This window comes from Sphaerodactylus townsendi, linkage group LG05, assembly GCF_021028975.2.
Source record: "Sphaerodactylus townsendi isolate TG3544 linkage group LG05, MPM_Stown_v2.3, whole genome shotgun sequence".
Lineage (NCBI taxonomy): Eukaryota > Metazoa > Chordata > Lepidosauria > Squamata > Sphaerodactylidae > Sphaerodactylus > Sphaerodactylus townsendi.
Window position 1 is genome coordinate 18,551,905 of NC_059429.1, and position 72,089 is coordinate 18,623,993.

Here is a 72,089-nt window from a genome sequence, read left to right on the forward strand (position 1 = left end):
AGATAGATAGATAGATAGATAGATAGATAGATAGATAGATAGATAGATAGATAGATAGATAGATAGATAGATAGATAGATAGATAGATAGATAGATAGATAGATAGATAGATAGATAGATAGATAGATAGATAGATAGATAGATAGATAGATAGATAGATAGATAGATAGAGCATCCATCCATCCCTTCCTGACTCATTCTATTCCTATCTAGGGCCCTTACACCTACCCCACTGGAACGTGCAAGAAGAGATCTTTCTCAGCCTAGTGTATTACCTAGTGCAAGACAACAACAGGTATTTGCCTTGGAAGGAGGTGATTTATGCATCCATTCTTTCTAGTGTTGATAAAACATGGCCACGGCTGACCAAACTCCCTCATATCACGCGCTTGACAGGCCACAAAGTTTTGTTGCCATTGTCAGGGTTGTACAGCCCACTTCCCGCCAAGAGAGCAGCTGTTGCTGAAAATGTCGCCCGCTGTCCTATGCAATGGTTACAGGGCAGCCTTTTGTTTTTCCGGCTTCTGACTGAGGGCAGAAGGAAGTGGAAGAGTTATTGACTAAAGCTTTAATCCGGAGGATTTTGGCCGAGAATGGGGAGCAAGTACACATGAGGAGACTTCCTCCCAGCATTTATGGCCGGCAGACCCCTCAGTGGTTGTGTGGAGGCAGAGGGCAGAGTGATGGCTTGCTCTCTCTCCCTGTGTAGTCAATCAATGCCCAGATTGTGCAGGGCTGCTATTGTAACCCCCTTGCTCAGAATGGGTTGACCCAGAAAGGGGTGGAGACTCAAAGCAGCAGAAGGCTGCAAAAAACTGGTGAAGTTGGAGGAAGCAAGGCTACCAGGCTGGGACCTTGATGTAATTCTTTATAAGCTCTCAACACCTTGTTTAAGGTAACTGCAAAGTTGTTGGGAAGTAGTGGGAAGGGAGTTGTTTATTTTTGCTATATTGTAAATGTTAGAATTTATTGTTCCAGGACTTACTATGTATGTAGTTGATGGGAGTTCTTTTGGGGATCTTCATCATCTTGGATCTCGTTCACCAAGCCTCTGAAGTCTTCATAAGCCAACCACTAGCAGGAAGAATTGGACTTGGCATTATCAGTAGATTGTAAATATAAGGACTTGAAATGCAACCTAAAAGGACTGTAAATTGTTAATGTTAAATGTTAATGTTAAAAGTGTTATTCATTAAGGAAGTAAACCATTTTGTTTTACATTTAGTTCTTTGCAACTCCTTCCAAGTTCTGCCCCACAGAACCCACAGATAGAGGTTACAAAATCCCTACTCTCAAGGAGTACAAGGGCAGTTATAAAACAATAATGCCAGCAAAGCCTCTGAGTTGCACTCAAATGTACAAACAGGCACTTCAAAGCACAGGAAACAATCACAATGCATTCTTTAAAAAGAGCATTTTGATTTTTTAACATGGAAGGAGAAGAAGTATTTGGATTTATACTCCACCTTTCTCTCCTGTAAGGGGACTCAAGGCAGCTCACAAACTCCTTTTCCCTTCCTCTCACCACAACAGGCACTTTGTGAGGTAAGTAGGGCTGAGAGAGTTCCGAAGAACTGTGACTGCACCAAGGGCACCCAGCAGGAATGCAGGAGCGGGGAAACAAATCTGGTTCACCGAATAAGAGCCTGGCGCTCATGTGGAGGAGTGGGGAATCAAACCCGGTTCTCCAGATTAGAGTCCACCTGCTCTTAACCATTACACCACATAGTCTCTTGGAGCTGTGAGAAAATCGAACAGAACTGGCTTGGATGTTCAGATGAAGCCAAAGGCCAGCATCTGCTCACCAACGGCAGGCAGATCCGAAGGCTCATTGTTAGAAGCTGTCCTGGCCTTACTGTTTTGATGGCTTTCTTAAATCATAAGCCTCTCCAGAAGATCGGCTTAATAAAGATGGCAGCACGGCTTTGATCAGCATCCAGGGAAAAGTTGTGATGTTCTCACAAGGCGCTGGACTAAGTCCAGGACCCAAAATAAATGGGGTGGCCAACATTTGATTTCAAAAATAGTAGAACTGTGAAGGGTGAGAGGGAAGAGTCTGTGAAAAAGGAAGGGCCAGCCCTGTTGGCTCAGACTAATGGGCCATCTGTCCAGCATCAAGTTTCACACAGTGGCCGACTACACTCTGCTGCTCTCCGGTGTAGCAAGGAAACATTTCCTTCATGGCAGAGACTTCTGTACAGACAGGCTTACACTTACAACACCAAAGATTCCCAAACCCCCATAGCCAGAGGTGGAATCCAGCAGGTTCTCACAGGTTCCCGAGAGTAGGTTTCTAATTATTTGTGTGTGCCGAGAGGGGGTTACTAATGGGTGATTTTGCCACATGATTTTTGCCTTAGTTACGCCCCTCCTCTCAGCAGTAGCGCGCAGAACTTGAAGCAGTCTAGCAGGAGGTGCACCGGCGTGCGTGGCAGCCTGCGCCTGCGTGCATTCGTTTCCCGCCCAAGAACTGGCGCAGCAGCTGCGTCCTTGCCACAGCCCCGCCCAGGAATGCCCCGCCCATGGAATGTCCGGCCACACCCCCGTTGTGCCCCGCCCATCCCCATTGGCGCTACGCCACAGTTTGAATCCCACCACAGATACTAAAATTTTTGGATCCCACCACTGCCCATAGCTAGTGAGAGTGGGGAAACCCTGATGTTTCCCTCGCTTTAGGGCAGTGGTGTGTCTACAGTGGCATAGTGGTTAAGAGCAGGTGCATTCTAATCTGGAGGAACCGGATTTGTTTCCCAACTCTGCCGCTTGAGCTGTGGAGGCTAATCTGGGGGATTCAGATTAACCTGTGCACTCCAACATACATCAGCTGGGTGACCTTGGGCTAGTCACAGCTTTTTGGAGCACTCTCAGCCCCACCCGCCTCACAGGATGTTTGTTGTGAGGGGGGGGAAGGGAAAAGAGATTGTAAACCCCTTTGAGTCTCCTACAGGAGAGAAAGGGGGGGATATAAATCCAAACTCTTCTTCTTCTACAGAAATGGAGCCTGGGGCAAGAACTGATTTTGCGCCCCCCCCCCACCATGAGCATCTGGCTAATGAGGGGGTCTAGGCAAGGGGATCTATGCATTCTGCCCAGCCCTTCGCTTATCCCCACACAGAGGGGGACCAGAGCCTCCCTTGCCCACTCCCTCAGACTCCGCTCCCAAGCATTACTCCTGCCCAGAGAAAAGAAAAAGAGGGAGGGGGCAGAGAAAGAGAGACAGAAAAAGAGGGGTAGAGAGAGAAAGAGGAGGAGAAAGAGAAGGAGACAAGAGAGAGAAAAAGATCCCAGAAGAGGTGTGCCCAACCTTTTCCTGACACCATATGGAGTGCCAGTGCGGGTGGAGAAAAGGCCAGAAAAGGAGCTTGCTGTCCCTGGCCATCTCTCTGCTTACCTCCAGTCTCTTGCTGGCCTCCACTCAGCTACAAAGAAATTAAGCTGTAGTGGTTAAGAGCAGGTGGATTCTAATCTGGAGAACTGGGTTTGATTCCACTCTCCACCATCTGAGTGGCAGAGGCTTATTTAGTGAACCAGGTGTGTTTCTGCACTCCTACATTCCTAGGCTAATCAGAGTTCTTCGGAACTCTCTCAGACCCACCTACCTCACAAGGTGTGAGGAGAGGAAGGGAAAGGAGATTGTAAGCCACCTTGAGTCTCCTTACAGGAGAGAAAGGTGGGATATAAACCCCTCCTCCTCCTCCTCCTCCTCCTCCTCTTGTTTGTTTGTTTGTTTTGTTTGTTTGGTTGGTTGGTTGGTTGGTTGTGTGGTTGTTTGGTTGTGGTTGTGTCGTTGTTTGGTTGTTGTTGTTGTTGTTGTTGTTGTTCAGGAAGGGAGTTTGATATCATTTGGCAAGGTGGCCACTGGCCTGTGGAGAGGGAGAGGGCGGGAGCAGGTGGTTATATGTGCCCCTCATGTAACCCAGGTGAATGGACCCTGGGTAAAATGACCCCCCCCCTCACTCACCCTAGGTTCACCATTGCTTTGGGCGTTCTGCTCCTTCCGGTCTCCCTCCCTTCTACTCCCTGCTCCCTGCTCTGGGAGGGAGAGAGGGATAGATAGAGAACTGTCAGAGGAACAGAAGGAGAAAGAGAGGAGGGGAAGGCAGTGGCAGCAAGCAGTTGCAACATTGGAAGAGCTGGGAGAGAGCAGAGAGAAGATCCCCATGGGGGGCATGCAAGCGGCCCACCCAGCACTCCACCAAGGCAAGTCTGCCTCCTCCTTCAAGGGACAGCTAGGTCTGCTTCTTTTATTTCAAAAACACCGCAACATTGATATAGCAATATCAATATAGCAGCAACGGCAATATTAACATAACAGCAATTTAAAGGGCTTTAACAAAGCCAGCGATCTTGCAACTTCCAGGAGCACCCCAGAAGTGGGGGCATACAAGTCACGCTGCAGGCAGTGGGGCACCTTCTTGCATGTGATCAGGAGACCCCACTATGTCCCCACTGTGCAGCAAAGAGCCCCAAGGAAAGGGCTCCATGCATAATGGGCTAGTGACCGACAAGATGCTCTCAGAAGATCTACAAACATAGGTCTCAGCCATTGCTTTCTGGTTCACGTACTAATATTAGGAAGTCACAAATTTGGCAGGGGTAAGGCCCCTCCAGGGTTGGAGGCTCACCAAGGGCAGGAACATGTAATAAAGCAATAGAGCTCAGTGGAGTCTGTAGGTTGCCAGGTATCCCCACCCCCAGCCACCGGTAGAGGACAGGGGGCAAGGTTGCTCAAACCAGGTTGGGAAATTCCTGGAGATTTCGGGGGGGGGGGGGAAACCTAGGGATGACTGGGACTTCAGTGGGGTACAACAGCATATAGTCTACCATTCAAAGCATCTATTGTCTCCAGGAAACTGGTCTCTGCAAGCTGGACATGAGCTGTAATTCCAGCGGATCCCCAGATCTGACCTGAAGGCTGGCATTCTTGCGAATCTAGAGCAAAGCCAATTCATCTAAGGTCCACAGCTTGCTGACCCTCTATTCTTATCTCTAGAAGCGTAGCAAGGGGGGAAAGCGCCCGGTGCACTGGTGCATCCTCCGCCCCGTCCCACCCCGGAACGCCCCCGCCATGCCCCCACCACACCCCTGGGACGTCCTCGCCACACCCCCACAGGGGCGCGTGCCCGGTGCATCGTGTCCCCTGTCCCCTTGCAGCTACGCCTCTGCTTATCTCTCTTGCTGGGAAGATATCAGAAGAGAAAGGAAAGCAGAAAAGGCAGCAAAAGGGAAGCAGAAAAGGCAGCAAAAGAAAGGGGGAGTATTTAGAGAAGCTGCCTGTAAAGCACAAGAAAACCTGGGCTGAAAATTTGTTAATATTGGCTGTAAGCATAACACTGTGAAGTTCCTAAAGAGTCAACGTAGCAAATTCCTTTCACTTAAAAGGCACAAAATAGTAACAACCAGCCTATCCCTACCATTGTATATTTAATATAATCCAACTGGCAAGCAGCCAGAATGGGGAGGGGAGGGGAGTGGTCATGCCAAGGGAAAACCAGCTAGCTCCCAACTCTATTCCTGTGGTTGGTAGTGGAGGGGAGTTTGGAATGTGGAAAGATCTCCAGGGATTCAGCTCACAGACTTGAGGCCGTTGTGCGCATGAGTGGTTATGCAATTTCAAGCATGTGCATTAAATAAAATCATGTCACTGACTTGCATATTAAAAAAAATATTCTGGCTTTACAGAAAATAACTCTGGCAATGCTGGCAACACCCCAAATGTCTGGCCTTTACACAAAACAATCTGGCAACTAGCCCAGAAGCAAATAACCCCTTCGCCCCAGTGTCTGAGACGATTTCTTTTCCTGGCTAGTTGGTAATCCTTAAAGGAAATGAGGAGTCTGTCCCACATGCTACTTTTTAGACATACAGATTAATCTTCACGTTGGAAAAATCATGTACAGGAAGCTGCTTCCCAATCCAGGGGTGAAAGGGGAACGTTCCCCCTAGATGCTTCTTGAAACAAGGGAGCCATATTTCTCTTTATGTAACATGGCCTGGGAAACTGGTCCTCAAACCGTAGGCTGGGGCCATCAAAGTTGGTCACAACTCTCCGGCTGATGGAAAAGAGGAAGATGAGCTGGGTGAACTGAGAGAAGAGAGGCCAGGAGCCGGCTTGGATTTTCATCTGCCTGAAGTCTGCAGTCTGGAGTTTATGGTCATCCATAAAGTACAACCTGTCACTGAGTAATACAGTTATAACATATTATTGCAATTCACTTGACCCTTGGGCCTACGCCAAAAGCTCCAGCTTGTCTAGAATGTACCTGCGAGGGTCTCGACTGGACCTCATGCTGGATGCACAGGCAACATGTCCTCTGTCAGCTGCACTGGCTTTGAGCAGAGCACCAAACTAGGTGCGACCGCACTTGGAGTCCTGTGTTCAGTTCTGGTCGCCACATCTCAAAAAGGATATTGAAGAGATAAAAAAAAAGTGCAGAGAAGGGCAACGAGGATGATTGAGGGACTGGAGCACCTTCCCTATGAGGAGAGGCTGCAGCGTTTGGGACTCTTTAGTTTGGAGAGGAGACGGCTGAGGGGGGATATGATTGAAGTCTACAAAATTATGCATGGGGTAGAAAATGTTGACAAAGAGAAATTTTCTCTTTCTGGAAGCAATACCACTAGAAACCAGGGGGGGGTAGTCATTCATTGAAAATGCTGAAGTAATTTAGGACTAATAAAAGGAAACACTTCTTCACGCAACGTGTGATTGGTGTTTGGAATATGCTGCCACAGGAGGTGGTGATGGCCACTCACCTGGATAGCTTTAAAAGGGGCTTGGACAGATTTATGGAGGAGAAGTCGATCTATGGCTACCAATCTTGATCCTCTTTGATCTGAGATTGCAAATGCCTTAGCAGACCAGGTGCTCGGGGGCAACAGCCGCAGAAAGCCATTGCTTTCACACCCTGCATGTGAGTTCCCAATGGCACCTGGTGGGCCACTGCGAGTAGCAGAGAGCTGGACTAGATGGACTCTGGTCTGATCCAGCTGGCTTGTTCTTATGTTCTTATGTTCTCAAGATACTTGTACTAACGTACAAAGCCCTGCATAGTTTAGGACCAGCATGCTCAAGGGAGCGCCTCTCCTGGCACGCCCCCCAACGAGTCCTCTGATCAGTGAATTCCAAATTTCTGGTGATCCCTGGCTTCAAAGAAATCTGGCTCGCCTCAACTGGAACCAAGACCTTTTCAGCCCTGGCCCCTGTCTGGCGGAATGCTCTGTCTGAGGAGACCAGGGCATTGCGGGACCTCAAGCAGTTCCGCAGGACCCCTAAGACAGAGTTGTTCCACCAGGCATATGGTTGTGGCACCTTTGGTCAACCATCTAGGCCTCCCACACAAACACTAACACCACCAACTCCACAAACATCAATTAGGATCCCCTTGATGTGGGGGCGGGGGGATCCATGCTGAAAGACTGGAGCACAAACACCATCTTGGTAGTTCATGCTTTCATTGGATGTTTATTATGTATTGTTTTCATTTATGTTTTATGGATGCTGTGAGCTTCCCGAGCCCGAAAGAAGAGGGATGGCATATTAAATTTCATAAATAAATGTGTATAGGGAAGGGACTGAGATTTTGAGGAAGTGTCATGGCTCAAAGGCAGAGCAGCTGCTTGACATGTGGACGGCCGTGGGTTCAGTCCCTGGCATCTCCAGTTGAAAGGATCAGGTTGGAGGTGATGTAAAAGACCTTGACCTGAGATCTTGGATAGTTGCTACCTGTCAGAATAGATGATACACACCTTGATTGACTAATAACGTCTTCAAAAGGAAATTAAGTTTATTCGGGTGCTATAAAAGGAATGTGGATTGGAATAGGTACTTGGGGGCAAATTAATTCTTATGCAAATCTTCCTGGGAACAACTATAACACAAGTCATCTAACTAGAGACCTTTCCCTGGATCTTGGCTTGATTCTTTCCCTTTAGGTGGTCCTCATACCCACATAAACCACACCACTAATGACTGCACCAAACTGTCTCTCTGAAAGTGAAAACAAAGAATGCGCTGACTTGTTATAATCTTCTCACATCTTAGAGCCGTGTTGTATCACTGGCTTACTGTTTGTATCACTGCTTACTGTTGTATCACTGGCTTACTGTACCTACTGTTGTTAAGTTTCCTCCTCCAAATCCCTCAGTTGTGTGTGGGAGGCTGTTCTAAATTTACTCTTCGATGTGTGATCAATCAATGTCAACGGCTTGGGCCATCTTTGCACGGCTTGGGCCATCTTTGCACTCTCACTGTGTTTTCAAATCACATGACTACATTAGCGGCTCTTGGGGGGTCCCACCAAGATATATTAAGCTTCACAGATATACAAAAGGATTTTGGAGGGGAAGATTTAGCTGGGTGAGCCCTCCGTTTTCTCCAGAACCCCTTCAGCAAAATGAGCCTCTCCCTCTCGCCTTCTTGTCTGCTCTGTAGGCTTCGGGAAATGACAAAAAAAGGTCACTCATTTTGGAAAGAAGCTTGAGCTGGCAGGAATATCGGTGTTCTTCCATTTCCATTTCATTTCCATTTCATCTCCTTTTTAATTCAGTTTCTTCCTCTTTGCCATCCTCCTATCCTTGAAAACTACCCTTGGCCTGAGTGGCTGCCAGTTTTTGAAGAGGTTTCAGATGTCCTCATGTGACTTGGTGCTGACAATCAGAGTGATTGTCAGCAAACGCAAAAGGTGAGGAGGGATCATTGGAACATAAGAACATAAGAACATAAGAACAAGCCAGCTGGATCAGACCAAAGTCCATCTAGTCCAGCTCTCTGCTACTCACAGTGGCCCACCAGGTGCCTTTGGGAGCTCACATGCAGGATGTGAACGCAATGGCCTTCTGCGGCTGTTGCTCCCGAGCACCTGGTCTGTTAAGGCATTTGCAATCTCAGATCAAAAAGTTCAAGATTGGTAGCCATAAATCGACTTCTTCTCCATAAATCTGTCCAAGCCCCTTTTAAAGCTATCCAGGTTAGTGGCCATCACCACCTCCTGTGGCAACATATTCCAAACACCAATCACACGTTGCGTGAAGAAGTGTTTCCTTTTATTAGTCCTAATTCTTCCCCCCAGCATTTTCAATGAATGCCCCCTGGTTCTAGTATTGTGAGAAAGAGAGAAAAATTTCTCTTTGTCAACATTTCTACCCCATGCATAATTTTGTAGACTTCAATCATATCCCCCCTCAGCTGCCTCCTCTCCTCATAGGGAAAGTGCTCCAGTCCCTCAATCATCCTTGTTGCCCTTCTCTGCACTTTTTCTGTCTCCTCAAACAAGAACAATTGGATCCATTGGGAAGTTCTCCTTTACAGCTCATGTTAATTTCAATGGGGCTTGTGACAGAGAATGTCCAGGTGGATTGGGACTAGAGTTGCCATCGCCAGGTTTGGAAATACCTGGAGATTTGGGGCTTGGAGCCTGAAGGGGGCAGGCTTTGGAGAGGACTTCAATGAGGTATTATGTCATAGCCTCCACTTTCCAAAGCAGCCATTTCCCCCTCTGTCGCCTGGAGATCAGTTATAATCCCAGGAGATCTTCAGCTACTACTGGAAGTTGACAACCCCAATGCGGGCCCAGAATGTGCAACCATATCCATTCCATTAATTAATATTACAGAAATCTATGCCCATAAAGGCTTGCTGAACTGGAATATTACAGAAGTGCCTCCTGAAGTGGATTGCTGGCATTGGATCCTCTCAGCCTTGTCACTCGCCTGCCAAACTTCTGTTGTTAAGCATACCTGCCTAATTTCGCCTGGCCGCTTTTGCTGCCCGCCTGACACTTCTTCTGCCCCCCGTGCTCCCCCCCCCCCACTTTGGCCGTCACTTCTACCGTGACTTCAAAGATGTTTGGGTAGTTCATTTGTCTCTGTTCTCCTCTCATTATGTGAAAATGTCATTTTTATTTTCAGGGTTAGATAATTGTTGTTTTAGGGTCAGGCAGTTGTGGGGGTCCAGACCCCCACCAAGCATGAGTGAAGACAGCAGTCTGGTACTTCACTGTTTATTTAATCCAATGCAAGTATCAACACAAGCAAAGGCTCACTCATTCCAAAACAACGTTGTTGCCCCATTGCAGCCTTATTCCTACAGCCTTATATACAGAATGGCCTTCCCACTAATTGCCAACCTCCCCCAGATGCACCTCCTTAGCCTGGCTCCTGCCAGGACTCCCAGTTTCTCCTTGCTTGCTCTAACGTTGCCAACCTGCTACTGCACCTCCGCTCCTGTAGGTGGCTCTGGCCTTCATCATTCCCGGGATTCAGGTGACACTGGGGGTGTAGGAGTTGACGAGCTGTCCCCTGACTGAACAACCGGGTACTGGGGAAGGGCAGAACTGGGATCTGGCAGTAGCTTTGGGGAAGCAGTTTCCATCCCAGGGGCTGCTTCCTCGGGTGTTGTTGGAGCCCCTGGCCCTGATCCTGTGATCACTACTGAAAGCTCAGGCTCTAAGTTTGCCTGAGTTGTCTGGACCTCTGATGGCCCAGCCACAGTCAATTCTAGAAGAAGAAGAAGAAGAAGAAGAAGAAGAAGAAGAAGAGGAAGAGGAGGAGGAGGAGGAGGAGGAGGAGGAGGAGGAGGAGGAGTTTGGATTTATACCCCTTTCTCTCCTGCAGGAGACTCAAAGGGGCTTACAATCTCCTTGCCCTTCCCCTCTCACAACAAACACCCTGTGAGGTAGATGGGGATGAGAGACCTCCGAGAAGCTGTGACTAGCCCAAGGTCACCCAGCTGGCGTGTGTGGGAGTGTACAGGCTAATCTGAATTCCCCAGATAAGCCTCCACAGCTCAGGCGGCAGAGCTGGGAATCAAACCCAGTTCCTCCAGATTAGATACACGAGCTCTTAACCTCCTACGCCACTGCTACTCTAGACTTCATATCTGAGGCTTCTGCCATTGTGCGCAGGGTCCTGTTGTGGTCACTGGGTCTTTTGCTTATATTATGTTATTCATATTATTATTTTTAACTATATCATATTTTTATAGCTTCCATTATTTTAATTTTTTTCCATCTGGGCCTCTTTCCATATGGGCATTTTTCCCGTGGGCTTTTTTCATGGAACCAACATGGTAGATGGATTAATGAAATATTTACTCCAAAATTTAACCACTGCACAAATATACAGTCTCATGCTGTTAAAAAAAACCCTAACCCTTATTTCATCATGAATAACCTTGGGACTATAGTGTATCATAAACAGAAAACTATTTAAACTGTCTTTAGAGAGCTGTTTCCTTAAAAAAACCCATTTTATTTTTTTAAAATCTAATTTAGATTTTTTAAATCCAATTTAATTTTTTTAAAAAATCTAATTTAAATTTAAAAAACTAATTTAAATTTTAAAATCTGGTTTTTAATTTTTTTTTAAAAAAAACTATTGATTTTTATCCTCCCAATTATGGGGCAGCTTAAATTTGATTGTGTTTAAGACTTCAGCACATCTTTATCAAGTCTCACCTTCTGCATACTAAATTCTACTGCTAAACCATGTTAACCTCCGATGATCAGGATTCACTTTTTATTGGTCCTGAGCATACAAGGGGCTTTCAAGGCAAACTAGAAGCAGAAGTGGGTTTCCATTGCCTTTCTCTGCAGAGTCTTCCTTGGTGGTCTCCGTTTCAAGTCCCAACCCTGCTTAGCCTGCAAGATCTGCAAGATCAGGCTATACCAGTGGTTCTCAACCTTCCTAATGCCGCAACCCTCTAATACAGTTCCTCATGTTGTGGTGGCTCCCAACCCTAACATTTATCCATTTTACAAATGGAGAACACTGATGCAGAGAGTCTTAGGCGACCCCCGTGAAAGGACCGTTCGACCCCCAAAGGGGTCCCGACCCACAGGTTGAGAACCACTAGGTTATACCATGTTCCCTTCCCTCCCCATGAGGCAACTGCCAATCACATTTTCTGCAGTGTAGGAAAGTATCCAAGCTGATCAAGCAATGGGAATTCAGCTCCAAAAAAACCCCCTGTGACTGAGGTCCTTGTGTGGCTAGAAAAAGACCATAGTTTTTAATTTTTTTTAAAAAAGCTAGCAGTAATACAACGCAGGAATCAGTTCCCTTGGTGCACACACAAATTTCTTTTATTCCACTGTCATCTGTGGTGAAACAGGTTTCACAGGTTTGGGGAACAATTTACAAATGTGAAAAGGCCATTTTTGAGATGTAGAAGGACGGACAGCAATGTTTCTCACAGACCACCCACTGAATGCTTTATCATGAGTTTAAATCAATTGCAACTTGGGAGGCAATTATTTGAAACAAGAAATGTGGGTGTCTGGGCAGGGCCTAGAATGGGATTAATTTTGCCATTTGCCTGCTTTTGGCAAAGGAAGCCACACTACTTTTCCAGTGTTCAGTGGAGAAGTAGTGGGAAATGGGATGATGGCTTAGTGTGATGTCATTTCCACAAAAAAAGCTGGAATTGACAGAGTATTTCGCAATGATCCAGAGGTCCTCCTGATCTCTGTGGAAAGAATAGCAGAGACTGGAGGATTCCTAGGTTGTTATGAATATGCTGATGTCACTTCTGAGATTTGGAGGGAGGGTTGGAAATGATGTCACAGCATTGTGTGACACTGTTCCCATGTGACTTTGACCTTCTAACCATCTTGGTTTCTGGATTAGAAGTTGAGCTCAGAGCAGCTATGCTGTTGGTTCCAGTGACTGGAACTGGCAGTTTGGAGCAAGTCAACAAACAGAATCTGGCCAACTTGGATGGAGCCCAGTGCAAATGCTGCAATAAGGTACATTCATGTGATAATACAATTGGTCCTGCCAGTGGTGCACCTAGGCAAACTGGAGCCCTGGGCAAAACCTGAGTTTGATGCCCCCCCCCCACATGAGTGGCCACCCTCTCCCACCATGACCAAACAATGATTTTTTTCCACCAGGTCATTTCAAAGTCACCATCACATTATAGAACATGCCCCAACTCACAAATCTGAATACAGCAATGGACCTTGCCACACAGCAGAAATATTTTTTGAAAACATTTTCAAAATGCTTTCAAAAGGCTTTATTACTGCTTTGAAAACCTTTTATGGTGTTGTATCAAGTCCCCCCAATTGGGGGAAACATCATCACTTTCAATGTTATTTAAACTGAGGACCCCAGATTCTCCCTTTAAGGTGGATTTAAAAGGAGAATCTGGGCTCGCTAGTTTAAACAAGTGATGCTGGAATCCACCCCCAAACAGCATTATTTTCAATGGTGTTTAAACTAGGGAGCCCAGATTCTCCTTTTAAATCCACCTTAAAGGGAGATTCTGGGGTCCCCAGTTTAAACAACACTGGAAGTGATGCTATTTTGGGGTGGATTCTCCCCCACCCTGAAACAGCATCACTTTCAATGTTTAAACTGGGGACCTCAGATTCTCCCTTTAAATCCATGCCAAAGGGGGTGAATTTAATGATAATAATAACCTTTATTAGGCATTGAGAGTATAAAAGAAAGAAAGAAAACAAGCATTGGCAGGAAGGGGGTGGATTTAAAAGGAAAATCTGGGGAAATTTAGGGGGTGCCTGCTGTCAGGGGTGGGCAGGGCAGAGTATCTTCGTAAGACCCTACTGATTATACCACCAAGGTTTGGTAAAGTTTGGTTCAGGGGGTCCAAAGTTATGGACCCTCAAAGTGTAGCCTCCATCTCCTATTAGCTCACATTGGAAACAATGGAGGATGGGGCACTCCCTTTGGGAGTCCATAACTTTGGACTCCCTAAACCAAACCTCACCAAACCTGGATGATATCATCAGGAGAGGCTCCTGAAAAATTCCTGAAATTTTGGTGCTGCTAGCCTAAAAACTACACCCTCTGCAGGCCAAAAAACAGAAAAACACTGAAAATACAAAAAATCCCACAAACGAACCTTCAGTTTTTGTGCCCCCCACAAGGGGGCACCCTGGGCAACTGCCCACTTTGCCCAATGGGAGGAACGCCTCTGGGTCCTGCCTCCTTCTTTCCTGCTAACGGGAAAGCAAGCCAGCTAGGCCTGAATGTGACTGGAATAGATTATTTTTAGAGCATTGATTGACTAATAATAATTCCATTAAAGCATTCATCTCAGACTGTATTTCCCCCTCCTATGAATTTATAGAATTTAGAAAAAAAACAATGGTCTGAAGATTCTGAACACTGAAACCCATTTCCCTTTTAAGTGGGCTTTTTAAAAAACGTGGCTGATGGAATTGTGGCTTGTAACACAATGGCTCCAGTTTATACTCACTAAGATCCTAATTTCAAAGCCAGCTTATCAGGGAGCCTATTACTGGTGCAACTCCTCTACACCACTGAACCACTTGCTGTCTTTGCCTTGCGTCAGCTGTCCAAAGACATGTGTAGCCAGGTCTGTTTTCTTCAAGATATACAGCCTGGCCAGCATTTTATTGCTCACTCTGGTAGGATGTTGCTATAACTACCACTATATCGTGTGGACCAACCTCTACTCTATGGGGCAAGGTCTATGGCTCCAGCGGGAGTCTTGCGAGCGCATATATCGATTGTAAATAATGTCTCAATATCCTACGGTAGATCATAAATCAAAACGGGTTGAAATCTCTTTCCTCCAAGGAACTTTTTTGAAAAAGGCTCTATTTCTTGTTTAGCAGTTTCCATTTTAGAGTTACTGCCTTGCCCTTTCACCTTCCAGAGTTCTGGCTTCAGACACAACTCTCAGTGGTCAACTTTCAGTTAAGCTGAAGTGCGCGCTGTGAGTCAGAGGACACCCATTTAGTTGCCTGTTAAAGCTCCCCCAGGTGGAATGGTCTGTCGTAATAATGTAGTCAGGACTGAAAAAATGTGGTCTGTTCTGCACAACACAAAAAATCTGTCTGTGGGACGTCTTTAAAAGAGGCGAGTGTCTCTTTCTCTCTGCACATTCAAAGGAACATGTCTGGGGGATGTCTTAAAAAGGTGTTTTCCAGACAGCAAAGGTTTCAGAGGGGAAAAGAGGCTGTTTCCCACCTGACCCTTTGCTTTCTGGTCAATTTTGCCCTCAGCTTGTGCCAGATATTTTATGTGCTGGTAAAGGGATTCTTCCTGCCTCCATTTGCTGAAGGTCGCCCCAGGGTGTTTGCTCTGCAGGCTCCAATCCCGGGTGCCTTTTCAACCCGAAAAGTACACAGTTGCAGTCAGCTGATCCTGCCGATTCAGGCAACATTTAGTTTTCCTATTTGTTCTTTAAATATTTGAGGAGCCATCTTCGTATGAGAACTTAAGAACATATCCATGCAGACACACAGAACAGAATTTTAGCTGCTTGGAAGATGGGTCTGCCGTCCACTGAAAGCATTGCATTGACCTGCCCTCTGTGGACCGACTTAATTTTTCTGTGCTGTAAGAAAAAAAACTTTGAGTCCACAGAGGGCAGGCCAACCCAGCAATTCCCATTCTGCTGTCAGAGGGGAGAAGCAGGAATGTTCTGTTCCGTTGGTGGGAAATTGGGTCTGGATCCAGTTCAGTCTCTAGACACATTTAACACAAGATTAACATCAGAGTGATCCCTATTCTTCTGCACATAGAGCCGGCGTGATCTTGTCAGACTATGCTCTTTCCCATTCAAAGATCAAAGTAGAATTGTAAATTCATCCGCCACAACCTGGACCATCTTTGTTTTAGAATGCTCTGCTTGGGTCCTAATACCTACCTATCTCTGTTAGCTAAGCACTGGGACCCTAGCAGAGCATTCTAAAACAGTCCAGCACGTGGTGGATGAAGTTAAAATTCCACTTAGTTCTTTTTGTTGAAAAGGGTATCACTTGCCTCATTGGGTACTTGTGAAGATAAAACGGGAAGAGGAAAACAATCTTTGGGAAGAAGTTGTAGTGTTTGTTTTTATATCCTGCTTTTCTGTACCTTTTGGAGTCTCAAAGCGGCTGACAATCAGCTTCCCTTCCGCTCCACACAACAGTCCCCTTGTGAGGTAGGTGGGGCTGAGAGAGTTCTGAGAGAATTGTGACTAGTCCAAGGTTATCCAGCAGGCTTCATGTGGAGGAGTAAGCAAAACAAAGCTGATTTACCAGATCAGAGTCCACTGCTCTTAACCACGACCCCATGCTGACAGGGTACAAATAAATTAAGCAGACAAACAAATGAATAAAATTTCCTTGTCACAAGAGCCAGCTTGGGGTGGTCATTTGCATTTCAGACTCGGATCTGGAACCTTATGGAGCCAGATTATTGGCCCAGTTATTTTTCTCTCTGCCTGATCTACCATGCAAAGTTGCTGTGAAAATCAAACAGAGAAGGAGAGAATGATGTTGTAAGCCACTCTGTGGCTGAGCTCACACAACGTGTCTGTTGCACGATGGGGGCAGACGTCAGTCACAACAAGATTTTTTGTACGGACATATTTCCCCAAGCTCCACTTTCACTTTTTATCCTCCCTGCAGCAAGAGCACTTCTAGCATGAATTTAATTTTGCTTCACCGCCAGAGCAGGCAAATTTGCCAGTGAGCACAGCTTTGCCCTGGATCTTTTCCCTCTGCCCACAGCCAGCATCCTAGCTCCACCCTTCCCACTCCCTCGCACTGCTTTCAAGCCTTCCAACTCATCCCCGTTCCATATTGCCAGCTCCTCCCTGCTTCTTCAAGCATTTAGATCAACATTTGTGATATAAGCCAGTCTCTTTTTGACTCCAGCTCACCTCCACCATTCTGCTTCCACCCTCCCTGATGAGTGGGGTTTTTTTAAAAACCTCATTTGAAACAAGCCTCTATCCTGCTGCAGCAGCAGCAGCAAGGGAGAGAGAGAGGAGGGGGAAAGGAGGGAGACAATATCAGCTCTAGTATTGGGATTAAGTGTGACAATATCTGTGCCTTTAAGGGGGATGTGATGGACGGAGTTAAAAGAACCGGAGAAAAGGAGAGGCTGTTGAAATTAGAAAGCAGATGTGCGGCAGGCACAGGGCTGCACCCTCATGTGTAAACAGAGAAATGCGAGGAGACCGTACTTCAGTCCCACCACACAGCTACCATCCCTGAGGTAAGGCTGCCATGGATCAATGGACAGCTGTTTCCATTAGGCAGAAAATATTCAAATAAATAAAATGCTCTGCAGGCCACACTGCCTGGTTTTGAGTGGTAGTTTTGTGTGGAATGATGCCACTTTATTGAGATATATTCTCTTCTGTGGATACTAGAAGATGGCGATTGAGTCAATGCATCAAGCATCTTTTCAGATTGTCTGACACTGTTTAGTCCAGTTCATTGGTTGAGAAGAAGATTTAACTTACTTTGTTTACTTAATTTATCCCCTCTTCTCTTTCTCTCCCAATGGTGACCCAAAGCAGCTTATATTGCAGTTATATCATACTCCGTTTCATCTTCACAACTGTGATAATCGAATGGTCCCTAAACCTTCCTCAATTCTTCTACTTAGGAGTGCATGTAGCGTACATATTATTGCTCACCTGTGAATGTGCCTATCTCTGATCTCCCAATCTTCCCTCTACCCAGAATAAAAATCTTTAGCTCAGCAAAGATGCAAGAGAAAAAATGTAGGTTAATGGAAACAGGTGCAAATGTAGCCTGAGGAGAGAAATAGCAGCTAGAGTTGCAACTACAGAAGCCCTTGACTTCCACTGCTACTTTTCGTCTTTCTTCTTCCTCCACAAATCACAGTGCACATGGGCCACTGGATTCATGTATCTGGCAGGTCACATTGCAGCTATGCAGATTTCTGTTGGTCCAGTCCACACAGAAGGTTAGTAGAATCCTTTGGGTTAGTGTGTGTGGTCTCATGCAGGTTTGTGGCACAAAACCCAACCCAACACAGCACTTTCTATTTTACCCTCCAACACTTCCTGTGGTAAGACAGGGGCATGGGAACCTCTGGCATGGGCATGCTTTCAGAAGCATTCAGGATGGAGAATGGCCCATTTCACTGTCCTTGCAAATGGCAATTGAATGCATGACACCGTTAAGAGATTTCACTGTAGGGAGCAGTGCACCCATGAAATTGCCTTATGTTTATAGTATATGAAACCCAGCTGTTGGAACCAAGGGCAACTTCCAGATCTAGGGCCTTGCTTCTTGACACCTCCCCTTTACTCATGCATGCACCTCTGTTAAAGCAATTTGCACCATTAGATAGCATGTTACCCCCTCCCCCAACCCCCCCAACCCCTGCGAATGAAACATTTCTTCTGAGGAGTTCTGCAGGTTTTTGCCGCTGTTTGGTTCTGAAAAAAATTATCAAGTACTTTTTGCCTCGTTGTTTCTGAAAATACTTTTACTGGTTTTTCACTGAAATGTTTCCAAGCGAACTTCCCTCATATACAAACATACTTGGAACAATTTATCTTTCCCGCCAAAATGGCAGGTGCTTGATCCACCATTTTTTTGGTCCCTCACCTCAGTCCTTTCCTTCTCTCCTCTCAATTTTTATTATTTTATGAGTTTTCTTCTTTTTTGGGCCATTTTTTTCATATAATCAAATTAATGAAACTATGAAGTATAGCTATAGCGCGTGTGCAGAAAATGCAAATATATATATATGCAAATAATATATATATATATATTCCAGGCAAGAAGGAGAGTCCAGACAGACTTTGAAGTAAATGATGGGATCAAAACTTTGAAATGGGGTAAGTGTGAAAAAGGCCTCACATTCCCATTAAAGTCAAAGAAACCTATCCGGAAGTTGTCTGAACCACAAGGTTTAGATAACTTTGGCCATGTGATAGACAAACAGAGTTATTTATGGTTTTCCTAATATCATGGGAAAAATTATAAAGGAGAGGGAACCTTTGAGGAGAAATGTATTCCCCACTTGTCAAGATTACGTGCAAGTGAAGAAGTTGCTTTAGACATTGCTGGGGGGAGGGGAGGAAGGGAAAAAATGAAATTACTAGCAGTTAAAACAATGTCTCGGCACTGACTAATAATTTCCGGGCTAGGAGTAGACGCCATTAATGACCCTCTTTATTCACGCAGAAGTTCCCAAAGAGAAACATAATGTTCCATTAGTAATAATTGAGAGTGTCTCTTCGCAAGGTTGTCAAAACTTAGAGATGATGGCACTGCCAAAACATTTTGGAGACAAAGGTGTGACGTGTTTGACAGAAGGGTGCCACAGAAGGTTGAGAAGGTTTCACGGGGGAATCCGTGGGAAGGGGGAGAGATGGGGGAGGTAGCGGTTGGTGTGTGTGTTGGCAGGAGCGAGTCAGCCAAGCTTGAATGCTTTCAGGAACAGCTTCCCTCAATCCTTTCTTTCAGAGAGTCCAGAGTACCAGCTGATGGCTTCCTAAGTCTTTCTGGAGGCATACACAGTGGTGGGATTCAGCAGGTTCGCATCATTCGGCAGAACTGGTTGTTAAAACGGTACTTATAGGCTCATTCCGCACATGCAGAATAATGCACTTTCAAACTGCTTTCAGTGCTCTTTGAAGCTGTGCGGAATAGCAAAATCCACTTGCAAACAGTTGTGAAAGTGGTTTGAAAACGCATTATTTTGCGTGTGCGGAAGGGGCCATAAACAACCAGTTGCTAAATTATTTGAATCCCACCACTGGGCATACTGTCACTCCACTTCCGTGCATATGTCACCTTTGCAGCACAGGAAAGGTAAAATCATGTAGAACTGCATAACTGAAATCTATATATTTTTTTCACATTGTCAGACCTAAACCCCACAGTTAACCCCAGCCTGCAATATAGGGCCAACTTTTAATTGCTTACAGTAGAGGTCCCCGGTCTTGTTGCTCCTGTTGGCTCTTCTGGAATTTTGAAGAAGCGTAGTAGGTGCCATCACAAAATGGCTACTACTGAGTCAGTCACAAAATGGCTGCTATGGGGAACCTGGGGCCAATCACATAATGGCAGCAGATTGAAAGCAAACATCCTCTTACAACAGAAGCAGCAGTTTCCCTGAAGGCACAAAGGCTTCTTGGGTGAAGGAAAGCCAGAAGGCACTCTTTGCTTTGGGGGAAGATATGCTTTGTCAAAGAAACAAATGCACATCAAGATATCCATTGGTGGTGCCAGGTGCCCAGGGACACCAATGTTGGGGATCACGGATTTATAGTGTTTGTCTATGGCGTAGGAGGTTAAGAGCTCGTGTATCTAATCTGGAGGAACTGGGTTTGATTCCCAGCTCTGCCGCCTGAGCTGAGGAGGCTTATCTGGGGAATTCAGATTAGCCTGTGCACTCCAACACCCGCCAGCTGGGTGACCTTGGGCTAGTCACAGTTCTTTGGAGCTCTCTCAGCCCCACCTACCTCACAGGGTGTTTGTTGTGAGGGGGAAGGGCAAGGAGATTGTAAGCCCCTTTGACTCTCCTGCAGGAGAGAAAGGGGGGATATAAATCCAAACAAACTCCTCCTCCTCCTCCTCCTCCTCCTCCTCCTCTTCTTCTTCTTCTTCTTCTTCTTCTTCTTCTTCTTCTTCTTCTTCTTCTTCTTCTTCTTCTTCTTCTTCTTCTTCTTCTTCTTCTTCTTCTTCTTCTTCTTCTTCTCAGGAGGGTATAAATCCACTTAGAGCAGCACTGCTGATCTCCTTATCTCTCCTCAGTCCAAAAAGGACGAGGTTTCACAGGATGGCCCAAAGTGGAACAGAAATGAATGGGTCATTCTAATATAAATCCTAGGGGTCTAAGATCCCAACCATTCTTAGTGGCACCCTTGAGCCCGAGAAAGGTTGTAGGATTTCTGTTGCACAGGAACATCAAATTGCACAGTAACGTGAACAATCTTGCTGTCCAGTTTAACACAGATGATACATTTGAGAAGGATCCACTCAGCAGCGGTCGTGGTAACAGCAGAAGCAGTTAAGGAAAAGAAAACGCAGGAACCCAGGCGTTGTTCACTTCAAAGAACAGAAGGGTTTTATTCCTTGTTTCCAAAATCACAAAACAGTCGGACAGAGTGCAGCGCAGCAACTGGATAACCAAAGCACGCGCAGAGCAAACTGTTCTGTGCACATATATACAGATATGCAACCAATCAGGGAGTAGTGATGCAATCACACTAGATGTGCTTAGTCATGGTTGCATCACCCACCTGAAACTAGGTGAAAGGTGGAGGATTGCATCAGCCAAGCTGTCAAGTAGATTTTGCTGATCTAATTGTCAACTCCTAACAACATTTGCATGTGCCCTTTTAAAATGTGTAGTACCATGTACGCTGTTTTCACAAACATAGTAATATTACAGCTGTATCACTGTGGGTGTGAAAATAGTAATATGCTTGCAAAAGGAGTGTGTGCAAATATATACCACTTGTAACTTACATGTTACAGCATTTGGGCTCTCTTTTTAATATGTAGAACACATGCTGAGCAACTATGATCTGTATATAGTGTGGTGTTTCTCAGCATTTTGTTACTTTGTCAGTACCTATGGTTAGACACAGCAACTGCACTCTAGTCACCCTCTGAGGATTGCAGCTGAGGGGGTTTTGGAACTAGGTCTTTACAAGTCACAAGCAAGTGACTTTTACCTTGCTGAGTTTCTGAGATACTTGGCTCAATACTCAGTTGTTGGACATGAAAAGCAAACAAGTTTTGCTGTGTATAAACTAAGTGAAATCTGACCTGGATGTCCCAGGCTAGACCGGTCTTGTCAGATCTCAGAAGCTAAGGAGGGTTGGCTCTGGTAAGTAATTGGATGGGAGACCATCAAGGAAGTCCAGGGTTGCCATGCGGAGGCAGGCAATGGCGAACTTGAAAAACCCTATGAGGTCTCCACAGATTGGCTGTGACTTGCTTTTACTGTCTAGTGCTTAACTAAAGCCAATGTGGTATGTGGGGGTTACAGTGCTGGACTTGGATTGAGAGATTCAAATCCAGGTTCAGCTCCCTGCTTGTAAGTGGGGAGATGGGGAGGTGGAGGTGGTTTTATGATGTCATCCTCACCAGCCAATCGGCTCTGTACACAGGTGTCTTGCACTGAAAAGACACCTGTTTCTGGCTCAGTGGCTCAGTGGAAAATGCACAGCACTCTAATAGTCCAAATCAGGTATGCCTCTACACATCCTGGATCTCTTCGAGGCAGTTCAGTAGAACTGCACAAAACACCTTATCAATTTATCAGTTGACTAACCCATGAATGCATGAACTGCAAATAGTATAAAGAGGAATATCAATATTAATATTACCACTACCACCCCAAAAATAATCAAGACAAATGGAATGCTGAAATATGTGCCGCCAGAAAGGGTAGAGTTACGACCATGGAAATATCAATGACTTGTGCGGCATAAAGTTGTATCAAGTCTTTTCAGCCTTTTAGCACTTAATTGATAAATTGACCAATTAGTCATTTTAAAGAAACACAGTTAATCAACTCAGCCTTTTAATCAGTTGGCGGACTTGCCAGTTTGATGAAACAGCCCAGCTGTTTGAGTGGATGTGAGAAGCTTGCTTCTTTTAACCCTGATTTTTAAGATTCACAGGAGACACAGAAGTGAGCTCCGCTTTGAAATGCAACAGCCCAGCATCCTAGATTAAGCTTAAAAAGAAGCATGACATAGACTTCTTCCGCACATGCAGAATAATGCACTTTCAAACCACTTTCACAATTGTTCCAGCTGCAAAGTGCATTGAAAGTGGATTGAAAGTGCACTATTCTGCAAGTGGCCATAGAGTTTGCCTGGCTTTCACTGGGCTGAGTTTGGTTAAAGGAAGCGATAGAACAGCTGGAAAGATGACGAGGAAAGATTTCAAATGTAAAGCAGGTAACGATACCTGAGCCAGCAAGAAGTTTGGCATCAGACCAAAGGAGAGGAAGGTTGAGGATGTTGCAAAATTGATCATTTTCTTCCAGTCCAGATTTTTTTACATCAAATGGAAGTCCCAGATTCTTTTCCTCGCCAAAGTTCGATGAGATGCCTGTCATTTCTGTTTAATTTTTTATTAATGCCAAAAACAACTCAACAACAAACAACTTACAAAGATTACAAATATGGATAGGTAAATTTATCATACGGACTCCCATTTAGTCTGTATCAGGTATTAATTCCCAAAAACATACCTCTTGGTTTTTAATCTGAGGGGGGATATGATTGAAGTCTATAAAATTATGCATGGGGTAGAAAATGTTGACAGAGAGAAAATGTTCTCTCTTTCTCACAATACTAGAACCAGGGGGCATTCATTGAAAATGCTGGGGGGAAGAATTAGGACTAATAAAAAGAAACACTTCTTCACACAACGTGTGATTGGTGTTTGGAATATGCTGCCACAGGAGGTGGTGATGGCCACTAACCTGGATAGCTTTAAAAAGGGCTTGGACAGATTTATGGAGGAGAAGTCAATCTCTGGCTACCAATCTTGATCCTCCTTGATCTCAGATTGCAAATGCCTTAGCAGACCAGGTGCTCGGGAGCAGCAGCAGCAGAAGGCCATTGCTTTCACATCCTGCACGTGAGCTCCCAAAGGCACCTGGTGAGCCATTGCGAGTAGCAGAGTGCTGGACTAGATGGACTCAGGTCTGATCCAGCAGGCTAGTTCTTATGTTCTTATGTTAAGAACATAAGAACATAAGAACAAGCCAGCTGGATCAGACCAATGTTCTAATGTTCTAACAACACAATCGAGGTTATATCTCTATAAACATTACTGATAAATTGATTAACCTGACATTTCACAGAGACATGTGAAACAGCCTGAAACAAAGTCAGACAACTGGACTGTCAAGGTGACAGTGTGATCTCCTCTGACCATTCAAAGTCTCAAGTAGATATCTTTCATGTCATATCCCACCCAATTCCTTTTTAAACCGGAGATCTCAGGACTTGAACCTGAGATCTTCTGTACGCCAAAACTGAAGTTCTACCATTGACCCATGGTCTAGTGGCCATCATTACTTGGCAGGATGACTATAGTTTAAAATAACAAAGGTATATCAAAATTGGTTTTTCTTCCAAATGGGGATCCAAAGAAGAATTGCCAACCTCTAGGTGGCGGTAGAGATATCCTGGGATTATAAGGGATCTTCAGGTAATGGGCATCAGTTCAGTTGGAGAAAATGGCTGCTTTCGAAGGTGGACTGTATGGTATTGTACCTGGAGATTTGGGGAATGGAGCCTGAGGGGGGAAGGGTTTGGGGTGGGGGGAAGGGACTTCAATAAAGTCACTCCCCTCCCCAAACCCTCCCCTTTTCAGGCTCCATTCCCCAAATCTCCAGGGATTCCCAGAGTATCATTCTAACCCAAAGTATAATTCTCCCTTTTTCCATTTTATCCTCAAAACAACAACCTTATGAAGTAGGTTAGGCTGACAGAGAGTGACTAGTCTATGGTCATCTAGAGAAGGGATTTGAATCTAGCCTGCAGAAGAAGAGTTTAGATTTATACCCAGCTTTTCTCAATTGTAAGGAAGAAAAAGAAGAAGAGTTTGGATTTATATCTCCTCTTTCTCTCCTGCAGGAGACTCAAAGGGGCTTACAATCTCCTTGCCTTTCCCCCCTCACAACAAACACCCTGTGAGGTAGGTGGGGCTGAGAGAGCTCAGAAGAACTGTGACTAGCCCAAGGTCACCCAGCTGGTGGGTGTGGGAGTGTACAGGCTAATCTGAATTCCCCAGATAAGCCTCCACAGCTCAGGCGGCAGAGCAGGGAATCAAACCCAGTTCCTCCAGATTAGATACACAAGCTCTTAACCTCCTACGCCACTTCAGATTAGCCTGTACACTCCCACACATTCCAGCTGGGTGACCTTGGGCTAGTCACAGCTTCTCGGAGCCCTACCTACTCACAGGGTGTTTGTTGTGAGGGGGGAAGGGCAAGGAGATTGTAAGTCCCTTTGAGTCTCCTGCAGGAGAGAAAGGGGGGATATAAATCCAAACTCTTCTTCTTCTTCTTAAGGGGCAGGCTTAGATTTCACTAGAAACATGCTACGGTGAGGATGTTGGAACCTGGATGAAAAGGTGCCGATTGTTTTGAAACTTGGTTGTATCTGGATTAAATTTTCAATGGGAATTCGGCCACAGAGGCCAATTGGCATTAGACACATACAGACAAGCACCACTTGCTTTGAAAATTCACTCCAATATCACAAGATGGCAAAATGTAGTTACATTTGCCTATATGGGATTAAACTTTACAGCATTTTTTCCTTGGCGCCGTTTTTATCACCTGTTGTGTAATGGACCCTCTTCATTATGGCTACGTATTTACTACCCTCCATACCCTCTATCACTTCATTCCTTACTGCGGCTCCCCCCCTACCCTTAACTAGGCTGTTCTCTGGCAGATATGAGCTCGTAAATCTCCAGAGCTGCCTTAAAAGTAGATGTTCCCTTTTATTTTTATGGGGTTTTATGATAAAAATGGATTGCATTTGATTTGTTGAATTGCTTTCAAAAGCCTTAGCCCTGCAGTTGGGCTCCCTTGGCTACTAAGAGAAAGAAGGATTTGGGGGCTGGACTGGGAAGTCTTTATTTTTTTTTCAACCACCGGGCAGCCAAGCTATGCTGGACCTTAGCAACTGAGTTTTTATTTGTAGCGTTGTCCCATTGATTTCCATAGAACCATTTTCAGAAGATGACATGCACTCACTTGGAAAGAGTGTAGTGGAATAATTACTTTCCCCTGTTCCTTCTAATTAAGCCATGGTTTCTGCTCCTCCTTAATTCTGAAGGATTTCTAAAATTAGCTTTGGGATCGGCGCACATGACATTTGCTTCAGCGCTCCCTCCTATCTATTCCTTTCCGTTTCTCACACTTCTGAGCTTCCAGAATGCTCCAATAAAAGTACCAAAAAACCAGCTCTGCTGTACAATCCTATGGGCACTTTCATTTGAGTAAATAAACCCCATTGAACCGGCTTCAGTAGGATTCTGAGTAGAGCTGTTTAGGATCACACCATCTGTATGAATCCACAAATGAATGGCGTGAGAGTGTTTCTTTGCAAGTTTCTGTGATGCATACAAATGTGCATGCATGTAAAACATTATACAAAAAGAAGCTGGGGGCCATCTTATGTATGATCACATTAACGGTGCTTTTTTGCTGAGTTATATCAATACACTCAAATGTGTCAGGAATATAAAGTTTGCAGGAAAGAAACAAACAAGTCAAGACACTGATAACTGAATCAAGTTCTGTACAAAATTCAGAAATAAAAAATAGAACAATGGGCAATTCCTGACATATCAATTACACTTTGGGGGGGGGGGGGGAAGGTAAGTAATTTGGAACTCCATAAAGAGAAGGGAAATTTGTATGAGGAAAATTTCAGAAGTGTCGCTCATTTTAATTACCGATAGTATTTTAGCCTGGAAGTCAGGTCTCTGCTGCCACTGAAAATGCAGGCAATCAAAACACTAACTCCAGAATCTGAACTAACAGATCCATAAAGTTAGAATGTCTGCATGTATGTAAAAGATTTATATCCTCAATGTCAATTGAAGGATTGGAGCACCTTTCTTATGAGGAGAGGCTGCAGCGTTTGGGACTCTTTAGTTTGGAGAGGAGACGTCTGAGGGGGGATATGATTGAAGTCTATAAAATCATGCATGGGGTAGAAAATGAGGACAGAGAGAAACTTTTCTCTCTGTCTCACAATACTAGAACCAGGGGGCATTCATTGAAAATGCTGGGGGGAAGAATTAGGACTAATAAAAGGAAACACTTCTTCACGCAATGTGTGATTGGTGTTTGGAATATGCTGCCACAGGAGGTGGTGATGGCCACTAACCTGGATAGCTTTAAAAAGGGCTTGGACAGATTTATGGAGGAGAAGTCGATCTCTGGCTACCAACTCTTGGATCCCTCCTTTTGGATCTCAGATTGCAAATGTTCCTTAGCAGAACCAGGGTGCTTAGGAGCAGCAGCAGCAGAAGGCCATTGCTTTCACATCCTGCACGTGAGCTCCCAAAGGCACCTGGTGGGCCACTGCGAGTAGCAGAGTGCTGGACTAGATGGACTCTGGTCTGATCCAGCAGGTTAGTTCTTATGTTCTTATGTCTACCATTTGGCTCTTCAAGATGTCTTACAATGATTTAAAACAGCCTAAAAGATCAAAGATTTAAAACAACCTAAAAGATGCCCTGACTTGGATAGCCAAGGCTAGCCTCATCTTGTCAGTTCTTGGAAGCTAAGCAGGGTCGACCTTGGCAAATATTTGGAAAGGAGCCCTTTAAGGAATACCAGGATCGTGAAATGGAGGCAGGCAATGGCAAACCACCTCTGAATGTCTCTTGCCTTGAAAACCCCACAACAGCAGTGGCCATAAGGCAGATGTGACTTGAAAGCCAAAAATAAATAAAGACATAAATAAAAAAATCACCACAACAACCCCTGGAGTGGGGCAGAGTCTAGCTCTCCTCACCCAAAAGCTCCGGTTTTGTTTAAAAATGGACTGCACACATATCCTCACATTCTTTGCACGTGAACAGCGGGCTGCATATCATTCCCCTATTGGATAACAACCATGGAGGAGGGGCAAATTCTATCAGGAAACTAGCAAGCCACTTTATATCAAATTGGCGATGCTCAGAGTGAAAAGGCACCTCACCTCACAAATAACTTGTGTACTATATTTTTGTTTGTTTTAAGCCCTGCTTTTTCTTTGTGGCTCAGCATTTCACTAACAGCATAGCAAAATATAATAAAAGTCCAAATAACACTCTTGTCCATCAAAAATGGTAGCAATTCACACCTCATTAAAAGTCCAAGCAAATCAAACAGCCTTGCAATTGCTCCAAAGGCTGGAACCTTCCTCATTTCGGACAGTCTGTTCCATAAGGTGCAAAGTATGGAACTTTCTGCACAGACATTTCAAAATGTTTTGAGGCAAGAAATAAAACGTTTCTTCCATGGAGTCCTGCACTGTTTTTATCCTCAAATGTTATATTTACAGCCTCAAAATGTTTTAAATGAATGCTCTTCTAAAACTATTATTTTCTTAATTTTTTAAAAATTAAAATTATTATTTTTTTAAAAAAACACCAGTTTTATTTGCTGTGCAGTCTTTTAAAGATATTTTCTATGCCTCTCTGCAGCTCCCACTCTTCCTCCTTGGTGCATTTTCTGTATTCACTCTCAGGGTGTTTGTTGTGAGGGGGGAAGGGCAAGGAGATTGTAAGCTCCTTTGAGTCTCCTGCAGGAGAGAAAGGGGGGAATATAAATCCAAACTCTTCTTTTTCTTCTGTTCCCCTGCTCCTGTTTTTGGAGTATTTCGGGGGGAGGGGGGGAGGGCGCTAATCTTTGACACATGGGTACAGAAGGCTCAGAGAATCACAGTGCAAAGCTGTGGAGCATAGAAGCCAGGAATCGTTTCAATTGGACAATGTACTCAAAAAAAGAAAAAGAGAGGCAAAAATCACAAAAAGGCGGTCAGGAAACTTTTCAAGGGGGTGAATGTGAACATAAATCGTAGTAAAGGGGAGGATTAAAAACGTTTTAGAAGCGTTTTTGGGAATTTGTGTGGAAAGGTCTATGATAGGAAAAGCACAGGCTTTGATTGATACCAGGCAGGCTACCTTAATTGGGTGAACAGCCAGTAGGTGGCACCTGAAGAGAATGTATGGGGAGAGGGGTATGGGGAGAAGATATGCTTCATTTGAATTCTGCTCATGCTCAGAGACTACCCCAAAACAATCTCACTTGAATCTATAAGACAAGTTTTTTTATATATCTTTTAGGTGGAAGAACTGCAAATGATACATAAATCTGCACTGTGTCTGAGAGGTGTGCTGAAGTCACCAGTTCTGCTGAGAAATTTTTGCTGTGTAAAACGAGTGGGATCTGTTGTGCAGACAAGTGAGAATTATTTGGGAAGGGGTCATGGCTCAGTGGTTGAGCATCTGTTTACAAAATGTAACGAATGTGGGCAATGTGTATACCAGGAAAGAAGCACAAATTATAAACCGCAGACTGCGTTTTGGTCAGAGCCGGAAAAACAACCTTGTGGCTGAAACCATGAAAACAACTTGATAACAGACTATTCATGACTCATGTAGTGAGCCAATGAAGTGCTGCAACTTTTGTGCAGGCTAAAAGACGGTTGTCATCTGTACACTGCTTATACTCCTTTTTAGGAATTACCATCTCTAAAAGTTGGGAGACGTCCCGTTTGTTGACTAAATTATATCTCTTTCTGGTGGGCACAAGGCCACCATGTTCTTGTAATGTTTGTGTAATGTTTTTGACATGTAACGCACATTTATATTAGAGCACCTGCCACTATTAAAATTGCACTGCACTTTATCTCCTTTGTAATACTATTGTTGGGGGCTTAGAACAGTGGTTCTCAACCTGGGGGTCAAACAACCCTTTCACAGGGGTCACCTAAGTCTCTCTGCATCAGTGTTCTCCATCTGTAAAATGGATAAATGTTAGGGTTGGGGGTCGCCACAACATGAGGAACTGTATTAAAGGGTCGCAGCATTAGGAAGGTTGAGAACCACTGGCGTAGAGCATCTGTTTGTCATGCAAAAATGTCCAGGTTCAAACCCGGGCATTTCCAGTTAGGATCTTTAGTAGGTGATGTGAAAGACTTCTATCTGAAAACATGGACAGCCATTGTTACTCTAAAGAGACAGTACTGACTTTGATGGACTGATGGTCTGACGCAGTTTAGGCAGCTTCGGATGCGTCCTCTGGCTGAAAGAGAAGAGAAAAACACTTTGTCGGCCAGCGGAAGAAAAAGCTGGCTTCAGAAGGTGACCTGAAGAAAATGAAGGCAGAAGATTAAAATGGAAAACTGTGAATCTGACTATTAGTGGATCTGTCTCTTAATTCCCAGACATTTCCAGAAATTACTGTTATTTTTAGCAATCAAATTCATAGCATGAAAGACACCAACAAATAGGAAATGCAAACGCTCTTTCCGCCGTGCAAGAGCCTCATTTGTAATCATAACTAGAAAAATATATTCCTGCAAATGCAGAGGAAAGTCTTTCCCTGCTGTAGAGGATGGGATTTGTGGTTTCCCAGCTTCTCGGGTTAATTAATTGTTTTCGGAGAGAGATACAATTACTACACATTCCAGATCCTCTGGCAGGAAACAATGTCTTTGCCCTGAAATTTTCTGAAATGTAGTTTCCAGTTAAAGATAATGCTGGCCTTAGTGGATATTTCTTGCCACCAACTGCCCTTAAGAGGATTGGCGAGCAGAGATGGCAAACCAAAGTCAAGGCCCGTTATCAGCTGGGTCCAAATTTGGTATGCTTTGGGCATGTTCGCAATGCAATTATATTCCAAACTGTAGTTTGTAGTCAGCCTTACAATTGATTTAGGGCAGGGGTGGCCAACCTATGGTGTTCCAGATGTTAATGACTACAATTTCCATCAGTCTCTGCCAGCATGGCCAATTGGGGCTGATGGGAATTGTAGTCCCTGAACATCTGGAGCACCATAGGTTGGCCGCCCCTAATTTAGGATTTCTAGGTCTCCTTTGGCCACCAGCAGGGGGTGGCACTGGGAGGCAGGGCAAGGGGAATGTTTCCAAGTCCAGGTTGGTAAACTCTTGGAGATTTGGGGGTGGAGCTTAGGGAGGACAGGTCTAGAGGTCTGAACAATCACAAACATCTCAGAGATTCACCAGGCTCAAATTGATGTCATGAGGGCATTTGGTTGTTCAGATGTAGGGTTGCCAGCTCTGGGTTGGGAAATACCTGGAGATTTTGAAGGTGGAGTGAAGGGCAACAGTTTGGTTGTGTTACAATATCTTATAGTCAGAGCATGTTCTATATATCATTTGGTTTTACAGAGCAGTATACAGAGCATCTTTCTTTTAGCTAGTCAGTCAGGCAGTCTCAGGCCCTTTCTGCACAGGCCAAATACAGTGCCCTGGGGATGGCAAAAACGCCGTCCCCAGGGAACTGTTCACAAGGGGGGGGCACAGCTGCTTTGTAGCCGCGCTGCCCTTGCTCCTCCCCAGCGGCGCAAATCCGCCATTTTTCCACCTTGCTCCCTGAGCGAGGTTTTGGGAAAATGGCGGCTTCCAGCCGCTGCCGTGCGAACGGCAGCGGCTGGAAGGCACCATCCCTCCCCACTTTGCCCGATCAACCTACCTTCTCTGTGACCGTCCGGTGCATCGCCGAGGCCTGGGGACACGCCTCCCCGCCCTGCGACTCCAGAGCAGTTGTGCAGGGCAGGGGGGGCATGTCCCCTGGCCTTGGCGACATGCTGGACGGTCGCAGAGAAGGTAGGTCGATCGGACGACGGTGCTTCACGACGTGCAAACGGTCCCGGGGGGGGTTGGGTCGGCGTCATGTACGCCAACCCAACCCCCAGTGTGGCCGTGCGGAAATGGCCTTAGAGTGTGTGTGAGGGAACAGAACACTACCAACAGACTTTTTAACTGTCACCTTTAGAATGTTCGTGCAGCTTCCCAGAATTTCCTGCTGCTTCTGCTGCTGCTGCATGCAAACCAAGGCTGGAAATTCCAACAAGACGTAGGGTTGCCAGCTATGGGTTGGGAAATACCTGGAGATTTTGAAGGCGGAGTTTGGGAAGGAAGGGCCTTCAGTGGGGTACAATGCCATGGAGTCCCATCTCCAAAGCAGCCTTTTTCTCCAGGGGAGCTGGTTCCTGTCGTCTGGATATGAGCTGTAATTGTGGCCAGCGGATCCCCAGGTCCCACCTGGAAGCGAGCATTTTATTTGATTTTAACCTCAAAACCGAAGCATACCGTTTCAGATTTTGGCAGGCCAAAAGATTTCTGTAGCAGGTTGTGGGAGGCAGATCCTCGTTGGTATTTAAAGGCCCATTGTTGGATACATTTCAGATTCAATTGGTCTATAAAGCATTTTTAATGATGTGATCCTGAGTTATCAATAGTCATCCCTTTTAAAGCAAAGTGATGTGCAGATGCAGCACAAATGTCCACTTATAATTAGTCACCCACAGTGCAAATCTGTGCAGAGTTACTCCAGTCTATGTCCATGGAGATCAATGGATGTAGAATAGAGTAAGTTTGCATAGGATTGCGCAGTGTGCGCAACCAATAACTTGGCCAAAAATAGAGGGGTTTCAGAAGAATATTGTCTGAAACATGGTCAGTTCACATGTTACAGTGAACACCCATACGGCCTGTCTATATATGCTTACACCTGTTTATGAGTCCATGCATCAGGAACTAGCACCTGGATTTAAGTTACACGTACCTGGATTCCAATTACATATGGGTAGAAAGTAACACAATAATTTCTCAATTGCACAAGATTACTCAATGCACATCCAATCCAGAGTACACTGTACATAGGTTATGCTTGTGTTCACTGTAATTTGTGAACAGGGTTTGTGATAACTATATTACAAAAGATTGGGGGAGGAGGTGCAAGTTGTTGCGATTAAACATGAAATCCAACTCTTGTCCAATAAAACCCTAGTTGTGGGATGTGATATATGTAGTAACTGATAGGAAATATATCCAGAAAAAATGAGGTGTAGTGTACATTGGAGGAATTTGCCTGCACAGTTTTATGGGACAAAATCAGAAGTGGGATCCAGCAGGTTCTCACAGGTTCCCGAGAGTAGGTTACTAATTATTTGTGTGTGCCGAGAGGGGGTTACTAATTGGTGATTTTGCCACGTGATTTTTGCCTTAGTTACGCCCCTCCTCTCAGCAGTAGCGTGCAGAACTTGAAGCAGTCTAGCAGGAGGTGCACCGGCGTGCGTGGCAGCCTGCGCCTGCATACATTAGTTTCCCGCCCAAGGACCGGCGCAGCGGCTGCGTCCTTGCCACAGCCCTGCCCAGGAATACCCCGCCCCTGGAATGCCCGGCCATGCCCTCGTCGTGCCCCGCCCAGTCCCATTGGCGCTATGCCAGAGTTTAAATCCCACCACCATGGGAACCTGTTACTAAAATTTTGGGATCCCACCACTGGACAAAATCTTTATTTCATCAATAGCAGATTCTCATATTTAACATCAGTCCAATTCGAAAACAGGCCAAGATGGAGCGCAAGTAGTTTTCTTGTGCTGGAGTTCACTGTGCTTCAGCATGAAAAACTGCTTGCGTTCCCCTTAGCCCTTAAAACTGCACAGGCAAGTTGGAACTTTTATGCTGAGGATGTGCTATTTATCTACAAAACGAGGGGAAACCAGGAGAGCTCGTCTTAATTTTTGACTTTGGATTCATTGTGGACGGTGTCGCTCTCTCCTTGAGGACTTTATGCCGGATTTGCACAATATTTGTACGGCTATGGTGATGTTCCCCATGAGTTTGTCGTTTCTGTGTTTCTGCAAACACATGTGCACATTTATATTAAATAAGTTTAGCACTTTTTGCACTTATCACATTTGTATTGTAGCCTGGGTAGAGCTGGTTTATTTACTAAATTTGTACCCTACCCCTTCCTGACCAAAGTCGAGCTCAGGCAGCTTACAAAGATTAAAATCGGGATACAAAAATATAACATTCACCTAACTAAAATCTTAGTATAATACACTTGATGGTGAAACAACACTATTAGTTGGGCCAGCAGTATATCTCCCCGTCTGGTGTTACATCTGTCATATCCAAACAGAAGTTATGGAAGGGGGAAGAACCAAAAAATGGGAGGAGTCAATCAATTCTCAGTTAGTGGTGGCTGGTAATTGAAAGGCCAACTGGATGAAATATGGACAGCAGGTGGCCTCAACCAAAAGCCCGGTGGAACATCTCCATTTTGCAGGCCCTGCGGAGCGGTTTAAGGTCCTGCAGGGCCCTGGTGTCAGCTGACAGAGAGTTCCACAAGGCTGGAGCCAGGGCCAAAAAAGCCTTTGGGCCAGGGACCACCGGAAGGTTAATGTTGGAGAACCACAGTGTCCTCCTCAGGCAATATGGGGAAATGCGATTCCAAAGATACGAGGGCTCCAGATTGTGCAAAGCTTTAAAAATCAAGACTAAAACCTTGAACCGGACCCAGAATTTGACTGGTAGCCAGTGCAGTTGCTTTAGCACTGGTGTTATGTGGTCCCTCACTCCAGTGAGGAGTCTGGCCGCCATATTCTGGACCATTTTCAGTTTCTGGATCAGTCTCAGGGGTAGGCCCATGTAGAGTGAGTTACAGTAATCCAGCCTGGAGATAACCATTGCATGGACCACTGTAGCTAGGTCTGAATGGGACAGGTCGGGGGCCAGCTGCCTGGCCTGCTGAATATGGAAAAGGGCCACCCTTGCCATGTGTGAAACCTGGGCCTCCATTGAGAAGAACTCTAGAGGCAAATTGAGGCTTTTGACAGATGAGGGAGGTTGTATTGCCACACTGTCAAATTGCAGCAGCTAAAACCCTTCCACCAGGTCCTTTCAACCCAGCCACAGGACCTCCGTCTTCACTGGATTCAGCTTCAGTCTATTCTGTCTCAACCGTCCAGACCCAGCCTCCAAACACTGGGCCAATGCATCTGGGGCGGTGACCAGCTGGCTCTCCATCAACAGAACAATCTGGGTGTCACCTGCATATTGGTGACACCCAACCCCAAACTCTGGAAAAGTTGTGGCAGGAGTCGCATGTAGATGGTATTGGTTACATGCATACATGCTTGTGTCGGTTACATTTAGTAACTGACTAATGTGTGTGTTTCATTGACTGGTTACAACACATATATGTGCTGGGTATATTTAGTAACTGACATATCGCTGCACCTGAAAAATCACTATATGACATATTGATATAGTCTAATGCAGTGTTTCCCAACCTTTTCGAGGTCAGGGTACCCTTGACCTCACTCTTCATATCTCACGGTACCCCTGCCGCCACCCTCCACCTTCCCCTCCCATTGCCTTTGTTTGCCACGCTCCCACCTTCCCCTCCCAGGGTGAAGGGAAGCACTGGGGGTGGTGGCGGCTGCTGACCTTGTGGCAGGCCCTGCCCCATGGGCCAGCTCCATGTCCTTGCTGGCGCCGATGGGAGACACCACAAAAATGAGGGGGGGCGGTAGTGTTGCCGCGGTACCCCTGGGACATGATCACGGCGCCCCAGGGTACCACGGAACCCTGGTTGAGAATGGCTAGTCTAATGCTAGAGTATTTGGCTAGGATATTTCCTTGAAGCTCATATTAAACTAGGTTTCGGAAAGATCTGAGGAAAGTTGGAGGTGGGAGGAAGCAGAAAGGAGATCTGGATTATTATGCTGGAATATTATATTAAAAATGCTCACTTCAGTGTATGTTTGAATGTCACAATATGAAGAGCACTATAAAGCAGAGTACAATTGCTAAGTACTTTGCATCCCCATCCCCATTAGCTATGAGCGGCAACGGCAAGAGGAGACTGACCAGCAATCTCTGTAGAACCCATTTTCTCGCCGGTCCATCACTTCGCACATTTGGAGGTTTTTCCATCCATGGTATCTTGGCACAGAATGATGGAAATGTGCAGCTTTGGAAAGCTAGGTCTGAAAGAAGGGGGAAGGTTTTATTTGTATTTTATTTTTTTGCCTTCCAAAGGTAGCAGGGAATAGCCCAGCAAAACACTGCAGAGCCACACAAATGATTTAAGACCCAAAAACCATTTTGCCAGGGAAACGTTAAAGATAGAGTCTAATCCTTTAATCTAACCCTGGTCCTTCTAAAAGCTTTGCGCAAGGAGTTGACTCAGCATGTCACTGCCAAGAAGATCCATTGACCCCGAGTTCAGCGCTGAGAAATTGAGAAATGTTCTTTTTAATGTCTATTCAATAAATACAGCATCTTCCTCTCCATGGGCTGAGCAATCCACTTCAAATCCATTACCGTCCGTTCCCACAGACTGACAAGTTGTCCTGAGACAATAGTGGCCATGAGATGAGGTTAACCCTTGCAGGGGGGAATGTATAAATCTTGCCAACTGCAAGACTTTTTCTCCCTCAAGTCCTTGAGAAAAATGGTCAGGGAGGGGAGGGGAGGGGGAAGGGGGCAGATATTTGAATTGATGAGCGATGGCAGTCGTGTGTGCTCCATCTAGACCAAGGTGATTTGTGTCAATGAAACACACGCATAAACTAGCCCTCAAGTCCACTTGCGAAAGGCAGGGATCCTGGCCTTCTGGAAACTCCTTGGATCAAGGACAGCAGAACTGTTTGTCTGCAGAGTGAAATCTTATGATGGAGTCTTCTTTGCCATCTAGGCAACAACTGGAGTCTGGGAATACAGGTGGTTGATGACCTGTGTTGGGAGTTTGGCAACTTGAATATGACCCTGTTGATTCTTGCAGGAACTCTCAGTAGCGTTTGATAGCATCAGCCATGTACCCCCTGGCTTATCTGGTTGTTTGTCTATGAGTTAGAGGTGGTTCCATTCCTTTCTAGAAAGTAGATCCTTGGCGATGACCCTGGGAAGCTATTGCTTCTTAGAGATTTCATCATCAGCACATACCATGTTTTCCCAAAAATAAGACAGTGTCTTATATTAATTTTTGCTCCCAAAGATGCGCTATGTCTTATTTTCAGGGGATGCCTTATTTTTTCTGTGTTCTGTTCGTCGGGCATGCTTCCAAACAAAAACTTTGCTATGCCTTACTTTTGGGGGATGCCTTATATTTCACACTTCAGCAAAACCTCTACTATGTCTTATTTTCCGGGGATGTCTTATATTCGGGGAAACAGGGTAAATAATAGTGACTTTCTGAGTAGACTACTGTAACACACTCTACATGTGGTTTCCCTTGACAGCTGTTCAGAAACTTCTAATTATTCAGAATATGGCTGGTGGCCTACTGATAGGCACAAGGTAACCTGCAACAGTTGTTGAAAAGTGTGGAACACGTATTTCAATAAATGCATAAATAGTATTTTAAAAATCTTGTTTAGCATAATTTTCCTTCTAGATTCTACTGCTTTGGTTCTATTTGCTCCAGATTGTTGCTTATACTTTCTTCTTGGGTTAGTCACAGGGATGGCTTCACCCAATTAGAACTCATGCAATGCATGCTGTCACAGTGCTACACAGCCAATCGGATCTGCTTATTTGATTATGTTATGGAGGGCAACTGAAGTTGAGTGTGTCAAGAATAAAAAGGAGTCATGGAACACCAAACAAATAGGTAAACATTTTTGTAAAGGTTAAAACAAATAGTCACAGACTGGTGTACCTACGAGTGGAGGTCATTTAGTCACGTGGGGGTGGAAAATTGCCCCCACCCTTTTCCCCCTGGAGCCCCCCTCCCTTCTGCCCCGCCAGGTGGCATTTCTGCAGCTTTCCCAGGTAACCTAAGCCGCCCAGCGCTGCTTGGCTTCCACTGTAGCCTTAAACGCCTGGCACGTAGAGGTTTTTATCTGGCTTCCCTGTGCAAACAATCCGTGCCCTCTCAGAGGCTTCCCAAGGGTTGAAGGAGGGGGCTCGAATCAGGGCAACCTCTTTGAGGAGATTAGATGGCCACGTCCTCTCCCACAGCTCCATATGGAGTCTCAGGGATAAGGAAAGTCCCCCTCCTGCCGGCCCCAAGGCCATTGATGCCACCCCACAACCGCAATGGGAAAGAGAGAGAGAGCAAGGGGCCTTTGACTCAGGCTTCCTACAACAGGTCGAGCCTAGGCAAATGCAGGCGGTCGGGGTGGGAGGATGCTAAAAAAGTCACCATGAAAGCCAAGTGAGACTGGTCTCCCCATCTCCATGGGGTTTCTCTCTAAATCGAAGCTTGGAGGCCTCCCAAAACCCTAAGTGGACTTGACAATGTGGAGCTGGAAACCGAGCCCCTCCAAAGCAAATCCTCTCCAGCTGGCAATGTCGGGGTGGCTTGAGTACTGGGGGATGGGAACTCTGCTCTGTGTGAATCTGTTGTGTGAAACTATTCACTAGCCCCCACCCTTACATCTGTAGTGTAGCTGTAGGATGATTATATGGTGGCCAGGGGGAACGGGCATGCTGGTTACTTTAAAATAGATAAGTCCTGGCTGGGGCAACCAGAGACGTCTTTGTACTGTACTGTACTAATCTGACCTGCAATAAAGAAACCATTGTTCATCAACTGTTTCAATTGACTGGTTTAAGGATGTTCTGACAGGCAAGTGGCCCCTTCGCATGCCGTGATGGCCAGTCTGCATTCCTTTGGCCCCCAGCTGAAGTTGGCCAAGGTGAGGTGGCCGGTTTTGGTGGGAGCTCTTTGAGCTTTGCCTGCACGCTGTTCCCCAGGGAAAAGGAAGGGTCCTGAGAAGCCAAGCCCCCCCCCCCCACTTCTGTGAGAAGGTCGGGGAGGGCAGCAGAAAACTCAGTCCTTGCCCTAGGATCCATTTTCTGGTGATACGCCACTGGTCACAAACTCTTTTGGGACATTGCTAGGGAAAAATGTTTGCAAAAAAAAGAGAGTAGTTTCAGATCAGTTTTGTAGTCAATTTTACTGGATATTTCTAACTTTGGAAAGCTCAGCTGACCATGAAGTTCAGCTGTCATAGCAGTTAACTAATTTTTATTTATTTGACATATTTGAATGCTTCCTCTCCACCAAAGTGCTCAAGAGAATAAAAAAAGGATCAATCTCAGTATAATCACTAAGAAAATACTGCCAGCCAAAATAATTATTAAGGGAGAGGAACATATTTTCAAATGAAATTCAAAAGAACAGCAATAATATTTAACCAACCCCCACGCCCAGCAACCCACTAAAGAATGTATCACCTATAAAGCGATAAGGGAGAAAACAAAACATTCTCAATTAAAAACCAAATGATTTTTTTTAAAAAAGCTTGGCCTAGCACCAAAGATACTTAGCAAAGTTTCATCACTTTTTATACAGAAGTAATCTTATAGGAAATCACACAAATTATTTTGCTACAAAAGTAACTTTGTGGAATATTGGGCATACAGGGTCATTTTTGTGTTAAAATAATGTATGTAATATTCTATAGGGTTACTAATGTGTAAAAAAAGTGAAGAACGTGATTTCTATTAAGGTTGGAATGACTGGATGGATCATTGCTCAACGTTCCACAAGGGTACTTTTGTATCCAAATAATTTGTGTGACACCCTATAGGATTGCTTTTGTGTAAAAAGTGATGACTGCATTTTCTATTTTGTTTGGAATGTTTAAATAGATTGTTTGAAGACTTTGAATTCCAACAGTTGAAAAAATATTTATTTTGCAATTAAAAACACCTTTAGTATACATTTAGGTTTCATCTTATTAGCCGTCAGGTGCAGATTTTGCTAAAATAACTTCCAGGTGGGGCCTGCAGATCTCCTGGAATTATGACTAATCTGCAGATGACAGAAATCAATTTCATTAGGAAAAAATGGTCGCTTTGGAGGTTGGAGTCTCAGCCATTTCCCCTCTCTAAATCCTACCACTTCCAGATTCTGCCCCCAAATCTCTAGGAGCTTTCCAGCTTATAATTGGCAACTCTATGGTCAGGGGCCAGGAGAGGGCTTTTCCACTGGTTGTGTCCCACTTTGGAATGCATATTCTCAAGAGCTGAAAACAGTTGCTTCTCTAAAGGTCTTCTGATGGTTCTGAAGACGTGCCTTTCACGGAGGACCTTTTGTTAAGAAGAGATGATATGACAGGGAGACTGGCAATATTGAGAAACTGACTTCTTATGTGGAATTCTTATTGTATTTTGTTACTGTTTTTATTTGCTTGTGTTTTGTTGACCTTGGAGACCTCTTAGTTGAAAGGCAGGCTGTAAATAAACTGACTGAATAAATGAACACTCTGCCTCAGCTGACGAGTGGATTGGACCATTTAAAAAGGCCCCTGAGCCAGTAAGCCTGCGTGGCCCTTCAGTGGAGTGAAAGAACTTTCAAAGAAAATTTAAAAGGCCAGTCTGCCCTGCTCTAAGGTTCCATGGCCCTTGAAATAACAAATCTCTTCTGTTCCTCCTTTCTGCCCAGGAGCTCAAAATGGCTTCCCTCATTCTCCTCTCCCTCGTTATATTCTTACTAAAGCCCCGCAAAGGAGATTAGATGAAAGAGCATGTCTGACCCAAAAGTGCTTTGTGAACTAGTGAGGTGTTGTACCCAGGCCCACCACTCTCAGAACAGCATAACACAATACAACACATTGGGCTAATGTTAAAATCAACTATATTCTTGGAAAGTGCTATCAAGTCATAGCTGACTTTAAGGTTTTCAAAGCAAGAAACCCTACTAGCTCCCATTGAAAACAATGTGGGATGGGAGCACCCCCTTTGGGGGTCCATAACTTTTGACCCTGTGAACCAAACATCACCAATCCTGGGTGGCATCATCAGGAGAATTTCCTGAAGTTACCCTGAAATTTTGGTGCCGCTATCTTAAAAATGCACCCCCTGCAGGCCAAAAAAGGAAAAAACTGCTAAAATGGCAAAAAGAATGCTAACAAACCTGAATTTTTCGGGTATACCGAATCAGGGATTCGAGTAATTCAGCCATACTGATACTTTTATAGCTGAATCAAGCCAAATCTGAATTTTCCTGAATTTGTTTCAATATGTCTCAAGCTTGGTTCTCTTCATATATTGTTGTTGTTGTTGTTGTTATTGTTATTATAAATTAAATTTGCTATACCGCCCACCATCCATATGAACAGGGAACCTATCAACCATGCCTAGTGAGAGCATGCAATCCTTGAAATACATCTGAAATTAGTGACTTCTATTTCATGAGAGTTGGGCCATGTGTGAATTTTCCACATATGTACAGCTTCCACAACTGTGATTTGTGTGTGTAAATGCTATTCATGCATGGAAAATCCACATATTGCCCAGTTCCTATCTAATGATGTCCAATCATATTGGGTACTGCAGGAACTGTGTACTCCTGATAAATGTGGTCAGCAGACTCCCAGTTTGCATGGATATAATGAAGAAAATAAGTAAATAAATACATTAATAAAAACTGAAAAGGTCTTATATGTCTACATCAACTGGTCATGATAACTGGCAGCAGAATTCATGAACTGGCACCCCCAAGTGCCCTTGTTAGCGAAAGTTCGGGCAGTCTTGCTAATTTACGAAAGGTCTGCTCACACATGCAAATCATCATTTGATTGTGGGACTCAGCTGGTGACAAATAGATCTTCTCGTGTCATCCCATATTTGATTACCTTTTCTCCTTTAGTTGTGCAGTACATGAACCTGTTTGAAAGTGGTCCACATATAGCTTTGCAGAAAAGGTAGCTCAACAAGGTTTTGTTTTTATGCCGGATTTGTGCTTGCCCTGATGGTGCTGACTAGCTGAGCGGCTGAAATGAATCCACTTCAGTCTATTTACTTGATATTTACCAAAGTCTGCAATCAACAAGAAAACACATCTCAGCAGCTTGGCTGGCAAGAGAAAGAATTGAGGCAGCTCCACAGCTGTCATATTTATTTCGGTGGCAAAGCAGGTCAGGAAAATTGATAAAATTAATCATACAAACTAGCAAGCACCAGGAGTGAAGAAGCGGGAGACAGAGAGTGAAAACGAGAGTTTGCTGCACCTGCCTTATTTCTTTTAATGGATTTTCGTGCAATGTAGCTGATAAAATCCAAGCAACAGACATTATTTTATAAGTAGGTGGGGTGAAGGGGGAGAAGAGAGAGGGAGGAGTTTTGCAGATGGAAAAAGCTTAGCTTGCCTGGTTTGTGGTCTTAGGAAGCTTTTGGGGGGTACCCAAACCGTCTCCTTGGAGTCAAAGAACAAACTCCACCGCCAATAGTAGTTGCTGAATTGAATCCGATAGGTTCTTCAAGACAGGAAACCTGTTAGGACTGCAGTATTTAATCAATTAATCACTTATTAAACTTTTTGTTCTTGAAAGAATATATATATAGTTTTATAAACAATGCTATAATAAACAATATACACACAATGTAGTAAACGATGATATAAAAACAAGAGACAGCAAGTAATGACAATGTCCTCCCAAAGTATGCACGGTTAAATTACTGCACAGTAACGATCCTCCTACTCTAGGGAGAATAGCCCACTACTTGTTGCAGGTCATGTCCTTAAGAGAAATATAATATTACAGATTACATTTTCTCTTCTCAAAATGCAATATGACATAAACATGTCTACCAAAAGTCACTGAATTCGAATTCAAAACGATCTTCAAGTAAATATAAAACCATATCAAAATGTGGAATATTTTCCATCTGTTAACATTCCAGATTGTGGATTTAAGGAGTTCACTGTTATCTGTCGCAATTTTTATATCAAAATGCAATTACTCTGTGTTATTAATTATTATATACCACCTTAGACAGATCATGGGGAAGGTTATACCTTTTTTTGGTAAACATGCTGAAACTAGGGATCTGCAACAAATACGTTAAACTCGGATTTTAATCTGAATTGAATTATTCCTTGACTCATAATTCGTTTGTTTTATAAACTTTTTGTTTTATAACTGAACTAACTGCTAAATTTTTAATTCACACTATCTGTTTATATAAATGGTCTGTGACACTGGTATGTATAACTATTCATAGACGGCAAGTATAACTTTCTTCAAATTCAGTATTCGTGTTTATTCACATCTCAACATGTTATGTCAATAAAGGTTTATTGGTATTGTAAAGTAATGACAGTGGTTTTGAACGGTAAATAGAGTTGTAATAATGAGCATTAAATAGTGATTATCATAATGATCTTAACAGACATCATAAGATAACCTATGCAGCATTAGATAAACCCAACGGTGATGTTAAACAATATTATAGGATGATTTATAATAAAATAGAATAGATAAAAAGCTTACAGTGTTGATTATTATTATAAATTTCTAAAAATACTTCCCGAATATTGAAAATTAAGTTCATATATTATTGTCAGCTATTCGTAGTATATTAAAATGTTTCCCCTCCTTTTGACAACTTTTCAGTACAACATATCAAGATTTTTAATTAATAATTCACATTTATACTTTCAACAATCTCCTATGTTCCCCATTTTTTTAGGAATGATATATGCAAAATGCTTTCCACTTACCCGGACATTCTTTAATTGGTCTTTATTCACATCGTTTGTTAGTTTTATCATTGCTGCATATTCAGCTAGTTTGCTTTCCTAGTCCTCTTGGCATGGACACTTTTCCACTTTCCATTTTGCTGCAAGTATAGCTCTGGCTACCATTATCATGTATCTCAGTGGTGGCGAACCTCTGGCACGCGTGCCAGAGGGAGCACTCAGAGCCCTCTCTGTGGGCATGCGCGCCATCGCCAGCAGTGGTGTAGCACGAAGGGAATGGGGGGTGCGCAACGCATGGTGAGGGCATTCCGGGGGAATGGTAGGGGCATGGCAGGGGGCAGGGGGGTGGGGTGAATGTGTGCCCCGGGCACAGTTTCCCCTCGCTCCACCCCTGGCACTTGGTCTCTAAAAGGTTCACCATCACTGATGTATTTTAAGAATTCTTCCAGGATTTTTGGAATATTTTTGGCAGAATTCCTAATAGCATACTCTTGGCTTCAATAGCAAATTTAATTTTTAAATTTTTCTGGGTTTTGGCTTGTATTTCTTTCAATTTGGGGTTTTTTTTGCATGTTTCAGGATTGGGCTGTTAATCTTTTGAAAAAAAATTATGTACCTATCCCACAGACTGCACACATATGAACAAGCTGTTTTGTTTGAAAAATCCTGGCCAACTGGCAGCTAAAAAAGCCTTGGGAATATCTCATTCTAATTCCTGTCAACAAACTAATGCATGCTTTCCCCCTTTCAAAACAACAGCTTTGTTCCAACGCAAATGCATTGACATTTAATCTATTAATTGATTAATCATTTAAATGAACGCAATGAATTGTTTGAATCTTTTATTAGGAGATAACCCTAGAAACCATTTACGTAAGTGGTATTCCAACAGAGGTCGTAATGTAGAACATGCTTTTAAGAATCCTGATCTGATTTTATTTTAATATCCTGAATGTCTCAGTCCTTCAATATGACACATTCCGAACTAGCCCAGATTCTGTATCCTCCATTGGCTGGTTGAGATGATAAAAGCCAGAAGCAAAATACGAATTAGAGGGTTGAAGGCAAAAAATTGCAATTTTCACTATTTTAGATATCCTGACTTGGATCATCAGCTGCACAAGCGGAATTTCCCTTTCTCCCAGCCTCACCACAACCTTCTTCACCCCACAAAATGTGAACAGTGTGCGGTCAGGTAAATTGTGACGCTATGTCAGGGGGGTGGAATCAGCCAGAACTGTCCTCCCCTCCTCCACAAAAAGCTATCCCATTGGAGGAGCTGTTGCACCAGTCAAATGGCCCCAAAAGATTGAGTCCATATTCAAAGAGGAAAGAGGCAAAGTTTGGAGTGGAAGGACTGTGTCTCATTCGCTGTTCCTTTCTCCAGCCTTTCAGTCAGCTTCTAGTTCAGGAAACCTGTCATATTTGGCAGAGACATGACAGGAGAATGACAGTAGGTTGGCTGGGACAGGGACACATATTTTAATTTTTTTATTCGACTTCCCCGGCGGGTAGAGGGAGAATTCTGAGGGAAGACATTTCTGTAAACATGCACCCATATGAATAACGTTGCCACACACTTAAATGTTATGAACCCTCAAATTATCTAGTTCAGCCCACTGCTGGCAGGACCTTCTAGGTGTCATTCTTACCCACAATACTAAATAATATTTATGATTATAATTTCTTAACTTTGCAGGATAAAGCAAAGATATATAGCACAGGTAAATGTGTGTGTGTGTGTGTGTGTGTGTGTGTGTGTGTGTGTGTGTGTGTGTGTGTGTGTACACACACACATATATACATGCACACACCAAGGGTGCCTGGAAATCAGATCGGGCATGGTGAATAGATGGAAGACTTCTCAGGCAGTGAATATCTGGAAAAGCCCTTCCCCTTGGAATCGTCATGATAAAAATGCCGTTGCTTTGGGAAGATCAACCCCATGCCTGTTCTGACAACTCCTGTTGTTTCAGAGAAAAGAGAAACATTCTAAATCATGGGAGAGAATGGATGTGCGTATTATTCTGTCCTGTTTTTCCCCAATAGATAGGCATGTCTGTACAGAGAGTTTAAATGAATTTTGCATAAGATGGAGGCCAAAGAAAATTTGATGGACCTTGTCAAGTGATCTTGTTCGTGAAGAATGTGTGTGTGTGTGTGTAAAGTCCATGGTGTCCCCAGGAAGTGGCTTTCAAGGCAGGTGAGAAGTAGATGTGGTTTTCCATTGCCTTCATCCGCAGAGTTTTCCTTGGTGGACTCCCATTCACATACCAACCCTGCTTAGCTTCCTTCTCTCCCAAGAATTTGTAGGGAAGGAAAAACAATTTCTATAAGATTAACACAAATTTTCACTAAATGTTGGCACATCTTGAAGAACCAGTGTGGAGTAATTACAAGACGATTAGGCTATGATATGGGAAACCTAGGTGCAAATTTCCATTGAGCCATGAAACTTATTGAGTGGTGTTAAGTCTGAGTACTACCAAATACCGAATACTGAGTACTACTGGCTACCGAATACTAAGCCAGACATAGCATAAGAGTTAACTATGTTAGGCAAACATGTTCCTTGTTCATTTTCTAAATTTAAGAGATAAGGCCTCAGATTGTTCTTCTGTGGTTCTCAAAACACATTTCGTACTTTGAATAAGATAAATCAAACTATTCGCAACAGAGCAGCATGGTGCAGACATTGCATGCTTGATAACATTTTATTTTGTTTATGAGATTTTTGAATTCTCTTGATACAAATTGGGGACCGTTGTTCATTATAGCATGTCTGGGTATCTCCGTGCAGCCAAAACAGGCTGCAGAGAACTTGTACAGTGCTCAAGCAAGTTGTAGATGGCATGCAGAGCAGTTTAAGCCATTTGGAATATTTATTTACCACTACTAGAAAACTTGTACTGAAGAATAGGCCTGTAAAATCCAGGAGGATGTACTATCAGGGAGCTGATGGTCAGCTCTATACATAAAGTAGCATCAACTGAGACATGTTGTATTCACTGGAAACCAGAATGGCTTGGGGCTAGCTATTTGCACTTTCCATTGATGCCTGGCTACCAAACCCCCACCCCCCCTCCTGGCCATAATCTTCATCTTGACTGTTTCAAGGTATCCTACATCCATTTCTTCTAAAACAACTTCCCCACATAAAACAGTAGATTTGGGTTGTGGGGAAAGACCTGCAGATTCTGCTGGCTAATTTCCCTGTCCTTTTAGAAAGTTACACATGCATCTGCTAGTATCAGATTGGTCTTGTCTCAGTGCTGTTAGTATGATCATTTGTGTCATATTGGATTTTTCAATGGCATCGAAACTATTCTGTTGCTTTGGATTGCCATCTCCTGTCATCTCATCTGAGAGTATTATTGGGTTTGCATTGTAGCACTGAGTTAACATTCATTATTTATTTAATGTATACCCTTCCTTGCCAGTTGGGACCCAAAGTAGCTTTCATTGTTCTCCTCTCTTCCTCTTTATCCTTACAACCACTCTGTGGGATAGGTTAGGCCGAGAGTGTGGGACAGACCCAAGGACGCCCAGCAAGCTTCCAAGGCAAAGTGGGGATTTGAACCTTTCCCAGGTCCCAGCCCAATACTTTAACCACTACACTCCTCATCAGGAGACACTGAGAATGAAACCCATCTTTGAATATGTGCAGCTGCCAGTTCAATAATACCCTTCATGTGATTAAACATAGGTGGATTCCGCATGGGCCAAAAACAGAGGTGTGAAAACAGTGTGAAAGTAGTGTAAAAGGGTTTAAACCAGTGTAAAAGGAGTATTATTAATATTGTTTTACTGGGTTTTAGAATGCTGCTTATTCTGAGTTATGTATTTTAACTATTTATCACTTATTTATTGTGCACATTGTTTTAGTTGTGGTTTTGCTGTACACCGCCCAGAGCCCTTCGGGGGTGGGCGGTTTATCAAATTTAAAAAATGATGATGATGATGATGATGATGATGATGATGATGATGATGATGATGATGATGATGATGATAACAATAATAATAGGGTTTACCCCTTTTTCACACCGTTTTCACACCACTGTTTTTGGCCATGCAGAATCTGCAGCAGATAGCAAGGGCTTACCACTTAGTATAAAATCTTCACCATAAGGCAGGTAGAAAAGAGATAGCATCAGTTATAAGATCAGAAGTGTATCCTGATCCCCTCATAGTCGACAAACAGGAGGCAGTTGAAGACAGTTTTATTTAGGGCTGCATTTGATTGATTTAGCTTTTACTATTGGCAGGCCCAATCACAGCCTTTAACTGTTGACTTTCCTTATATACTTGCGTATAAGTCTACTTTTTCAGCACATTTTTTGTGCTGAAAAAAGCCCCTCTCGACTTGTATGCGAGTGAATGGGTGGCGAGCGGGTTGGGGGAACGGGTGGCGAGCGAAAAAAGGCTGGGAGCTGAGGGTGTTTTTCTGCACCTGCTCCCTGCTATGTGGACACAAAGGCAGCTCCCAGGTAAGCCTTGGGCTGTTGCTTTGCTGCACTACAGGTGGCCAGTAGCTTCATTCACAGTGAATATTCAGTGAATAGGTGTGAATATTAAATTTATGTTACAGAATTTTTGTTCAGGCCAGGAAGCTCCATGAATGCTAGGGAGCCATACTCATTGGGAAATCCGCACCATTGGAGCCCATGGTGGCAGGAATCCCACACACACACAGGGTGCCCTGGGGTGCAGCCACTGCCAGCACCTTTCTTGGCCCCCACCCAGTATTTTTGGAAAGCAGGTGGGACTTCTGTCCAGCTGAGCTTGCAGACCTGCAAAAAAGACTTGCTTTGGGGCAGCGGCTGCCACCACTGTGTCATGATAAGCTATTGGTGTCGAAGGAGAACCTGTAGGTACTTTTTAGAAGGGGGATCTTGTTGAGCATCTTCCCTATGAAACTCTGAAGTGATACTGTCTGTGAGAGTTATATATTCCACTTCAGAACTTTTAAAGTTATTGTTGATACCACACTTTTTCTTTGAAATAAATATTTAAAAACATTTTTATTGGTATCTATTTTTATTTTTGAAATTTACCAGTAGCTGCTGCATTTCCCACCCTAGACTTATACACGAGTCAATAAGTTTTCCCAGTTTTTTATGGTAAAATTAGGTGACTTATATACTCGACTTATACATGAGTATATACGGTATATGGATTTTGTAATTGATAGGGGTTTTTTTGGTGTTTTTTAAAAATAATGTTTTGTTTATATTATTTTATTATTATTATTATTATTATTTATTGTATTTATAAACCGCCCTCTCCCGAAGGGCTCAGCTGCCTTGAGTTCCACAAAGGAGAAAGGAGGCTAATACAATTGTTAAATAAACAAATTACAGACAAATGAATGAATGAATGAATGAATGAATGAATGAATGAATGAATGAATGAATGAATGAATGAATGAATGAATGAATGAATGTGGCCTGCTCATTCAAATAAACTTTAGTAAGCATTCCCATTCCTTAATCAATCCAGTTTCTTAGCCACTGCTGCTCCAAGCTGCTGGGATTTCAGGAATTTAGGCTCCGTTCTTTCCATCTTTCAAAGCATTACTGCCCTCGTATGACCATAAACTCAGGTGTGGTCCCAGACAAGTTCTTCCGGCACAGGCCTTGAAGCCATGGGGCTGGAGTTTGCCTGCATTCTCTGGGCAAATGGCAAGCATTCACCATCTAATTGGGTCACAGATCATTAAAATGCTGGGAGAAGAAATGGCATAGCCCAGGAGAGTGTGCAGGATTTCTGCCTAGTGTAGCCAAGACATCCAAAGTAGGAAGGAGAGAGGGAAAATGATTCCGCTCCTTGAACCCAATGCTTTCCTGTGATTCTAGGAAATCTAAGCAATGAGTCATAGGCACACGAGAAAACTGCTTCCACTCTCTCTGGGAAGCAGCACATTGGGGTCAGATCCCACAGGACTTGAACTCCCCCCCTGATTCTGATGCTGTGACTTATGGGTGGTGGTAATGATGGCGTTTTCACATCTCTGAGTTTTTGGGAGGCCTTTGTCTCCAGACCTTATTTCCCTGCTTTCTGGTTGGCATAATACTTGAGCAGAGAGGTTTATTTCAGACCTGTTCTGTGGCATCAGAAGAGAGAAGAAAGCCAGCCAGCCCTCTGAGGATATCTTTGATTTGTGTGACATGCCAACACAAACACACACTCACATCCCTGCCATGCCCTCTGGCACCCTTAAGGCTAAAATAATGCAAATATGCTTTATTAGGGAGCAACTCAGCAGGTGATTTAAACATTAAACTAGGATAGCGGTGGAAGCCGCGAGAAGGAACACACATTTTACAAAAGAAAGGCCTTTATAAGATCTTGCTGACAAGCACTATTAAATATTCATTCTATAGACTGTGGAGACATCATTAGATGCACGCATTCAACCCCTCTCTTTGCCTATGCAACAGGATTTAGCATTTGTTTTACACAGCAGGGACGAGGCAAAGGGGTCTCCAGGGATCTTCCGCCCTCCTCTTGTTAACAGGCTTTTTTACCCCTGGGCTGTTATAGGAGATTCTTAGGCAAGCCTGTTTGTTTGTTTCTAGGGAAAGGGAGGGTTTTATGCCTCATGGGTATATCCGCAGACGTGTACTACTGTCTAGGTTCTATCATGCATCTAGGAAGATGCCATGGAACCCTGAGCGCTCCCTGTGGACAGGTATGAAGTTCACACGTCACTAGCGATGCCGCAAACTTTGTGCCAAGCGTGCTCCGAAGGGCAACCAATGGTGTTCAACAGCCATGATTACCTGTGAGCGGAATGTTCGTTATGTTCACCTGTCCACCTCGAATGGCTATCAAACAGCTTTGCAGCTGTGATGAGGGAATTTCGTCACCTCGTGGTGTAGGAGTTTCATTTCTTTGCCTTGCAGGGGCTTTTATATGTACACAGTAGGTAAGATAATCTTGCCCAGGGTCATGGAGAGTCAGGTCAGGTAATTAACTGGTATGAACAATACCTTCCATATGGTTGTGCAAAAATGCACATTTGCAAAATAATGTCAATAACATGGACTTAAACACCAGTAAGACATTAAAAATACATTTACAATAGCTAGCTGACTGATTTATTTGTTGACTATTTATATAATTGGCTGCCAAATAAGGTGAGTGACAAAAGGTTTGGGTGGGAGGGTGAAAAGCAGGATTCCCACTGGGCTGTTTGATAAGATGCATGCATGAAATACTGCCACTTGCAGTGTAGCATTCGACTATGTGAAAAGTAACATGTCGAACAGGTTCCAACAGTTCACTAACAGGTTGACGAAAAATTGGCTCTCGGTTCATTGCCAACTAAAAGAAGCTGTCCCGAACCTGCGAAAATGTGAACAATAGTCCGGTCCTGCAAGCTGTTGTGCCTGCAAAATGGGACTCAGTATAAGCTGCAACTGCAGATACCCCAGCCTGAAGTACTGTAATAGGAAGAGCTGAGTCAGGATGCCTGTTTCAGCAGCTTTTGCCTTGCAGTAAATATTTCAGCAAGTAGCTGAAAAAGTTTTGTTCAGACACAACTCAAAATCATGGTTTTGTTTTAACTATGGCTAGAAGGTTGTGAACCAGGAGACAACTTATAGACACAAACCTTCATTTGCCTTGAGAAGTAGGTTAGCCTTGGGGGGTGGGGCAAAGGTCACCTAGCAAAACTCCATAGCAGAGCAGTGATTCAAACCTGAATCTCTTCTTTATCCATATTCTGGGGTCTTCTGAGTGCTGGATGACTATTGTTCTTTCAGTGCCATATTTTTTATGGGTGGGATTCAAATAATTTAACAACCGGTTTCGCTGGTGGGTATTCAAATAATTTAACAACTGATTGTTTACAAGCACCATTTTAACAACCGGTTCTGTCGAAGTGGTGTGAACCTGCTGAACCCCACCACTGGTTAAGAGCGTCCCCTCCAAAGTAGCCATTTTCTCCAGGGAACGGATCCCTGTATTCTGGATATCAGTTGTAATTCTGGAAGATCTCCAGGTCCCACCTGGGGGCTGGCAACCCTAAGTAGGTGATAAAAAGAAGGAATAAGGAGTGAAATGCTTCACATGCAAAACAGGAGAGTAAAAGTCACTACAGAACTTGAGAGAGGAAGTTATGCTGCATTCATTGTGTACAGTTGGTGGACTTCAGACGTAGCACTGAAAGGTCTGACCCTTCAACATTTTTGAGTCTGCAGACACCATTAGAATTCCAACATAGTGTGGCGGGCACAAAATGGCTGCCATCGCTTACCTTCAGCAATACAGTGAAAATCCTGGTGCTGTGTTGGCAGCTGCTGCCAAAGAAAAGTTCTTAAAAATCTGCCCAGCCAATTGAACGTCCAATGACCAATCAGAAGACTTGCTGGGTAAAAGCCTGACCTGGCCCTGCCCACTTTTTAAAAACACTTGGCAAGGTCCGACAAAGATACCACATTTGGTACCCTTGCTCAAAGAGGTCACTGTTCCCTGGCTCAAAGAGGTCACTGTTTTGCGCGGTCAATTCTCAGTACTGGCTTAATGTCAGAATCCCAAAAACACACGCAAACTCTTGTTGAAGAACAGTAGTTTTTAATAGTGTTGGATCTTTATTTTTATTTATTTATTTATTTATCATTTCGATTTTTATACCGCCCTATCCCCGAGGGGCTCCAGGCGGTGTACAACAAAATTGATACAAATAAGTTAGGGGCAAACCATACAAATAAAACAACAGCAGCCCATAAAACTCCCACATTAAAACATACTGTATTTCATTAAAACAGCGGTGATTTCATAATAAAGGCACCTGGAAAATCCTTTCCTTTAAAACCCTCTGCTAGGGAGCAGTCGGACTCCTCCATAGGAGGATAATCTTGATGGAATCGAACAGGGGTGCCATACTCAGCGGCTGGTTGCTCCCACTGGCGTAATGCCCATTGGGCAAGGTGGGCAGCTGCCCAGGGCATCACCTTGTGGGGGGCATCAAAATGCTGGGTTCGTTTTTGGGTATTTTAGTGGTTTTCCATCTTTGGCCTGCAGGGGACACAGTTTTTAGGCTAGCGGCACCGAAATTTCAGCGTATCATCAGGAGACTGTCCTTATGCTACCCCCCAAGTTTGGTGAGGTTTGGTTCAGGGAGTCCAAAGTTATGGACTCCCAAAGGGGGTACCCCTATCCCCCATTGTTTCCAATGGGAGCTAATAGGAGATGGGGGCTACAGTTTTGAGGGTCCATAACTTTGGCCCCCCTGAACCAAACTGCACCAAAACTGGGGGGTATCATTAGGGAAGTCTCCTGATGAGACCCTGAAAGTTTTGAGACTGTACCTTCAGAAATGTGCCTCCCCCAGCCTGCAACCCCCATTGACAGCAATGCAGAAAACTCAATGCAGAACAAAGATTCTTGGGCAAATTTCGGGATGTTCTTGCAGGGAGGGCATTCTTGGACGTATCAGCACCAAAATTTCAGGGTATCATCTGGAGACTGTCATGATGGCAACCCCAAGGTTTGGTGCAGTTTGGTTCAGGGTCAAATGGGTAGCCCCCATCTCCTTAGCAAAGAATGTGGGATGGGGTACCCCCTTTGAGGGTCCATAACTTTGGACTCCTTGAACCAAACCTCACCAAACTTGGGGAGTAGCATAAGGACAGTCTCCTGATGATATGCTGAAATTCTGGTGCTGATATGTCTAAACATGCACCCCCTGCAGGCACCAATGTCCTGGTGCAAAAATAATTTGGTCGTGGTGGAGTGGCCGCCCGGGGGGGGCATCCAACTCAGGTTTTGCCCAGGGCTACAGTTTGCCCAGGGCTGCCTTGTTACGCCCCTGGTTGCTCCAAAGGCCCGGCGGAACAACTCGGTCTTACAGGCCCTGCGGAACTCACCGAGATCCCACAGGGCCCGGACAGCTGGAGGGAAAGTGTTCCACCAGGCCCGCGTGGAGGCCAGCCGCGTCACAGAGGGGCCGGGGACTACCAGTAAATTCGCCTCTGCTGAGCGCAGAGGGCGAGTGGGGACATATGGGGTAATGCGGTCCCGAAGGTACAAGGACCCCAGGCCGCGTAAGGCCTTAAAGGTCAAAACCCAAACCTTGAAAATCTTCCCTGGTCAAAGCCAGTACAGAGAATTGCCCACGCAAAACCCAATAGTTAAAACAACTTGCACCTCCCAGCCTGGGAAAGCGCGCCTAAAAGTTACCATAAGAAAGATAACATGAGATGGTCAGGCAGTGACCTTGGGCACCACCTGGTACTGCATAACATCCTACAGAAACAGTAGAAAGACAGTTAGAAATGAATTTAACCCATTCCTCCACCCCCCTGTGCATTGAGAAAGCAGCAAAAGCAAAACCCGTAATAACAGGCCTCCTGACACTGTTCTGAGATACAACTGAAAGCATGGACAGCGCTGGGGCTGGTCAGTAAGTCTAATAGGAAAGACATGCCCGCTTTTTATCCTTGCAAGTCAGCTTTGAGTTGTGTCTATGTACATGTAACACACACACACATAAACACATATATCACATTTGCAGCAACGGCGTCATTAAAAAAAAAATCTCATAAATGTCACCGAAAATTCAGGTCGCCTTTTATTAAAACCGAAAAAAATGCGTATAAATGTAAATAACAAATGACTGATACCAGGTCGGGGGGTGGGGGTTCTGAGAGCAACCCGAGCGGCTGGCTGGCATCACATGTTCCTGCTCTCTCTTCCTTCCTCGTGTAATTTGCATTAATAAAGAGGCTGTTCCTTGTCGGAATGCGTTTCATCCGGTTTAAAATCCCAGGGCGCTCCACCAGGAAGTGCTTTGGGAGAATCCGACTGTCAGCGCCGACAAGACAAATGAATCCCAGTGTCAGGAGCGTGTGGTTCAACGATGACAGATTGAGAAGAACTGTCCCCCTCTCGACAGGCGGGCTTCATTTTCAAATTAATAAATCTGAATAAAATATTTTTCCTTTCATTACAAGCCGGGCCTGGCTGACAGTTCCCATGACAGGAGGGAGTAGCGGTGTTGATGAGAAGAGTTTGCATCAATTCCACCTGGGTTTCAATTGCTTTATTTTTACCTGCAATTGCATCCCCTGTTTGTCTCTTGCTTCCCTCCCTCCCTTGCACAATCACTCCCCATCCTGTTCTTTCTCTGTCACTCACCTCCTCCTTCAGCCCCCACCCTCACCCATCTGCACTGGCTGCTCCACAGCCTCCCCCCCCCTTGTCACTTGCCTTGAATCAAAATCCAGGGCAATACTCATTCCTTGAACAGGTTCCTTGCAAATACACTCAGGAATCTCCCTTCTGGCTGTCCCATGCAAATATCGTACACGTAGACACAAATTTTGCCTCCCCCCCAACATATATTTGCTCTTTATTTCATGCATGAAGTTCTCTTCAAAAATGCAGGCAAATTTGCTCGTCGGCTGCAAATGTTCTGGACAAACCTCTAACTAGTACAGATGGGGAGAGCGGATGCGCAGTCCTACAATTTGCAAGCCCTATCGGTAATAGGAACCTGTCCTTATGCCATTCTCTGGTCACCGGAACAAGATCTTTTGTTCCCTGATCTTCAGGCTCCAGCGCCAAAGCCTGCCTTCAGAGACCGTGGCTCGATGGTAGAGGGCCAGATTGGCATGCAGAAGGGTCCAAGTTCAATTCCTAGCATATCCAGTTGATAGGGAAGACCTTAGCTGAAGATCCTGGACAGCCATTGCATGTCAGAGAAGACAAGATTAGCATCTATATAGGCCCATGGTCTGACTCAATATAATGCATCTTTGTGAGTTCTTATACTCTCTGCAGTGATGCAAGTACTACAGGGGCCCTTCAACACAAGCTAAGCCAATAGGGGCAATAAATTAAGAATGCCATGAAATTTGCATCAAACACAGTCAATAGGTCAACTTCGAATGTCTGAATGTGTTTGAATGTTTCAGTGCGACAATCAGACGTGAGCTGGTTGTCCAGTCTGTTTGATTTGGCGTCAAACAACTCTAATGCCTGCCGAACAGGTTTACATTGGGGTGCTGTGTGGGCTGTTTACATTAGTTTACATTGGGGTTTTTTTCCTTCCAAAATTACATATCCATAAAGTACTATTGGCAGCCAAAGCTAAGGGTTACATAGATTAAGAGTGGGATTAAAAAAAAAATACACAGCATTTATTTAGCACAGATTTTTAAAAATCATTTGGGACTGATTCAGCAGTCTCTGGCCACTTCTGCATGGCCATGCTGGGGGTTGCTGGGGGTTGGGTCGGCGTACATGACGCTGACCCAATCCCCCCGGGACCGTTCGCACAAATGGTCCCGGTAACGACCGGGAAGATGATGCTGCGCTGCACCGTCGCCCGATCGACTTACCGTCCCCTGCGACTGTCTGGCACGTCACCAAGGCCAGGGGACTCGCCCCCCTGCCCTGTGCGACCGCTCCGGAGTCGCAGGGCAGGGGGGGCATGTCCCCAGGCCTCGGCGACGCGCCGGACAGTCGCAGGGACGGTAAGTCGATTCGCAGCAGCTGGAAGGCGATCACTGGGGAGGAGTGAGGGCGGCGTGGCTGCGAAGCAGCTGTGCCCCCCTTGCGAACAGCTCCCTCAGGACGGTGTTTTTGCCGTCCTCAGGGCGCTGTAAAAGGCCCGTGCGGAAAGGTTGCATCCTCATAGAGAGCCACCTTTTCTCTTGCACATTTCACCTGCTATTTACCACCTTAAAAAAAACATGGTGCAGATACCTCTGCAGTGAAAAAGTCTACATAAAAAAGCAGGGGCCGTTACAGACTGTAGCAACAGATCACTAGAAGGTCACTGTAAACCATCATAATAGCAATGACTTTAAAAAAGAAAAAGAAAAAGAAAACTCAGAAAGCCCTCCAGTGGTACAGTGGGGAAAATGGCATCCACAGCTGCATGAAAAGCCAGGTTCACTGTCAGGTAGGATTACAGTCAAGCAACCTGCTGAACAGCCACGAATGCTCAACAAACAGATGCCCAGCCTATCCAAAAAGGTGATCCCTGTTTGCCGCTGACAAACAAGACACAAGGAAAGCCAGTAGGTGTTTGAGCATCCCTAGCAGCAAGAGGAGGTGCTGGCTGAGCTGAAAGCCACTAATGGCACCTGTGGCTAGGTCTGAGCTGAGTGGGCCCTGCAGCATTAACAGGGTTACTATGGCCTGGCTCTGGTCACCCTTGGCTACCAGCAGCCTTCCAGCACCATGGTCCACCTGTACTTTTCATGGCCAGCCTGTGTCCATGCTGAGCATACGATCAGGGTTCTTGTGTGTGTGTGAAGTCCCATGAAGTAGCAGCCGACTCATGATGACTCCTTGGAGTTTTCAAGTCAAGAGTTGAACAGAGGTAGTTTGCCATTGCCTGCTTCTGAGAAGTGGCTCTGGACATCCTTGGTGGTCTCCAGTGACATATATCTACAGAAAATGGAGCCTGGGACAAGAACTGATTGTGCCACCCCCCCTTTGCCCCCCGTGAGAATCTGGCACAATAAATGTGGTTTTGTTGACTGCGCTTTATGGCTTCTATTAGTTTTATATTTGTGTACTGTGAACATTTTTAACCTTTTATTTATTGTATTTTGATTGTTGTATAATTGTTATAAATTGCCCAGAGACTGCAATGGTGGTGGTGGTGGTGGTGGTGGTGATGGTGATGATGATGGTGATGGTGATGGTGATGGTGATGGTGATGGTGATGGTGATGGTGATGGTGATGGTGATGGTGATGGTGATGATGATGATGATGATGATCTCGCAACCGAGGTCAGGTTACCTGGCATCCTCAGGCTCCAATAAAATGAACCGTACTCTTTCATCCCCATGTAAGGAGTTTGATTATTCTCTCTTTGCAGGGAACTCAAGAACATTTGGGTGCTGTGTGGTTTCCGGGCTGTATGGCCGTGTTCTAGCAGCATTCTCTCCTGACGTTTCGCCTGCATCTGTGGCTGGCATCTTCAGAGGATCATCTTCAGATGCCAGCCACAGATGCAGGCGAAACGTCAGGAGAGAATGCTGCTAGAACACGGCCATACAGCCCGGAAACCACACAGCACCCAAGTGATTCTGGCCGTGAAAGCCTTCGACAATACAACTCAAGAACAATTATACTATGAGGGGAAAGCTAAGGGTCTCTAACAGAATAGCCCATCCTCAACCAACTAAGGGGAAAATTCTGTGGGGGTAGCCATGTTAGTCAGTATCAGCAGAGGGATATAAATATTATAAATAAATTTACAGATGTTAATATGTTCAATGAATCTCTATGTAGCCTTTGTACTTTTCTAATTGGATTTATTTATTACCAGTATGTCTCAGTCTGTACCCTCCAGGACATTAATCCCATTTTAACCACCTCTCAACGTAGGGTTTTCATGGCAGGAGAAATTGCCTCTGCATAGCAACCCTGGTATTCCTTGTAGGATTCCCATTCAAAAACTCTCCCTACAACAGATACCTTGTGAGGCAGGTGGGGCTGAAAGCAATCTGAAAGAACTAAAACTAGTCCCAATTCACCCAGCAGCAATGTAGGAGTGGGGAAACAAATCTGGTGCTCCAAATAAGAGTGGAGGAGTTCATGTGGAGGAGTGGGGAATCAAACCTGGTTCTCCAGATTAGATTTCACCTTATCTTAACCACTACACCATACTGGCTCCCACAAGTGTGATTCCCTGAGCTCCACATTAACCATTGATTCTTGTCCATGCCTTGATCCCTGCACTGCCTGACCTCCACCTATGAACGCTGGGTGCCTTGACTTGTGCACTACCTTATGCCTACAGATGTTGCCTGCCTGACCTCTACACTTTGAATCTGCACTATCATGCACCATCTGCCTATTTATTTATTTATTTATTTATTTATTTATTTATTTGTTTGTTTGTTTGTTTGTTTGTTTGTTTGTTTGTTTATATTTTATTAAGCTTAATGTTCTGTACTTGTAATCCCCATGCCCAGAATGGGTTGACCCAGAAAGGGGTGGAGACTCAAAGCAGCAAGAGGCTGCAGAGCTCATTTAGTTTGGAGGAGACAAGGCTACCAGACTTGGACCTTGATTTGTTTTTGTGATTGTAATGGGTGAGAGTTCTCCTGGAAACCTTCATCATGTTGAATCCTGTTCATCAAGCCCTTGGAGTCTTCAGGAGCCAACCCACTTGCAAAGAAGAAATGGACTTGGCATTACAAGACTTGAATATAAGGACTTGAAAATGCAACCTGAACAGGACCTTGAAGTGTGATGTTAAATGTTGATGTTTGATGTTATATGTTAAGAAAGTAAACCATTTTGTTTTTAAAATTTGTTGTTGCAAGCTCATTCCAAGTTCTGCCAAAAAGGCCCTAGTTCTGGTGGAACTCAACCAAATGTCCCTGGGGCCAGGGACCACCAGTAGATTACTATCAGAAGACTGAAGGGTCCTCTGTAGGTGATATGGGGAGAAGCCTAGGCACCTGAACTGGTTGACCTATGCAACTACTCTGTGGCTGCCTTAGTTGTCCGCTAGTGCCTGGACCTAAACAGGACACTGAGAAAGTTCTCAGAGAACTGTGACTGCCCAAGGTCACTCAGCCAGCTTCACATGGAAGAGTGGGGAATCAAACCGAGCTCATCACATTAGATTCCCCCGCTCATGTGGAGGAGTGGGGAACCAAAATTGTTTCTCCAGATGAGAACCTGCTGCTCTTTTTATAGTACTAACCAACTGTGCTACGGACAACCCTGCTTAGCTTCTGAGATCTGACAAGTTTGGGCCTGGGCCACCCAGGTTAGGTCATGAAACTTTACCACCCATAAAAAAAAAATAAGACAAGGTGATATGTTTACGATTTAAGATGAAAAAGCAGTGTTCCGGTTTAGGCTTCCCCTCTAAGTATTCCTTCCCTTGTTTATTCCAGAGTGGTGTCCTTGTATTCTACCACTGCACTGGAGCAAAGAAGAACACCCAGTAAACTCGATTTTATTCCATGTACTAAACATGGTGAGCTCTGCTGCAGTGTTAATGATATAGAGGGGCATGTGGATTTTGCTGTAAAGAATGTGGAAGAGACAGATGAGAAAATGAGAAAGCCGGGAAGTAAATTTAAGCTGCTCGAAGCTTTAACAACTGGTTGATAAATCCAACAAAGCTTTAATCTTTTTAAAACTCACCCACTGGGAAACAGGGAATTTGGGTTGGAGGACAAAACGAGAGGCATCATTCCTGCAACGTCCCTGAATGCCAAAATCTCTAAGCTAGACCTAGGGTGCCTTGTACTGGGAAAGTACAGAAAAAGACAGCTGGAATGATCATAAAGCTGACACGGTTTCCCTAAAAGGTAAGACGGAAATGTTTAGAATTGTAAAGGTACATGAAGCTTGACGTATGATGAGTCAGGTTTGCCAACTTCTACAGTGGGACTGGAGATCAAACCCTTGGTCTGTCAAAGTCTTGATAGTCTACTCTAAGGTGACCAGATTTTTAGTTTTTTTAAGTGCAGCCACAGGAGCACACTGCCTTCTGGGGCGCTCCCGTTTCCCGCCCTGTCACAGGGGAGCGCCCCAGAAGGCAGTGTGGCAGCCTTCCAAAAATCGGGACATTTTTTAAAACCCTCGGGACGCAGGACAAATTAATCAAAAGCGGGACTGTCCCGCCAAAAGCGGAACATCTGGTCACACTAGTCTACTCTGATGGGCATCAAGCTCTCTAGGACAGGGGTCAGCAACCCGCGGCTCTGGAGCCACATGTGGTTCTTTCATCCTTGTACTGTGGCTCTGCAGTGGCAACGCCAACGACGGCAAGTTGCACTTGGGACGTGGCGAGCATGCCTCCTTCCCCGCCCCTCCTTCCTTCCTCCCTCTGGTGTCCTTTCCCCTCCTTCCCTCGTCTGGCGCCTGGAAGTGCAACTTGCCATTGTTGGCTTGTCCCGCCCGCCCACTGTCTCTCTCCCTGCCCGGGCTTGGCTGAAGGCAGGGGCTTAGAGGGAGCACCAGGGGGCGGGGAGTGGGCTTGGGGCCGCATGGGCCAAATGAGAAACTCTTTGGGTGCTAAAGGTTGCTGACCCCTGCTCTAGGATCTCAGGAAGAGGTATTTCACATCACCAGCTCCCTCAAATTGAAGATTGAACCCTGGGTCTTTTGTATACAAAGTAAGTGTTTGACTACTCTGTTTTGGCTGCCCAACACTGGTTAAGGTAGAAGAAGAAGAAGAGTTTGGATTTTTATCCCCCCTTTCTTTCCTGCAGGAGACTCAAAGGGGCTTACAATCTCCTTGCCCTTCCCCCCTCACAACAAACACCCTGTGAGGTAGGTGCGGCTGAGAGAGCTCCGAGAAGCTGTGACTAGCCCAAGGTCACCCAGCTGGCGTGTGTGGGAGTGTACAGGCTAATCTGAATTCCCCAGATAAGCCTCCACAGCTCAGGCGGCAGAGCTGGGAATCAAACCCGGTTCCTCCAGATTAGATACACGAGCTCTTAACCTCCTACGCCACTGCTGCGATTTAGGCATGAGATTTATAAAATTATGAGATTTATAAAATTATGAGATTTATAAAATTATGCATGGTATGGAGTGGGTGGACAGAGAGAACTTCTTCCCCATCTCTAGTAATTCTAGAACTTGGGGTCACTCAATAGTTATGTTGTCAGACTAGAATCTGGAAAATCCAGACTCAGATCCCCACTCTGCCACACTTTGGTCCAGTCATACTGTCACAACATAACCTACCTCACAGGATGAATATGAGAATAAAATGGAAGAAGGGAGATTTATCTATTTAGGGTTGCCTATTTTTAGGTGGAACCATAAGATTTATCCAAATTATAATGAACCTCCAGATGGTACAGATCAGTTCCGCAGGAGAATATGCCTGATTTGGAGGGTAGATATCCTCTGAAGTCTCTCAGTTCAAACCCCACGTTCCTCAGACTTCATCCTCAAACATCCAGAAATGTCCCAACCCAAAGTTAGCAATCTTAGGACACATCTATGAGCTCTTTGAAGGAAGGAAGGGATTAAATGTACTAAATAAATAAGAGAGGGAAAAGAAGGCCCTGACTGATCTAGAATTCGCCACATTGTTGCCTCAGTCTAGAGAGAGTTGGGGGCAGACTACACATTACACTGTGATTGCAGTTAATGAAGGTCCTGTCAATTTTGTTCTCTATTACAAAGCACATGTGAGAAGGGGCGGTTTCAGAGGTGGGATCCAGCAGGTTCTCACAGGTTCCCGAGAGTAGGTTACTAATTATTTGTGTGTGCCGAGAGGGGGTTACTAATTGGTGATTTTGCCACGTGATTTTTGCCTAAGTTACGCCCCTCCTCTCAGCAGTAGCGCGCAGAACTTGAAGCAGTCTAGCAGGAGGTGCACCGGCATGTGTGGCAGCCTGCGCCTGCGTGCATTCGTTTCCCGCCCAAGGACCGGTGCAGCGGCTGCTTCCTTGCCACAGCCCCGCCCAGGAATGCCCCACCCCGGAATGCCCGGCCATGCCCCCGTCGTGCCCTGCCCAGCCCCATTGGCGCTACGCCGCAGTTTGAATCCCACCACCATGGGAACCTGTTACTAAAATTTTTGGATCCCACCACTGGGTGGTTTCCACAAGATGCAAGGAAAACTATTGCTTCTCTCCCTTTCCTATGCCAGGGGCCGGTCTTCCCTCCTCCCAGCTGCTTCCACCTCAAGGTTTACTTAATGTGAGGTAAACATCAGTCCAAAACTCTGGAAAAGGCTAATGCAGTTGTGACAGAAAAAGGACATTTCTGGGGAAAGCTACTGGGGGACTGGAAAGGTTAAGCGTTCCTTTCCTTCCTGTCTCTTCTTCAGTGCAGATTACCCCCAACTGAGACTGTTTGTGAGGAAGAATTGTTGTTTAGCTGGTAAGCCTCTAAGTTGATCTTTTTAGCCTCCCTGACACCTATGGGAACTGCCGTGCCCCTCTTCACTCATAGATTTCAAACGGACGTGATTCTGGATTCAGCTTCCCCTCTCCCCTTTCGGGCTGTTATATCTCCCCTGGCCTTGTTCATTTCCATATATTAATTTACTGAAACGAATGCAGACGTAAAAAATGCCAAATGACTAGTACCGCAGAGCTTAAAATTTATCATTCTGGTAATTGCTGGAAGGCCGTAAAAAAAAAATCGGCAGCGACCCTGAAGTGCTCGATCCAGGCCTGATCACCCTTTCTTCGAGTTCCCGTAGAAGTAAAAGGTCTCCGTATCGAAGCTGTAGATGTCTTGTCCATGTGGTACTTCCAATCCTGCCCCTCCAGGAACCAGGCAGTTCGCTGTCCACCCCCATTCCAAGCCCTCCCTCTCCCATTTCCTGCCATTTGCCTTTCAAAGTGCGGCACTCAGTTGGAATTGAGCTGTAAAGAAGGAAGGTGAAGCCCTAAGCCGCTAGATTCATGGCTCCGATTTTTATATCCACATAAAATATGAATCTCAGTTGTATACAAAGCTGAGCCCGTCGTGCCAAAAGGATCCCAGTCAAGCAGGCCCATAAAATGAAATCCTCTCGGACTAATTTAAAGAGACCTGAGTGATATAAATTCTAGCCTGCTCAAATGATGAGAATATATATAAAAAATGGAGTTGCTTGCTGCCTTCTCCGTGGACGCTTTTTGGATAACAGGAAAGGAAAAGAGACTGGAGGGGAATGAACTTGTCTGGAGGAAGGGGAGGAAGAATTGTGTTGTTTATCATATGTACTATACTGTTTTGTTGTGATTTTTTTTTAAAAAAAATTGTAATGTGCCTTGAGTCTAGGGTTCCCAGATGCCTGCTAATGGTGGGCAATTGCCTGCCAATTCCTGCCACTGCCCACCAATACTCAGCTGGTTGGCGGGAGGAAGAAGATGGTTGGAAAGGAGGGGAGTGATTGGGGTGCACATGCAAAGATGTGGAAGTGCCACCATTGCCCTGGGGGGATGCTCTATCACTCTCCCCAAAACTCTATGGAAATCATAAGGTTTGGAGGCAAGTGGTAGAGCATCCCCTTGGTGTGATGCTGGCACTTCTGCATTGCACAGAAGTGATGTCATTGTGTGCGCAGCTGATTGAACCCCTCTGTACCCCCCCAAGACCTCCCGCCAGTTGCTAGGAGAGCCCTGGCAATCCTACTTGAAAAAGGTGAAAAACAGTGAAAAGGTGGGTTATCAATGAACAGAGTAGAACATGGTAGAAGATTTATCCAAATTATAATGAACCTCCAGATGGTACAGATCAGTTCCCCAGGAGAATATGCCTGATTTGGAGGGTAGATATCCTCTGAAGTCTCTCAGTTCAGGCCTTCATGGTAGAACAATGGCTTTGTTTACAGTAAGTCCTTAGTTCATGGGTAGATATCCTCTGAAGTCTCTCAGTTCAGGCCTTCATGGTAGAACAATGGCTTTGTTTACAGTAAGTCCTTAGTTCATGGGTAGATATCCTCTGAAGTCTCTCAGTTCAGGCCTTCATGGTAGAACAATGGCTTTGTTTACAGTAAGTCCTTAGTTCATGGGTAGATATCCTCTGAAGTCTCTCAGTTCAGGCCTTCATGGTAGAACAATGGCTTTGTTTACAGTAAGTCCTTAGTTCATGGGTAGATATCCTCTGAAGTCTCTCAGTTCAGGCCTTCATGGTAGAACAATGGCTTTGTTTACAGTAAGTCCTCAGTTCAATTCCCAACAGCTCTAGGTAAAAGGACGAGATAGTAGGTTATAAGAAAGACCTTGCCCGAGACTCAAAGAAGCCACAACCAATCAGAGCAGGCAACACTGACTTTAATAGTCCAATGATAATTCCAAGGGAACTTAATGTTATTAGGCTGAAATATCTGGAGGAATGAGCTGAGGAGCAGACAGTCATGAAGGATACACAACTTTAGACTTCTGTCTACGCGTGGGGATCAAGATCACACCTAGTGGCCTTGCCTCCCACCTTCAACCAGCTTCCATCCCTTCCGGCATATGGGCAAATGGGTGCATCTCAGTGCATGGTGGCTCTGTGCATGTGACCTTAAAAGGCAGACCCAATGTTCAGACTCAACACATGTGAGTTGAAAAGGAAAGCTCAGCAGTGAAAAGGAGCAGTAGTGGCGTAGTGGTTAAGAGCAGGTGCATTCTAATCTGGAGGAACCACGTTTGATTCCCCGCTCTGCCACCTGAGCTGTGCAGGCTAATCTGGGGAATTCAGATTAGCCTGTGCACTCCCACACACGCCAGCTGGGTGACCTTGGGCTAGTCACAGTTCTTCTGAGCTCTCTCAGTCTCACCCACCTCACAGGGTGTTTGTTGTGACAGGGGGAAGGGAAAGGAGATTGTTAGGCCCTTTGAGTCTCCTACAGGACAGAAAGGTGGGGTATAAATCCAAGCTCCTCCTCCTCCTCCTCCTCCAACTCTTCTTCTTCTTCTTCTTCTTCTTCTTCTTCTTCTTCTTCTTCTTCTTCTTCTTCTTCTTCTTCTTCTTCTTCTTCTTCTTCTTCTTCTTCTTCTTCTTCAATATATTAGGTGCAGAAAAAGCAAAAATAAAGGCTGAGGAAAATGTCATTAAAATGATCTAATACACAGGATCTGCAAAGGCTGAAAGGGCCAACAATTTTGAAGCAGAAACAAAATTAATATAACCAAGGGGGGATCTAAAATACTGTAAACATGTCTAAAGCTGTCTCTCCAAATGCACAAAGTCCATACCAAGGAACAGATGCGCTGAGATGACAAAAGTCTTCATCCCTGGTCAAACCAGAAGTGCATCCCTTCTTCTTAGATCTCCTCAGACATTATAACGTGTTCCATTCAGGTACTGTGAGAGCCCAGTGGGAACATGTACCAGGAGCGTGTAGCTGTCCCTGCAAAGCACGTAGTACAGATGATCCTGTAACATGTGAACCGACACATGCATGGATTTGCCACACGAGTATGGCTTCTATTCATGAGGACCAGAACTCTGCTTTTCTTGATTGCCCAACTCAGACATTACAGTGTCATGTGTATCATGTTCCCAAAACTGGTGGGCTTCCAGATTCACGAATGGAACACCACCAGAATGTCTAGGGTTGCTAGGTTCCCTCTGGCCACCAACGGAAGGTGTGGAGGGGTTAATGTTGCCAGTTCCAAACTCTTGGAGATCTGGGAGGACAGGAACCCGAGTGGGGTACAAGGGCATAAAGTTCACCCTGCAAAGCATCCATTTCCACCAGGAGAACTGATCTCTGGAGATGAAGCGTAATTCCAGGGTTTCCCCAGGTCCCTCCTGGAGGCTGTCATCCCTAACAATGTCTGTGGAAGACCCCTGATGTCCAGGTTTCCATGTAGAAAGATTTTCACATATGCCAAGCAGACAATTGTGTGCTCTTCCCCTCCCTTGAGACACCAGAGGACCACGTTACTGAGGACTAGACCTCTGCATACATGGGAAGAGGTCTAGTTCTCAGTCACGTGGTCATCTGGGCCCAACAGTCTCGCTGTCTAAAGTGACGGGCAGCACACGTACCTCAGAGAGTGACATGAAAAGCTGTCAGATAACTGGTTGGTGCCTTTGCCCTGCCGGTGGGGGGAGATGGGGTGTGGCGCAGGCCATGGATACAATGGGAAAGTTAATGGGATCACCTGCTTCTCATTCGATCGCAGCAAAGGCAGGATTTATAGCAACCTTAAAACCCCGACCTCACTCTGTTTTATGCTGATCATTAACCGAGATTATCTCACACCAGAGATTTGTTATAGCAAAGAGCACTGACATCACTAACTGCTATTAAGTGTATTATACTTAAACTCCATAAAAGGAGAGCAGAATGCCCTTGTCAGCAACCCAGGGTGGGGGAGGACACATTATCAGGCCCTCTTCAGCGAAAAAGAGCAGCTGCCTGCAGCTTTCTGACTGAGACAGAGATTTCCGCAGGTCCTCAGAGACTCTGAAATCCACAGCATGCCAACTGCCTGCTTCAACTAGGCAAGGGAAAGAAGGGGGGAAATTGCCAGCACGCTTCTTCTGGATCATGACAACAAGGAACACGTTCCCGGGCTGCCAACATTTGACCCGGCCACTATACCTGTGACAGAGATTTGACACGCACACATTGGTAGGCATGAAGATAAGGGAGGAAGCTGGTTCTTGAATACCAAGCTGCTGAGAAAAGTAGGAGAACTAGTCTGGTGCCCCTTGTCATGAGAGCATTTACTATTTAGAGATCTCTTTTATATTTAAAGGACTGGTTTTTGTGGACTTGCCTCAAGTTCCCATGACTTTAATCTTTCGAGTACCAGGCTGAGAGGCTTCTGCGTGAGATTGTTTAGTTGTTCATATACAAGTTGTTTTAAGAGATTTCAGAGTCTCTCTGTGGACACAGAAATATTATATACCGTATATACTCGTGTATAAGGCGATTTTTTCAGCACATTTTTTGTGCCAAAAAGTCTTCGTCGACTTATATGCAAGCCACCCACTGCCGCTGCCGCCGCCCATCGTCCCACTCACTCACTCACTCACTCACTCACTCACTCACTCACTCACTCACTCACTCACTCACTCACTCACTCACTCACTCACTCACTCACTCACTCACTCACTCACTCACTCACTCACTCACTCACTCACTCATTTTTTCCTTTCCCTGCAGGCTCTGAGGCTCACTTCAGGGAAGCTGCCACTTGGGCAGCCTGTCTCTATGATTTTCTTAAAAGGGCAATGCTCCAAAGATTGCTTAAGCAGCGAGGGGCGGGGGGGGGGGAGCGATCCAGTGAGGAGCAGGCACCTCGGCTCTTACCTGCCTCCGCCTGCTTTGGAGTTACCACTGTAGATTTATACACGAGTCAATAAGTTTTCCCAGTTTTTGGTGGTAAAATTAGGTGCCTTGCCTAATACACGTGTCGACTTATACACAAGTATATAGGGTATACTACCTGTCCCAGAGTGGCATTGGGAGAAATTTTTAGAAAATGTTGGTTGGGCTAATGGTGTGATGTCAGTTCCAGGGACAACCTTAAGGTTGGAGATTATATAGCAAAACCATAGATTTTCCAGTGACTCCTAGAGAGGTGGGTGTCACTTTCAACACCGAGTTGCCGAAGCCCCCACCATTGTCCTCCTGCTCCAAATTCCTGCTGTAGTTTTTGATCTTCTCTTCAGCAAAAGCTAAAACCACTCTGCAAGTGATGAAACAAGGCAGTTTTGAAAGTAAGGCTTTTAATGCCTACCTGACCATGTTTACCCTCTTGTTTTCCGCATGGGCCCCCTACTGCTGGCCAGATCAGCCTCTTTATAGTCCCTGTCTCCCCACAACTCAGACAAAAGTAATGCAGGAGAATGCAGACTTTGTATCTAGATCCACATTTTGGGGGAGGGAGGGAGAAGTTTTTCTTCTTTTTCTTTACTGCCAATGCCATTTATAATTCAGAGACATTCACCCATTTCCTGGGTCAAAACTCACTTCTGTGAAGTTAAACTTGCAGAAGCAGGGAGTCTGCAAAGGGTTCCATGGGAGCTTCTGACAGCCTTTGCCCTGGTCTTCTTCTGACCCCTTTCACGTCTCCTGTTGCTGCCATCTGATTCTCTTGAACAACTGTTTCTAGTTTGCCATTTCTGAGTAAAATTATAGCAAAAATAACAGCCAAACAACTCTGAATTTTCTTGGATGTAATTTTCACCTAAATCCTTTTCAGTTTGGATTGCAACCTGTTTATGGGTGGGAACCACCATAGTTACCCTGGGAGATTATCTAAACCAGTCTACAGACAGGGTATTCATGACCCTGTTGGTTCTACTGGAACCTCAAAAGATTTCAGTAACATTGTTATCTTCAGGCTTATCTTGTCTAAGCAGCACTGTCCCATGTTTTCAGTTTTTTTTGGAGGGCAACTCTTGGAGGGTGCTGCTGGGGAATTTGGTTCTCTTGGGCTTTAGCCTGCATTTTCCCTCAAGCTTCCATCTTATCCCCATTGCTTTTGACATCTACATGAAACCTCTTAGAGATACCATCTGGAGCCTCCTGGACTCTTTTTTGCCCCTGAGGACAAACTAATTTTTGTCCCTCAAAAAACAGGTGATGGAGTTCTCTAGAATGATTTTCACCAACAGGTTACCACCTGTGGCCATTTCTGACAAAACAACTCTGACCTTTAGCTATACATTCCCTGGCTGTAATATGACCTTACTGGAAGACAGATCAGAAACTTCAGATACTACAAAACATGGTAGCCAGAGTGTTAAGAGGGGTCTACCATAACCAGCACATGACACCTGTATGATAGTGGTTGTACAGGCTCCAAGTTGACTTATGTGTCCAATGTAAAGCCCTGGTTTTGTCCTTCAAAGTCTAAAGAGCTTAGATCCAAAGTACCTGTAGAACCATCTATACCTGCAGGTTGTGAGATCATCCATAGGCGGTCTGACCTACATGAACAAAAATTTGGGGAAAGAAGTGAAGTTTTTTTAAAAAATGCCCTGCTTTACCTTTAGGAGGATTATAACCACCTTCCCTTTCCTTTACCACAACAGGTAAGTGGGACTGAGAGAGTTCTGAGAGAACTGTGACCAGCCCAAGGTCACCCAGCAGGTTTCAGGTGGAGGAGTGGGGAAAGCAAACCCAGTTCTCCAGATTACAATCCACAGCTCTTAACTATTATACCACACTGAATGGCTTGGTAAGATATATCCCTTTATGATGCTTAACAACCCAGCATGGTGTGACCACAAATGTACATGTGGCTTTGACCAGCCTCATCCCATTTATTGTCCCAGAACAAAAGAGAGCAAACTGCCACAGTTTTGACATAAAGCTCTCCAGGATTCCATTTCTTTCCTTGCTCAGTTTGACTTAAGAGTTGAGTTTACCAGGAATGCTGCGCTCAGAAATGCTGCATACTGGTAGTTTATCCTTTTTGGTGGGGAGAAGGGCTAACTGTTCTAGTTGGACAACTACCTTCTAGGTGCAAAATCTGCAGGATCTGTGTCTCATGAATACACATGAAACTGCTTTACACTGATTCGGTATATCAAGGGAAAAACAAACCCAAACCACTGTACCGTGACTGTAAGTAAAGATATAATGTGTGCATGCTAACACACATGTAATTAATATTGACAAAGATCATCCATATAAACATCTGTAGCGCAAACCATAGAGGTCCAATTATTACATATTCATGTTATGTCTGTAACTTAAGTCTCCTTCCCTCTCCCTCCCCCTAGGGTAGGTGAACCATGACCAGATGCTGGGGCCCCTCCCCCTCCCTCCCCCCCTTCCCATCATGGTGGGTGGGACCCAACCAAATGCCAGGCCCTCCCCTTCCCCCAGGGCCCTCCCCTTCCCCCCCAGAACCTCAAGAAACAACAGCAAAGTGAATTTTCCAAGTCAGGTTCACAAAAATAGATAGATAGATAGATAGATAGATAGATAGATAGATAGATAGATAGATAGATAGATAGATAGATAGATAGATAGATAGATAGAGAGATAGATAGATAGAGAGAGAGATAGAGAGAGAGAGAGAGAGAGAGAGAGAGAGAGAGAGAGAGAGAGAGAGAGAGAGAGAGAGGTTCATACATACACTTGGACCTCTATGGTTTGCACTACAGATGTTTATATGGATGCTCTTTGTTAATATTAATTACACCTGATTTAGCATACACCCATTATATCTTTACTTACATCCACTGTATAGTGGTTTGAGCTTGTTTCTCCCTTGATATATTGGTTGATTGCTACACTATACTTCTGGGTTTGTTTTTTTTACACTGATCCAGACCATAGATTCATCAAGGTCATTTTTATCTACTCAGACTGGCAACCGCTCTCCAGGTTGTTCGGTTGAGGTCTTTCACATCACCTTCTGTAGTAGGTGTCAGATGAGAAGATTCCTTCTGACTGCCTCCAAATGCCAGACGATTTGGCTTCAATTCAGCACCTTTCCTACATTTATGAATGGGTGTCATTTTGCTCTGCTCTTGATTAGTTAAATTGCACTGGCATCTTCCTAATGATGAAATCTACACTCAGCACAGCAGTTCAAAACCAGAAAATACATTCCGGATGAATTTTGCAACCGGTTCTTCCTGAGCATGCTCAACCCACCTGGGATTGTGACAGATGTTGAAGCTGGTCCCCCGACTTCGCCCTTCCTCGGTGTCAGAATTTGCAAACGGAAGCACATATCAAAAAAAAAAGAGGAAAGGAAATGAAAAACAAAGGGAAAGGAGGAAATCAATGGTGAAATGCTAAGGCTCTGGCAGATTTGAGGTTGATAGATAGATAGATAGATAGATAGATAGATAGATAGATAGATAGATAGATAGATAGATAGATAGATAGATAGATAGATAGATAGATAGATAGATAGATAGATAGATAGATAGATAGATAGATAGATAGATAGATAGATAGAAGATGGATAGATAGATAGATAGATAGATAGATAGATAGATAGATAGATAGATAGATAGATAGATAGATAGATAGATAGATAGATAGATAGATAGATAGATGGATAGATAGATAGAAGATGGATAGATAGATAGAAGATGGATGGATGGATGGATGGATGGATGGATGGATGGATGGATGGATGGATGGATGGATGGATGGATGGATGGATGGATGGATGGATCCTCAAGGGTGGGGTTTAAAGAGGATGACAATGAAGAAATTGAAACAAAGATTTTCTATTCCTTGGCTCCATTATTAACCAATAGTGAGACTGCAACCAAGAAATCAGAAGGGTGTGGAGTCAAGGGAAGAGCAGCCAGGGAAGAGTTAGAAAATGTTCCGAAGTGTAAAGATGTGTTACTGACAACCAAGATGAAGATAATTCACGTCACAGTATTCCCCATTGTTGTGTATGGCTATGCAAGTTGGACAATGAAGACAGCTGACAGGAAGAAAGTATGTTCCTCTGAAACATGGTATTGGAAGAGAGTTTTATGGATATCATATTTTTTTTGGCTTCAAATCTGGCTTATGGAGACTGCCAGGTTGGATTTTCAAGAATGAGATGTTCAGAGGTGATTTGCCATTGTCTGTCTCCTAATTACAACCCTGGTACTTCTTGGAGACCTCTTATCCAAATACTTGCCAGGGTTAGCTTGGTTGAGATCAGGCTTGCCAACCCCCCCCCCCCCAAATAAGTGGTTTCTAGCTCACCTGAACTCACTCAAATGACTAAACTGAGGCTACTGTACTCTGGTCACATTATGAGAAGACAGGAGTCACTGGAAAAGACAATAACACTAGGGCTGATTCCGCACACGCAGAATAATGCACTTTCAAGCTGCTTTCAGGGCTCTTTGAAGCTGTGCGGAATGGCAAAAACAGTTGTGAAAGCAGCTTGAAAGTGCATTATTTTGCGTGTGCGGAATGAGCCTAGGAAAGGTTGAAGGTAACAGGAAAAGGGGAAGACCCAGCACAAGACAGATTGATTCCGTCAAGGAAACCATGACCCTCAGTTTGCAAGCCCTGATCAAAGCTGATAATGATGGGATATTTTGGAGGTAATTAATTCACACTGTCATCATGAGTCAGAAGCAACTTAACGGCAATTAACACACACACACACACACACACACACACACACACACACACACACACACACACACAATGCCATGATGGCTAACTTCCAAAGCAGCCATTTTCTCTAGGGCAACTGATGTCTGTTACTTTGAGACCAGTTGTAATTCCTGGAGATCTCCATCCATCACCTGAAGGATAGCAGCTTTTTGTTCAAAGGAATGCAAACTCTAACTGTACAGAGGGAAACCTGTAGATTGTTACCTCTTGATATGATAAGAATACATAATTCTCTGAAACTGAAGATCTGGATGGAATTTACAGTCTTTGAATTGTACCATAATCCTACCAAGGAGATCCTAAACTTGTTATGACCGAAGATGATAATGCATAGGGATGACTTCTTCTACATTTCCTGGACTACAAGAACACAGGAGCACGCCAATCAACAATAGATTCAAGATGGACAAAAAAAAAATACTACCAGTACTTGTTAAGTAATTAAATTGTGGAATTCATTGGAAGTAGATGTGATGATGATCACAAGTAGATATGGCTTTAAAGGGGGATTAGACAGATTCGTGGAGGAGGAGGAGGAGTCCACCAGTAGATGCTAGCCGGTGAAAAAGAACCTCTTCATCTGGAGGCAGCAAATCTCTGAATGCCAGTATTAGGAGGCAACATCAGTGGAAGGCTTTGGACTCTATGCCCTGTTTGTTGATCTAGACTGAATGAAACAGGATGCTAAATGAGGTGGGTCACTGATCGGATCCAGCATGTTCTGTTCTTCACAGCAGCAAGTGTCCTAATCAGATCTGAAGCCGTCGGGTAGTTTTTTCATCTTCCTGGGCTTCCCCAGTGTTATGCCCAAATGATGTCCATTTTTGGTAGACCATTTCAGAGGTTAGCTACATGACCTGTCAAGGCTAACATTTTTGAG